Source organism: Mobula hypostoma, chromosome 24 (genome assembly GCF_963921235.1).
Source record: "Mobula hypostoma chromosome 24, sMobHyp1.1, whole genome shotgun sequence".
Lineage (NCBI taxonomy): Eukaryota > Metazoa > Chordata > Chondrichthyes > Myliobatiformes > Myliobatidae > Mobula > Mobula hypostoma.
In genome coordinates, this window is record NC_086120.1 from 45005065 (window position 1) to 45077153 (window position 72089).

The window sequence follows — 72089 nt, forward strand, 5'->3', positions numbered from 1 at the left end:
TCAGCTTCCTTCTCCTTCAGCCCTTTACCTTTTCCACCTATCACCTCCCAGCTTCTCACTTCATCTCCCCTCACCCACCCATCTACCCTCCTCTGCCCCTTCTTATACTGGCTTCTGTCCCATTCCATTCCAGTCCCGAGGAAGGTTTTTGGCCTGAAATATTGACAGTTTATTCCCCTCCAGAGCTGCTGCCTGACCAGCTGATTTCCTCCAGTACTTTCTGTGTATTACTCTGGAGTGAGGGATACGTAGCGAGGCTGGCTGGCAATTCCTATAGAGCACGTAGATGCCCTCTTTTCTTGAAGCCAAGGGACTAATTGAAGCTATATTAGCTCTGTTGGAGGCTGGCCTCTCTCATTGGTGCTGCCCTCGAGTGTTTGATCGAGGGAATGACAGGTTAGGTGGCAGTGACCACGCACTACCAGGAACAGTACCATCAATCTGTGGGACACGTTGCTCAGGGTCGTGAGCCGTATATGTGTTTTTTTACGTCACTATGTTAATTTTCTTGCTATTTTAAATATGGTCTGTTTACACTTTGGCCCCGGAGAGATGCTGTTTCATTCAGCTGTATTCATGTATGGTTGAATGATAATTAAACTTGAAATTGATTTGATTTGATTTGATTCTGGCCCCATATCCAAGTGGCACAAGCTCGAAACCAGCACAAAAAGGCACAGCAAGATTAAAGAAGCCACACTGGAATCATATGCACCACGTCAATCTGAGTTTGGCTAGTTAAAATCAACTCCAGAGACACTGGGAGCAGAAAGAGTACTTTTGGTCTGGCAATAGTTACACTCAAATGGAAAACTAAGTGATTTTGAAATATGACCATGAATAGTACTGAGTAAAGTATCCAAATTTAATGCAGTCTAAAAGCTTGAGGGAGAGCCAAACACATCATCAATACATGAATCTTGGAACTTCCACATCATTTTTGGCTTATTTCCATAAATATAGTTGCAGCAACAAATGTTTTCATGTTCTGAATTCACTTTTATTTGCCAATTTTTTTTTGACAAAGACCATAAGATAAAGGAGCAGAATTTGGCCATTTGGCCCATCGAGTCTGCCTCACCATTTCATCATGACTGATCCAATTTTCCTCTCAGCCCCAATCTCCTGCCTTCTCCCTGTATCCCCTCATGCCCTGACCAATCAAAAATCTATCAACCTTTGCCTTAAATATATAAACTTGGCCTCCACAGTTGCTCGTGGCAAAGAATTCCACAGATTTACCACTCACTGGCAAAAGAAATTCCTTCCCATCTCCATTCTAAAAAGATGCTACTTTATTCTGAGACTGTGTCCTCTGGTCTTAGACTCTCCCACCATCGTAAATATCCTCTCTCCATCCACTCTATCAAGGCCTTTCACCATTCCATAGGTTTCAATGAGGTCACCCCTCATTCTTCCGAATTCCAGTGAATACAGGCCCAGCCCATCAAACACTCTTCATATGACAAGCCATTCAATCCCAGAATCATTTTCGTGAACCTCCTTTGAAGCCTCTCCAGTGTCAGCCCAACCTTTCTAAGATAAGGGGCCCAAAATTGCTCACGGTACTCCAGGTGAGGCCTCACCAGTGCTTTATAAAGACTCAACATTACATCCTTGCTTTTATATTCTATTCCCCTTGAAATTAATGTTAACATCACATTTGCCTTTCTTACCACAGACTCAACCTGCAAATTAATCTTTAGGGAATCCTGCACAAGAATTCCTAAGTCCCTTTGCACCTCAGTTTTTTGTAGCCTCCAACCTGATGGTATGAACATTGTTTCCTTGAACTTCTGGTAATTCCCCCTCCCCCTTCTCTCTTCTTCTATTCCCCACTCCGGCCTCTTACCTCTTCTCCCTTGGTGCCCCTCTTCCTTCCCTTTCTCCCATGGTCCACTCTCCTCTCCTATCAGATTCCTTCTTCTTCAGCCCTTCATCCTTTTCTACCTATCACCTTCCAGCTTCTTACTTCATCTCCCCTCTACTGGCTGCACCTATCACCTTCTAGCTTGTCTTCCTTCTCCTTCCCTCACCTTCCTATTCTGGCATCTTCTTCCTTTCTTTCCAGTGCTGTTGAAAGGTCCTGTCCTGAAATGTTGACATTTCGATAGATGCTGAGTTCCTCCAGCTTTTGGTATGTGTTCCTCTTGACAAAGTATTTGCTTTAATGGCAATTTTTCTTCTTCTAATTACTTTGATGTGCTGCAAAACCAAAGTCATGCTATCCAATATTTTTAATGAGCTTTCACTGTTCATCACAAGCATGAGAAAATCTGTAGATGCTGATAGTCCTGATTAAAGGTCTTGACCCGAAATGTCAACTGTTTACTCTTTTCCATTGATGCTGCCTGGCCCGCTGAGTTCCTCCAGCATTTTGTGAGTGTTGCTATCACTGTTCATATTTGCCTTTCATGTTTCCTTTGCGTAAAATTAACCCAATGTTAACTGAATTTAAATACAGCACTTTTAATGTATTCAATATCAATTCTACAGTCAAAAGCCTCTGTGTTTTTATGCAGGACACCAGGTCACTCCATGCTTTAACAATGGTTGATAAAACATACATGGTTAATGTATTTGTCCACCGTGGTGTACATTTACGACACAAGGTGGTCAAAATAAGCTATGTTTTGTTTACCAAGAGCCCAACTGCCTCAAAGGCACTCCATATCAGCATGCACTATCACGACAGGCTGAATAAACTTGCTTGTTTTCTCAGGAGTGCTGGCGGCTGAGGGGTAATCTGATAGAGGTTTATAAGATTATGTGAGGCACAGACAGAGTGGTCAGAGATTATTTATTTATTAACATACAGTGTGGAGCAGGTCCTTCCGGCCCTTCGAGGCACAATGCCCAGTAACGCCCGACTTAACCCTGGCCTAATGACGGGACAATTTACAATGACCAACTAACCTACCAACCGGTACATCTTTGGACTGTGGGAGGAAACCAGAGAACCCGGAGAATCATGCAGGCAAGGGGAGAACGTACCATCTCCTGTCTAATATCAGAGGCATGCATTGAAGGTGAGAGGGGCTAAGTTGAAAGGGGATGTGAGGGGTAAGTTTTTTACTCGGAGAGTAGTGGATGCCTGGAATGCTTTTAAGAGATGTTTAGGTAGGAAGATGGATGTAAGGATGATGGACGGATATGGACATTATGTAGGTACAAGGGATTAGTTTTTGGGTGTTTTTAATTTGGTACAACATTGTGGGCTGAAGGGCCTGTTCCTATGCTATACTCTTCTATGTTTTATATACAAACGTACAATGCTGTAACCCTCCGAGCAGTTGGTCACATAACACAGTTCTTAGAGAAATGATGGTCTTAAAGAAACAATTATTGTTTACAACCAATATTACATATACTACAAAGAAGCAAGCTTTAATATAACATAAAATACATTATTTACAACTAAGTCTAGTTTGGTCAAAGTCAGTGGAATTCAGTCTGAACTGTTAATTAGGAGGTCATTACTGAGCCCTGTGTAAATCTTCTGCTGTACGATGCATTTATAGAGGGGTACAATGACGATATCGAAGGTCTGGACCGTAAACTTGAGTTGAACTTTCTCAAAACTGATCTTCGGAACAATATGTAAACCCAAGGATCGAGGATCTGGTTCCATGTGGCAATTCGGACGCAAGTGATGAGGGTTTTTTTCAGTTGTTCGTTATCTGGCAAATCCATCAGGGTCTTTTTGAAGATAAGCATCTGCGGGAATCAACAGACAGCAGGTATTATTTCAAACAGACACAGAATCGAGAATACAATTATCAATGAGAAGGAGGTCATTCAGCCCATCGTGTCTGGGCCAATGGAATAAAGAGGCTAGTAAGCATGGGAGTCAGGATTGCAATGAGCTCAGTCAGTGGGCTGAATTGAGCAGAGTTTGACTCATTCTGTTCACTTGGAAAGCTGGGAATCATTCCAGCATTGAATTGATGGGCTGAAGGGCCTCTTTCAGAGCTGTAGTATGTAAATCTAAAGACCTCATTTGCCACATGTACTGTGAATCAAAGCACAGAAACATTAGGTGAAATGCTTTGCTTTGCGCTAACAACCAACACAGTCAGAGATGTGGTGGTGGGGGCAGCCCACAAGTGTCACATGCTTCTGGCATCAACACAGCATGCCCATGACTTACTGACACTGACCTGTGTATCTTTGGAATGAGCAAGGAAACCAGGGTGCCCAGAGGAAACCCATATGGTTGCAGGGGAATGTACAAACTCCTGACAGACAAAAGAGGGAATCGAAGCCCGAACTTATAGCTGCCACTCTAAGATTAGATTAGGTTCAACTTTACTGTCATGGAGCCGAGTACAGATACAAAGCCAATGAAATACAGTTAGCATCTAACCAGAAATGCAAAGAATAGTGTCATTTACAAAATGACTGTGAATAAAAAGTGCTACAGCACACAAATATAAAAGTACTGAGACAGTACAATATGGGTGCAATACTGCTTAGCGCTGTGATGTGAGGTTCAGCAGGGTCACAGCCTCAGGAAAGAAACTCTTCCTGTGCCTGCTGGTGTGGGAGCGGAGGCTCCTGTAGCGCCTACCGGATGGGAGGAGAGTAAAAAGTCCATGGTTAGGGTGAGATGCATCCTTGATAATACTTTTCGCCCTGCCCAGGCAGCGTTTACAAGGCTAACCGCTACGCTACTGTGCAACCTTGCTCATGTGCGATAGATTTTCTAGCCTTTATTTTTACATGCAACATGGAACAGAACAGCACAGAAAGGGGTCTCTCAGTCCACTGTATCCGCCCAAAACATGGTGTTAAATTAAACTAAATCTCCGGTCTTCACTTGTTAGCCACCCCTCCATTCACATGCCCATCTGACAGTCATGTGACCATATCCATATTCATGAGTCCATCTAACAGTCATGTGACCATATTCATATTCATGGATCAGTCTAACAGTCTCCTAAGTGCCATTATCGTATTGGCTTCCACCATAACCCAAACGGCACCCACTACTGTCTGTGTAAAAATACTTGCCCACACATCGCCTTGACTAAGTCTAGGACCAGAGGGGGCAGTCTCAAAATAGAAGGACGTCACTTTAGAACAGAGAGGAGGAGGAATTTCTTTAGCCAGAGGGAGATGAATCTGAGGCATTCATCGCCAGAGATGGCTGTGGAGGCCAAGTCAATAGATATATTTAAAATGGAGGTTGATGGGTTTTTGGTTAGTCAGGGTGTCAAAGGTTATAGAGAGAAGGCAGGAGAATGGGGTTGAGAGGGATAATAAATCAGCTATGATGGAATAGCAGAACAGGCTTGATGGGCCAAATGGCCTACTTTAGCTCCTATATCTTATGGAAACATTTCCCCTTTCACTCCACAGTGCCTTGTAAATTCAGCTTCCAACCCTTTGTTCACATAAGTGAGTATTACAATGAGGAATTTTGATCAATTTAACTGAGAACTTTTATTTGTGAAACATATGCTCCTTTTGTTCCACACAGTAGACCCCAAAAAGCAAGGAAAATTGTCAAGAATGAAAAGCTAAAAATTCAAAACCTGAAAGATCAGCAGTACAGAAGTACTCATTCCCCTGTACTCAGTACTTTGATAAACCACCTTTTTCAGCTATTACAGCAGTGGTCTTTCTAGATATGTCTCTATTAGCTTTCCACAACATGATGGAGCAAGATTTGCCCATTCCTCCTTGCAGAATTGCTCAGGCTTTGCCAGTTTACCTTGGGCTGCAGCGGGGAGAGCAGATTAAAGTCTTGCCAGAAATGTCTGATCGGGTTAAGGTCAGGACTCTTGACTGGGCCACTTAAGGACATTAATTTTCTTCATTTGAAGCCACTTCATGGTTGCTCTGGCAATGTGCTTTGGGTTGTTCTCCTATTGAAAGATTAACTTTCTCCCCAGTTTAAGCTTTCTTACAGAGGCTAGCAGGTTTTTATCCAGGATCTCTCAGTATTTAGCAGCATTCATCCTCCCATTAATCTTGACCAGATTTCCAGTCCCTGCTGCTGAAAAGCATCCCCATAGCATGATGCTGCCCCCACCATACTTTAAAGTGGGGATGGTGTTGCCTGACTGTTGCATTGTATTAGATTTACACCACACGTACCCCTTAGTGTTGAGGCCAAAAAGTTCCACTTTAGTCTCAAATCCCCACAAGACCTTCTTCCACATCTTTATAGTATCTTCTAAGCTATGCTTTGCAAAGTCTTTATGGGCAAGGATATGCTGCTGTTTTTTTAGCCAGGGCTTCTTCCTTGTCACTTGTCTATAAATACCCTTTTTGTGAAAGGCCTTAGAAACTGTGGAGGCTTGAACTTCATCTACAGTTGCAGCTCACTCAGAGTGACTATTGGTGTCACAGTAGCCTCTCTTACAAGTGCCATTCTTCTCCGGTGACTAAGCTTAGAGGGGTGGCCTGTTTGCCTTTAGGCTTCTGAACTTCCTTCCTGATGGTAGCAATGAGAAAAAGGCATGACTTGGGTGATGAGGGTCCTTAGTAATGGATGTCACCTTTCTGAAGCATTGGTCCTTGAGGATGTCCTGGATACTACAGAGGCTAGTGCCCATGATGGAGATGACTAAGTTTATAACTCTCTGCAGCTTATTTCAATATTGTGTAGTAGCCTGCCCCTCCATAACAGGTGATTTAAGGGTATTAAATCATTCTTAATAAGATCAGATACACACTTGACCTCACAATCTACCTCGTTATGATCTTGCACATTATTGCTTACCTGCATTGTACTTTCTCTGTAGCTGTTACTTTATGCTGCATTGTTTTTTTTTACCTTGTTCTACCTCAATGCACCGTGTGGTGATCAGACCTTTCTGAATTCTATTGTCTTTTGCTTTAATGTTTGTGGAAAACAATATATCTATTATTTCATCAGATGAGGCTTCAGTTTAACATCTCATTGGCAATATCTCTTCCAAACAAATGAAAATAGTCTCACCAAAATAAACAGTGCAAGCATTTATAAAAAGCAATTTAGAAGTGATTACAGACAACATTAATGGTCCAGCTCAGTCAGAGCTTCTGGTCACAGTACTTCATTATCAGGGAAAATTATCAAGAGCTACCTGAACCTTCCAAGTACACAGCTGAATGAGCTGTGAATTGGTTTTGAAACCAATTCGCAGTTGTTTTGTTATTTAGCAGAGTTTCAGCGTCGGTTCTTTTTGCTCGAGGTCAACAACAACCAAAATTAGCAGAATTTTTGATGAAAATTAGAGATCGCCCAAGACTTCATCCATTGTCTTGAACAGTGTGCATGACAATATTTTCACTGTATCTCAGTACATTTGATAATATTTAACAAATTCCAGTCGTAGGTGAGCAACTCAACTGCTTCAGCTGGTTGGACTGTTTGGGTTGTTGGAAGGTGAGATAAAGCACAGCAGTGGGCCCCTCCCATCCAATGAGCCCAAGTAACCAATTAGCCTACCAACCTATACGTCTTTGGAGTTTGGGAGGAAACCACAGTGCCCAGAGGAAACCCACATGGTCACTGGGAGAACATACAAACTCCTTACAATAATCCCTCCTCTATTGCAGGTTCTCAACCTGAAACGTTGACTTTCCATCAGCCTGCACAGATGTGTCGAAACATCAAAACATACAGTGAAATGTGTTGTTTGTGTCAAATTAAATCAACGAGGATTGTGCTGGGCAACTTGCCAGAGTCGCCACACTTCTGGCATCAACAAAGCATCCCTATAACTTACTAACCCAAGCCATATGCCTTTGGTATGTATAATGGTGTGAATTTCTGGGCCACTTTTTTTTTACTGTTCAACCAAGCTGACAATATTATTGTGTGGCACTTCAATGGATGAAGTGGAAAAGGTGAACAATTACAAGTTTCTGGGTGTCAATATTTCTGCGGATTGAACCTGAGCCCAACATATTGATACAGCTACAAAGAAGGTAAGACAGCAACTATATTTCATTCGGAGTTTCAGGAGATTTGGTATGTCACCAAAGACACTCGCAAATTTCTACAGATTTACCGTGCAGAGCATTCTGACTGACTGCATCACTGGAGGGGTGGTTACTAATAGGATCAAAATAAGATGCAGAGAGTTGTAAACGTAGTCAGCTCCATCATGGGCACTAGCCTCTGTAGTATCCAGGACATCTTGAGGTATTGATTGCGTGGATAGTCAGAGGCTTTTTCCCAGGGCTGAAATGGCTACCACAAGAGGGCACAGTTTTAAGGTGCTTGGAAGTAGATACAGAGGAGATGTCAGGGGTCAGGGGTAGGTTTTTTTTTTACACGCAGAGAGTGGTGAGTGCGTGGAATGGGCTGCCAGCGACGGTGGTGGAGGCAGAAACAATAGGGTCTTTTAAGAGGCTCCTGGATAGGTACATGGAGCTTAGAAAAATAGAGAGCTATGGGTAAGCCTAGGTAATTTCTAAGGTAAGGACATGCTCAGCACAGTTTTGTGGGCCAAAGGGCCTGTATTGCGCTGTAGGTTTTCTATGTTTCTATCTTCAAGGAACAATGCCTCAAAAAGGCAGCATCCATCATTAAGGACCCCATTACCAAGGACATGCCCTCTTCTCATTGCTGCCATCAGGAAAAGAAGGAGGTACAGCAGCCTGAAGACATACACTCAACGATTCAGGAATGACTCTTCCCCTCTGCCATCAGATTCCTGAATGGACATTGAACCCATGAACACTACCTCACTGTAAGTTACAGTTCTTTTATTATGTATTGCATTGTACTGCTGCCGCAAAGACAACAGATTTCACGATACATGCCGGTGATATTAAACCTGATTCTGATTCTGACATAATATAGGAAAAATTAGTGGAAAGTTAGAGGATTGGGAAGCTTTTAAAATACAACAGAAGGCAACTAAAAAAAAAATTATTTGGAGGGAAGAGATGAATACAAAGTAAGCTAACCAATATCAGAATATACCACATTTTATCAGATATATAAAGAGTAAAACAGAAGCAAAAGAGAATATTAGATCACTGGAAAATGACACTGGAGAGGTAGTAATGGGGGACAAAGAAATGGCAGACAAACTTAAGGTTTTGCATCAGTCTGCGCTGAGGAAGATATGAGCAGTATGCCAGAAATTCAAGCGTGTCAAGGGGCCGCAGTCGCTACTACTAAAGAGAAGGTGCTTGGGAAGTTGCAAAGTCTGAAGGTAGATAAATCATCTGGACCAGATAGGTACACTGCAGGGTACTGAAAAAGGTGGCTGATGAGATTGTGGAGGCATTAAAATCATCTTTCAAGGATCAATTAATTCTGGCATGGTTCTGAAGGATGGAAAATTGCAATGTCACTCCACTCGTTAAAAAGGGAGGGAGGCAAAAGAAAGGAAATTATGGGCCAGTTAGCCTGACTTCAGTGGTTGGGAAGATGTTAAGAGTCCATTATCAAGGATGTAGTTGCAGGGTATTTGAGGAGCCTCATAAAGTAGGCCAAATTCAGCTCAGTTTCCTGAAGGGGAAAATTTTGCCTGACCAATCTGTTGGAATTCTTTGAGGCAGTACAGAGAAAGGAGAGTCAGCAGATGTTACTTACTTGGAATTTCAAAAGGCCTTTAACAAAGTGCTGCCCATGAGGCTGCTTCTCAAGGGCTCAGGGTATAAAAGGAAAAGTGCTAAAATGGATGGAAGATTGGCTAATGGGCAGGAGGCCAAGTCGGAATAAAAGGGGCCTATTCTGGTAGGCTGCCAGTGACTGATGGTGTTCCACAGGGGCCTGTGTTGGGACCACTTCTTTCCACGTTATATGTCAACGATTTGGAGAATGGAATTGATGGCATTTTGGCCAGATTTTCAGATGATACAAGGATAGATGGAGTGGCAGGTAGTGTCGAGAAAGCAGGGAACCTGCAGGAGGACTTGGACAGACTGGGAGAATGGGGAAAGAAGTGGCAGGTGGAATATAGTGTAGGGAAGTGTATGGTCAAGCACTTTGATAGAAGAAATAAAAGCATAGACTATTTCCTAAATGGGGAGAAACTTCAAAAATCAAAGTTGCAGACGGACTTTGGAATCCTCGTGCAGGATTCGCTAAAGGTTAACTTGCAAGTTTTGTCAGTGGCAAGGAAGGCAAATGCAATTTAGCATTCATTTCAAGAGGTCTATAACATAAGAATGGGATGTGATACTGAAGCTTTAAAAGGCATGTGTCAGTCCGCACGTGGAATGCTGTGCAGAGTTCTGGGCGCCTTATCTAAGAAAAGATGTGCTGGCATTGGAGAGGGTCCAGAGGAGGTTCATGAGAATGATTTTGGAATGAAGGGATTAATGTATGAGGAGCATTTGATGGCTTGGGGGCTGTACTTGCTGTAGTTTAGAAATATGAGGGGGGAATTCTCACTGAAGTCCATCAAATATTGAAAGGTCTTCACAGAGTGGATGTAGAGAGGATGTTTCCTATAGTGAGTGAGTTTAGAATCAGGGCCACAACCTCAGAATAGAGGGATGTCCATTTAGAACAGAGACGAGGAGGAATTTCTTCAGCCAGAGGGTGCGAATCTGTGGAATTCATTGCCATAGCTGGCTGCAGACACCAAGTCTATTTAAAGCAGAGGCTGATAGGTTCTTCATTAGACAGGGCATTAAAGGTTACGGGGAGAAGGCAGGAGAATAGGGTTAAAAATGATAATAACACAGCCATGATGGAATTGCAGAGCAGACTGTTTTGGCCAAATGGTCAGATACTGTTCCTATGTCTTATGGTGTTAAACTCCTGAAGGAGTAACTCTTATAGTGCAGGGGAAATTGAAGCTGGTTTATACGCACCAGGTTAGGATAATGGCCAATATTTTTTTTTCAAAGCCAGAGAGATAAAGAGATTAGCTTTGTCACATGTAATTCAAAACATGCAGTGACATGCGTTGTTTGTCTCAGATCAGATCAGTGAGGATTGTGCTGGTCACTGTGTTTCTAGCACCAAATTACAGGTCCACAATTCACTAACCCTAACTGCACATCTGTATGGATTGTGGGAGGAAATGGAAGCACTGAGAGGAAACCCACATGGTCAAGGGGAGACATACAAAGTCCTTACAGAGACAGGCGGGAATCGAACCTACAGCCCGTGCAGTAAAGTGTTGCGCTAACTGTGATGCTATCTTGCTGACAAGTATTCTCCCTTTAACGTTTGCAGCATTAAAGATTGCAAATTTAGGCAATCTGAAATAAAATAGAAAATATTGGAAGCACCCAATATGTCGGGCAGTATCTGTGAAGTACCTGATTTACATTTCAGGGAGAGACAGAAGTGATGAGTACTGAAGGATTCTATTCACTCAAACACTTCAGTAATTCTTACTTTGACATCTTTGTCCTGCACCCTATCATGCACCAACATCCCCCTTTCCACAGCCTTTTTGCTTCCAGTCTGCAAACACAGGGAGCGACACAGCAATGTAGCGATTAGTGTAACACTTTGGAGTGCCAGGTTCTCTGGAGTACCAGATTCTGCTGCTGTCTGTAACAGATCTGTACATTCTCCCTGTGACCCCCTGGGTTTCTCCCCAGATGCTCTGGTTTCCTCCCACAGTCCAAAGACATATGGGTCAGTGGGTAAATTGGCTGCACAGGTGTAACTAGGTGGCACAACCCCTTTGGGCCAGAACGGCCTGTTTCTGTGCTGTATCTCTAAATAAATCTCCAAGAATATTTGCTAATTGGAGTATTGTACTCAGTTGTGCTTGCCTCATTATAGGAAGGATGTGGAGGTTTTAGAGAGGGTGCAGAGGAGACTTACCAAACTGCTGCCTGGGTTAGAGAACATGTTTTATTAGGATAGGCAGAGTGAGCTAAGGCTTTTCTCTTTGGAGTGAAGGAGTATGAGAGGTGACTTGATAGAGGTGTATAACATGATAAGAGGCACAGATAGAGTGGACAGCCAGTACCTTCTCCCCCCAGAGTGGAAATGGCTAATCCTTTTAAGGAGTTTGGAAGAAAGTATATGGGGACGTCAGAGGTAATTTTGTTTGTATACAGAGAGTGGCGGGTGGTGGTAGAGGCAGCTACATTACAGACATTTAAGAGACTCATAGCCACATGGGTGAAAGAAAAATGGAGGGTTATGTGGGAGGGAAGAGTTAGGTTGATCTTCAACACAATATTGTAGGCTGAAAGGCCTGCACTGTGCTGTACTGTTCCATGTTTTATGTTCTAAGTTCAATGGAATCTGCACTGGAAAGGTCAATTAAGGCTTTACAGGGCATTGGTCAGACCGCAGTTAGAATATTGTGAGCACTTTTGGGCCCCTTGTCTAAGAAGGGATGTGCTGGCATTGGACAGGATCCAGAGGAGGTTCACAGGAGTGATTCCAGGAATGAAAGGGTTACATCTGCAGAGCATTGGATGGCTCTGGGCCTGTTTTTGCTGGAGTTCAGAAGAAGGACAGGGAATCTCATTGAAACCTATCGAATATTGAAAGGCCTAGATACTGTAGACATGGATGTTCCCTACAGTCGGGGAGTCTAGGACGAGAGGGCACAGCCTCAGACTGACAACCCTTTAGAACAAAGAGGAAGAGGAATTGTTAATGTGAAACGCTGCAAGCCCAATTCACTGATTTATTGGCGGGCGGCAAGGGAGGCCGCTGGGGGAGCTGCGTGGCCTCAGTTGTAGTGAGGACTGGGCCTCAAGCTGTGTTTACAGCTGCCCCGGAGAGAGGCACTGGAGTCGGTGCGCTCCACTGCAGTGCTGGGGGTGGTGCTGTGCAGCGTCCAAGCTGGAGTAAGTGCTGCCACGCACCCCCACCCCCACCCCCGTCTGTGTTCGCTCAGCCCAAGACAAGCTGCATTGTGTTCGACTGCAGATGTCTGCAATATTCATGGACTCAGGGTCTGGGACTATATTTTAGTGTGCGACTGCATTTTACTGATATCTTATATGCGCTTGCTATCTTGTACGTGTGTGCCTTGTGCTGTGAGTGACGATTGGCACTGAGTGCTCACCTTGGCCCCAGGGGAACACTCTTTTGTTTGGCTGAATTCATGGGTATTAAACTTGAACCTGAACAGATGATTGTAAAGGCCAAGTCACTGGCTATATTTAAAATGGAGGTTGATAGGTCCTTGATTGGTAAGGTTGTGAAAGGTTACAGGGAGAGGGCAGGAGAATGGGGTTGAGAGGGATAATAAATCGGCCATGATGGAATAGCAGAGCAGACTCGATAGGCCGAATGGCCTATTTCTGCTCCAATGTCTTACGGTCATAATGTATCCAGTAATTAACGGTTTTACAACAGAGACCTAATTAATTAATACGTACCAATAATGGAGCCCAGCACACTGTGGCAATTATCATTATACCCACGAGCTGGACCATCATTTCTACTTCGTGATCTCTCCTCCTTTCAACGCTCAGCCTCTTGAAGCAAACTTTTAAGAGTGTAACCACGCTGATTGTATTCAGGAAAACAGACAGTATGAGAGATAACAATCCCACGCTAGAGAACACCATTGAAAATGCAGCATCACTTGTGCTGTTTATCATGTTGAAGAAACACCAGGAATTGGGCCACTGACGCGTGTAATGTCCAAAGCCGCAGATAGGGAAGAGCCCGATGCTGGAGGCAAACAGCCAAATGAGGAAGACGGTGCACCAAGCACGACGTTTCGAGGCGTTGGTAGAGCGCAGGAACGGCTTGTTGATTCCTAGGAAACGCTCCACAGCCATGGTGGCTCCCAGCAGCAGAGGAGTGAGTCCAAAAAACACCATGGAAAATCCCAAAAATCTGCAGAGGTGGTTGTTGGGGTCAACTTTCTCCCAGCTGAATTTAGTGTGATGATAAGTCACGACGATCAACGCTGTTGTACCAAGGCCTAAGAAGTCTGTCAACACCAGGCCACAGAGGAAAATCAAGAAGGAGGAGCGAGACCTACTCCGAGCCTTCCTGTAAGCGCTGACTAGCACCGCCAATGCAATCAGGTTAGACAGGACCCCGGCAGCGGCAAATATAGTTGAAAACCAAGGGGAGGCGTGGGTACCGCAGCTGGAGCTGATGTTTCGGTCCTGCATGGTGGAGTTGCATGCGTGTGACTTCACTGAGGCCTCACTCATGTTTCCGAGTTGTCTTCAGTTCTTACCGTTTACGTTCAGTACTCCTGCAAGAGATCAGAGTAAATTTAGTGTGCATCAGTAATGATATTTGAACTGCAATAACAAAGAAAATAAGAATTAAAACCCAAAGACTGAAACACTAAGACTGAATGAGAAAAATCAATTACTTTTGTCCATTTGTGGGCTCTGCCACTATACGATGAGAAAGGGATGGGGATATTTGGCTGAAGCAGCAGATGGAATTTAATGCAGACAAGTGCTACGTTTTGCACTTTGGTAAGACCAGCTAGGGTAGGTTTACACAGTGAATGGTAGGAAACTGTGAAGTGCAATGGAACAAAGGGATCAGGAAATACAGGTTCATAATTCATTGAAAATGGTGACACAGGTAGAAAGGATCATAAAGAAAGCTTTTGGCACAATGGTCTTCATAAGTCAATGTACTGAGTACAGCAGATGGAATGTTATGTTGAAGTTGTATAAGACTTTGGTGAGGCCTAATTTGGAGTATTGTGTGCAGTTTTGGTCACCTGTCTACAGGAAAGATGATCAATAAGACTGAAAGTAGACAGAGAAAATTTACAAGGATGTTGCCGTGACTTGAGGACCTGAGTTATAGGGAAAGGTTGAATAGGTTAGGACTTTATTCCTTAGAATGTAGAAGATTGAGAGGGGATTTGATAGAGGCATACAGAATTATGAGGGGTACAGATAGGGTGAATGCAAGCAGGCTTTTTCTATTGAGGTTGAGTGAGACTAGAACTAGAGGTCATGTGTGAAGGGTGAAAGGTGAGAAGCTTAAGGAGAACATGAGGGGAAACTTCACTCAGAGGGTCGTGAGAGTGTGGAACGAGCTACCAGCGTAAGTAGTGCATGTGAGCTCGACTTCAAAATTTAAGAGAAGTTTGGATAGGTACAGTACACGGATGGTAGGGATATGGAGGGCTACGGTCCGGGTGTAGGTTGGTGGGACTAGGCAGTTTAAAATGATTCAGCATGGACTAGATGGGCCAAAGGGCCTGTTTCTGTGGAAGCTTTAAAAATGTATTTATTCAGATACGGCACGGAATAGGCCCTTCGAGCCGCACTATCCAGCAATCCCCGATTTAACCCTCGCCAAATCACAGAACAATTTCGAATGACCAATTAACCTAGCAACCAGTATGTCTCTTGAATGTGGGAGGAAACCCACACGGTCACAAAATCATACAGACAGCAGTGGGTTCAGAAACTCTGAAATGCAGTCCTTGCCTACCTGCTCTGTAACCTTTACACTATATTCTGCACTGCATTGTTATTGTTTTACCTTGTACGGCCTTTTTATTAAAAAGCAAAATTACAAGAGTTTATTCAGACAAACTTTACAACTTACAAAACTTTACAACTCCTCCCTTTGAGGGTCAGACACCCTGAGCCAATAGGCTGGTCCTGGACTTAGTTCCTGGCATAATTTACATATTACTATTTAATTATTTATGGTTTTATTACTATTTATTTATGGTGCAACTGTAACTAAAACCAATTTCCCTTGGGATCAATAAAGTATGACTAAATATACACAATGATCAGAGAATTAAAAAACTGTTAACAATGTCAAATTAAAATATGATTACTATTATCCACAAAACATTTAATTCCCTGGAGGGCTCCTTGTTCCACCTCAATGCTCTGTGTAATGATTTGATCTGTATGAATACAGTAGTATGCAATGGAGCAGCAAATCATAAACACAAAAGATTCTGCAGATGCTGAAAAACTTGACACACACACACACACACACACACACACACACACACAGGGGTAGAGTGCACAAAACGTTCCTGTTCACATGAAATGAGGTGAAGATTTTATTGAAGTAGTAAATAGGTAATACACACAAAATGCTGGAGGAACTCAGCAGGACAGGTCTTTCTAGTCCTAATGAAGTGTCCCGGCCTGAAACGTCAACTGCTTACTCTCTTCCATAGATGCTGCCTGACCTGCCGAGTTCCTCCACCATTTTGTGTGTGTTACTTTGATTTCTAGCATCTGCAGATTTTTCCTGTTTGTGAAATAACTAGGCAAATTGGTTTATTAGTGTCACAAGTACGGAGCTACAGTGAAGAGCTTGATTTTACACGTTACCCATATAGATCACATCATGATATTTGTGCATTGAGCTGGTAGAGAGGAAAGGCAATAACAGAATGCAGATTAAAGTGTCACAGTTACAGGGAAAGTGCAGTACAGGTAGACAATAAGGTACAAGGTTGTAACGAGGTAGATTCTGAGGTCAAAGTTCAAAGTATATTTATTATCAAAGGACAGATATGTCACCATATACCACTCAGAGATTCATTTTCTTCTGGGCATTCACAGTAGATGCAAATAAATACATTGGAATCAGTGAAAAACTGCACACAAAGGCAGACTAAAAAACAATGTGCAAAAGACAAAGTATGCAAATTCAAATAAAAAACATATAGAACATAGAACAGTACAGCACAGTACAGGCCCTTTGGCCCACAATGTTGTGCCGACCCTCAAACCCTGCCTCCCATATAAGCCCTCACCTTAAATTCTTCCATATACCTGTCTAGTAGTCTCTTAAACTTCACTAGTGTATCTGCCTCCACCACTGACTCAGGCAGTGCATTCCACGCACCAACCACTCTCTGAGTAAAAAACCTTCCTCTAATATCCCCCTTGAACTTCCCACCCCTTACCTTAAAGCCATGTCCTCTTGTATTGAGCAGTGGTGCCCTGGGGAAGAGGCGCTGGCTATCCACTCTATCTATTCCTCTTATTATCTTGTACACCTCTATCATGTCTCCTCTCATCCTCCTTCTCTCCAAAGAGTAAAGCCCCAGCTCCCTTAATCTCTGATCATAATCCATACTCTCTAAACCAGGCAGCATCCTGGTAATTCTCCTCTGTACCCTTTCCAATGCTTCCACATCCTTCCTATAGTGAGGTGACCAGAACTGGACACAGTACTCCAAGTGTGGCCTAACCAGAGTTTTATAGAGCTGCATCATTAGATCGCGACTCTTAAACTCTGTCCCTCGACTTATGAAAGCTAACACCCCATAAGCTTTCTTAACTACCCTATCCACCTGTGAGGCAACTTTCAGGGATCTGTGGACATGTACCCCCAGATCCCTCTGCTCCTCCACACTACCAAGTATCCTGCCATTTACTTTGTACTCTACCTTGGAGTTTGTCCTTCCAAAGTGTACCACCTCACACTTCTCCGGGTTGAACTCCATCTGCCACTTCTCAGCCCACTTCTACATCCTATCAATGTCTCTCTGCAATCTTTGACAATCCTCTACACTATCTACAACACCACCAACCTTTGTGTCATCTGCAAACTTGCCAACCCACCCTTCTACCCCCACATCCAGGTCGTTAATAAAAATCATGAAAAGTAGAGGTCCCAGAACAGATCCTTGTGGGACACCACAAGTCACAATCCTCCAATCTGAATGTACTCCCTCCACCACCACCCTCTGCCTTCTGCAGGCAAGCCAATTCTGAATCCACCTGGCGAAACTTCCCTGGATCCCATGCCTTCTAACTTTCTGAATAAGCCTACCGTGTGGAACCTTGTCAAATGCCTTACTAAAATCCATATAGATCACATCCACTGCACTACCCTCATCTATATGCCTCGTCACCTCCTCAAAGAACTCTATCAGGCTTGTTAGACACGATCTGCCCTTCACAAAGCCATGCTGACTGTCCCTGATCAGACCATGATTCTCTAAATGCCCTGAGATCCTATCTCTAAGAATCTTTTCCAACAGCTTTCCCACCACAGATGTAAGGCTCGCTGGTCTATAATTACCCGGACTATCCCTACTACCTTTTTTGAACAAGGGGACAACATTCACCTCCCTTCATTCCTCCAGTACCATTCCCGTGGACAACGAGGACATAAAGATCCTAGCTAGAGGCTCAGCAATCTCTTCTCTCGCCTCATGGAGCAGCCTGGGGAATATTCCGTCAGGCCCTGGGGACTTATCTGTCCTAATGTATTTTAACAACTCCAACACCTCCTCTCCCTTAATATCAACATGCTCTAGAACATCAACCTCACTCATATTGTCCTCACCGTCATCAAGTTCCCTCTCATTAGTGAATACCGAAGAGAAGTATTCATTGAGGACCTCGCTCACTTCCACAGCCTCCAGGCACATCTGCCCACCTTTATCTCTAATCGGTCCTACCTTCACTCCTGTCATCCTTTTTTTCTTCACATAATTGAAAAATACCTTGGGGTTTTCCTTTACCCTACTCGCCAAGGCCTTCTCATGCCCTCTTCTTGTTCTTCTCAGCCCCTTCTTAAACTCCTTTCTTGCTTCCCTATATTCCTCAATAGACCCATCTGATCCTTGCTTCCTAAACCTCATGTATGCTGCCTTCTTCCACCTGACTAGATCTTCCACCTCACTTGTCACCCATGGTTCCTTCACCCTACCATTCTTTATCTTCCTCACCGGGACAAATTTATCCCTAAGATCCTGCAAGAGATCTCTAAACATCGACCACATGTCCATAGTACATTTCCCTGCAAAAACATCATCCCAATTCACACCCGCAAGTTCTATAATAATGATAAATAAATAAATTATAAATAACATGGAGAACATGAGTTGTAGAGTCCCTGAGAGTGAGTTTAGTGGTCAGTTCAGTGATGGGGCAAGTGAAGTTATCCACACTGGTTCAAGAGCCTGGGGGTTGAGGGGTAATAACTGTTCCTGAACCTGGTGGGGTGGGACCTAAGGCTTCTGTCCCTCCTTCCTGATGGCAGCAGCAAGAAGACAGCCGGGCCTGCATGGTGGAGGCTCTTAATGATGGACGCTGCTTGCTTGTGGCAGCACTGCACCAGAGAGCCATTCAGTAGTCTTATACAGCTTTATAATCGGCTTTTAAATAGTGAAGGTGAACCTGAGAGCAGGTCGAAGCTCTCCAGTTTGGCACCTATGGGGCTCGATTAGTGCAGGACCATGAAGATGCCCCTTGATCACCTTCTTCTGAGCAGGAGAACTGCTGAAGTATTAACACTCCCTGGGTCATGTGAGGGTTCCAAAAACTGTACCCGAATACGAACTCTCCCTAAATTAGAAACAGGGTTGTCTGAGACTGCAGGAGTTGCCCTGGAAGTTTAATTAGCTAGAGAGTAGTGCAGAATTATTTATTTTACTTAGAGATACAGCACAGAACAGGCCCTCCTGGAACAACAAGCCGCGCTGCCCAGCAACCCACCCTATTTAACCCCAGCCTAATTACAGGACAATTTACAACATCCAATTAACCTACTAACTGGCACGCCTGTGGACTGTGGGAGGAAACCGGTGCCCCCGGAGGAAATCCACGCGGTTCTCAAGGAGAATGTACAAAATCCTTACGGGCGGCGCCGGAACTGAACTCCGGAACACCCTGCACTGTAATAGCGTCATGCTAACCACTACGCTATGCTACTGTGGCGCCCGGATCTTAGGGGATCGTTTATCTTGTTTTCAATTAGTTAATTGGTAAAGATCTGAACTAAAGATTCAAAACATGGGCATATACGTTCCTGGACTAGAGATCTCAACCTCTCCATCATATGTTATGACCATCAAAACATGGAGGCACCTTCACAAACTCTCACGGCCCCCGATGACCCTGTGATTTCAGTCTATGAGGCCGATACGAGAGCATCCTTCAGGAGGCTGAACCCAGGGGAAGCACCCAGCCTGGAGGGAGTAGCTGGACAAGTACTACAGACCCATACTGATCAACTAGCTGGAATGTTCATTGAGATCTTTAACCTCTCACTTCGGCAGTCTGAGGTACAGTACTCACTGGCTTCAAGCAGACTTCAATCATGCAGGTGTAGAAGATGGTGATCTGCCTCAATGTCTATTGTCCATTAGCACTTATGCCCACTGTGATGAAGTGCTTTGACAGGTTGGTGATGAAACAAATTAACTCCTGCCTGGATCCACTCCAATTTGCCTACAACACGTCAACAGCAGATGCTATTTCATTGTCAACCCTACAACATCTGGACAGTAAACATGCATACATCAGTATGTTCTTTATTGGCTACAGCTCATCATTAAATACCATCATTCCCTCAAAACTAATCAAGCTTCAGGACCATGGCCTCCTACACCTTATGCAACTGGATTCTCGATTTGCAAACCCCATTCAGTTCGGGCTGGCAACAACATCTCCTCGACAATCACCATTAACACAGGTGCACCACAAAGCTATGTGCTTAGCCCGCAGCTCAACTCTTTACACTTGTAACTGTGAGGCTAAGCACGGCTCCAGTGCCAGATTTAAGTTCACTAGCAACACTAAGGCCATTGGGTGTATCAAAGGTGGTGATGAATCAGCTTATAGGAGGGAGATTGAAAATCTGGCTGAGTGGTGTCACAACAACAACCTCTCACTCAATGTCAGCAAGACCGAGGAGCGGATTATTGACTTTATCAGGAGGAATCTGGATGTTCATGAACCAGTCCTTATCAGGGGATCAGAGGTGGAGAGGCCCAACAACTTTAAATTACTTTGTGTTATCATTTCAGAGGATCTGTCCTGGGCCCAGCATAAAGTGCCATTACAAAGAAAGCACGGCAGTACCTCTACTTCCTTAGAAGCTTGAAAATATTCAGCACATTATCTAAAACTTTGACAAACTTCTATAGATACGCGGTGGAGAGTATATTGACAGGTTGCATCATGGTGTTGTATGGAAACACCAATGCCCTTGAATGGAAAAGCCAGCAAAAAGTAGTGGATACGGCCCAGTTCACAACGGGTAAAACCCTCCACGCCGCTGAGCACATCTACATGGGGTGCTGTCACAGGAAGGCAGCATCCATCAGCAAGGATCCCAGCATCCCATGCTCTCTTCTTGCTGCTGCCATCAGGAAGAAGGTGTAAGAGCCTCAGGACCCACTCTATCAGGTTCAGGAAGTTATTACCCCTTAATCATCAGGCTCTTGAACTAGCGGGGATAACCTCACCTAACTTCACTCAACCCAACACAGAACTGTTCCCACAACCAATGGACTCACTTTCAAGGACTCTTCATATCATGCTCTCTATATTTATTGCTTATTTATTATTATTTTTATTTATTTAAAAGACCTAGTGCGTGATTACTGAGAAGACAAGTGGTCACCCAGTGGGACAGCTACAAGAACTGAGCCACTGATATACACAGTGGATGTTGGAGATCAGACGTGGAGACTTTATGTGGACCAGATACTGGATGCTCAATCGAAGAACACACCTGAATTGACTGCATCCAACGAGATGGACAGTCACTGGGCTTACCTCTCAGGGATGATACCACTGACAGCAATGTGACAGCAGAAATTGACAACATTGTCTTAGACAAGTCACCTGCCAAACCCAATGCCACTCCACAGTCCAGAGGCACTATCCTGAAAGAAACAGCGCCACCCAAAAGACTGAACTTTTACAACTGTAAAGTTAGTTATGGACTTAATTGTGAAAGCGTGCTTATTTGGAATGTGGGTTTATGAAAAGGAACATTTCACGTTGCATTAATCTAAAGGGGGAGATTAATGCTCTCTCCCTCCCTCCCTCTCTTTCCCATGCGTGCTTTTATTTAATTGATATGTACTTGTGCACAGACACAACAGTTCTCAACCTTTTTTTTATGCCATGGACCTTGCCCATTAACTGGGGTCTGCAAACCCCAGGTTGGGAAACCCTGATCTCAAACAAAATTAATTACAATTCCAAATATTTAATGCCTATCACAATTGTAATTCTCCACTACATTGTAAACTGGACCAGAGAGAAGGTCTGGTGCATGATTAACAAGTAATCCATTGATTCAGATGTATATTTGAGTACTTGGAGTACTGTGCTCAGTTCTGGTTGCCTCACTACAGGAAGGACGTGGAAACCATAGAAAGGGTGCAGAGGAGATTTACAAGGATGTTGCCTGGATTGGGGAGCATGCCTTATGAAAACAGGTTGAGTGAACTCGGCCTTTTCTCCTTGGAGTAACGGAGGACAAGAGGTGACCTGATAGAGGTGTACAAGATGATGAGAGGCATTGATCGTGTGGATAGTCAGAGGCTTCTTCCCAGGGCTGAAATGGTTGCCACAAGAGGACACAGGTTTAAGAAGAAGAAGAAGAAGAATATCTTTATTGTCATTGTTGTGGAGCAATGAAACACAGTTTAGCAGCTCAATGTTTTGCAGCATGACAAAGAATATATACATAAAATAAACTCTAAAACCTCAGGAGTACAATCCAAAATTAATAATATATGGATGGGGGGGTGGGTAGGACTATTGCACACCTGCCATTCCTGGAGGTGTGATGCATTTAGCTGCCGCCGTCTTAGGAGGGGGACAGGAGAAGGGAAGGGGGTGTTATACATTTCACTGCTTGTGGGTAGAAGCTGTTAAGGAGTCTCTTTGTTTTCGTCCTTAATGCTCTGTATCTCTTCCCAGAAGGTAGAGGGGAAAACAGGAGATGTCCAGGAGCAGTGGGATCCTTTAAGGTGCTGGGGAGTAGGTACAGAGGAGGTGTCAGGGGGTTAAGTTTTTTTTTAAACACAGAGAGTGGTGTTTGCGTGGAGTGGGCTGCTGGCAACGGTGGTGGAGGCGGATACGATAGGGTCTTTTAAAAGCCTTTTGGATAGGTACATGGAGCTTAGAAAAATAGAGGGCTATGGGTAAGCCTAGTAATTTCTAAGGTAGGGACATGTTCGGCACAACTCTGGGGGCCAAAGGGCCTGTATTGTGCTGTAGGTTTTCTGTGTTTCCGTGTTAACATAAAACTCAAGGCAGAACAGGACTTTGTTGCCTTGTCTATCATTCAGTAGTGTAGCGGTTAACATGATGCTATTACAGCTCTGGGCATCGCAGTTCAGAGTTTAATTTCAATATCATCTGTAAGGAGTCTGTACATCGTCCCTGTGGAATGTATGGGTTTTCTCTGGGTACTCCAGTTTCCTCCCACAGTCCAGAGACATACTGGTTAGTAGGTTAATTGGTAGGTTAGTTGGTAGGTTAATTGGTCATTGTAAATTGTCCCGTGATTAGGCTAGGGTTAAATTGGGGTTTGCTGGGCAGTGTTGCTCGAAAGGCCGGATGGGCCTATTCCACCCTATATCTCAAGAAATAAACATTGTAATAAATAAATGAACTAGCCTTTTCCCATAACCCTTGATCCCCATCAAGACCAAACATATGTTATTGCTAGCTGATATGTTTGGTGATTTATTGCAATCCACAGAACCACAGTTCCTTGAAAACAGAAATTCCTTGTTATCTCTGTCAAGATACTTGGACGGTAACTGAACAGTTCTGGAAATTGACATCTGTCCTGTTGTACAGAAGATAGTAACCCACACTCCTTACTCCGTGTCATGGAACTAGACAGAATGGAACCTGCTGGTGGAATAATTTAAACTATACGAGACATTATTCATTGACTTTGCAAGGAGGATAAAAAGAATGATGCTCAGAATGATCAAGCCAGCAAACCCACTTGGATAGTCTTTAACACTGTCACTTTTAAGAGCAATCTATAAACTTAAAAGGATTTCCACCCTCTGATAAATGCAGCTCCTGATATGTTGATGAGGGCTGAAAGCTCAATATCCTTGTCTAAATCAAAAGGCAGCTTTGTACCATGAGACTAACTTCATTTTAAACAAGATGCTTTTCCTAATTTGGACTTTCTAGACCTTGAACTTTTTACGGACTTTTCATTATTGTTTGGCACAGCTGACTGTTTTGATCATTTGAAGAGAGATAGAGACCATTTTCATTTGGTCTCAATAAATTGAAAATTATACAAATACACTGAAGTTCAAAGTAAATTTATTTTCAAAGTACATATATGTCATCATATATAAGCCTAAGATTCATTTTCTTGCAGGCATAGACAATAAAAACAAAAAAAGCACTATAGAATGAACAAAACACTACCCAACAAGGTGGACAAACACCAATGTGCAAAAGGTAACAAACTGTGTAATTACAAAAAAAGAGGAAATAATAATATTTCTGCAACAGAAAATCAGAAATATATCATGTTATATTGACCACCAAAAGGGATTTAATTCTGTCCCATATTCATGATTAGTAGAAGCTCTTAGTATATATAAACTATATCCAATACTGTGAAATTCTGATGAAGCATGGGCATACTATAATCACCCCTTCTATTAACAACTAAAAAAAGAACAGCCACCATTATCAAAATTAACTGGGGCATTTTCCAGTGGGACTCACTAAACCCATGACTATTCTGTCTAGCTTTAAACCCGCTCTCTACTGATTAGGAAGAAAATAGGGGGGTAGAAAATCAGAGATAACCAAACTAATTATACTTTGACACACCTAGAAATGGACTACTTGAAATTATATACTCCTTCATCAGTAAAGCAAAAGCAGTTAATTCAAATAATAGAACTATACAACCGATGAATAAGTCTGAAACTTGTATCTGGGATGTCAACAAGCAACAAAAATAGATCATAATGTGATAAAGATTAAACTTTCAACTGAATTTACTTCAAGATTTAAGAAAATCTACCAAACAGAGCTCAATAGTAAAAATATAACAAAGGCCATAAACACTTGCTATACTGACATTAACGTATTCATTCGGCATCTTATCTTGGTCCAAAACAGAGCTGGAAAATTCACAAAGAAAAATAAGAACGGATATGACAAATTTTAGAAAACACTATGTACACTCAAACGCTCTTAGATTAACACTACCAAGGACAGAAAGCAGAAAAGCAATAACAAACATAAATAGCAGTTAGATAAAATTTCTGACGATATATTTTCATCAATGAAAACAGGATTCAGCACTCCATGCGACCATACCAATTCTGATAAGCACAATCCAGAAAAATGAAGAAATTATCACTGCAGAAGGAAAAGTTAACCAATGGAGGAGCATGACCTTCGAACCCCTTGATCTGAGCAGACTAGGTCGACAAGGAAGCATCGAGTGTTTGGCTCAGAGTTAAAGACCTCTTCCCAGAAACAGAGCGGTCCCTTGTGGCAATACAGGAGCAAGTGGTAACACAAACATGTATCAAAAATACATAACAAAAGACCAATTAAGGTGATAAATGCGGATTCACCTGACAACTGGCTGAACTGTTTATTCTACACTTCCCTCCTTAAATCTGGCTTCAGGAGGTCTCTGCGAGATCTCAGATTCTTGCTCATGAACAGCATTGCAGGTGTTAGATTTGTCATCACATAAACAGAGTTCCAATACACAAAAAGGAAGTTGTTCACCTTGTGCTGTAGAGAAATGTCCCATAAACAGTCAGAATTCTTCTGATGTGTATTGTGGTCTGTTGTCACTCACAATTTGTTCTGGTAAGCTGCTTCTGGTGAAGGTAGTCTTCAGAGTGGAGACCATCTTTGCTGAGGTGGTTGGCTTCATTGGTATAACCTCCGGCCTCTTCAAATGAGCATCCACAGCAATTAGGAACATGGAGTCCATGAATGGCCCAGCAAAGTCAATATGTACTCTTTGCCATGGTGAAGATGGCCACTCCCATGGGTGTAACAGTGCCAGTGGGAGTGCATTTTGAACATTTTGGTATCCCAAACAGCTTTTGGCCAAGTCTTTGATCTGTTTATCTATTCCCTTCTCAAACACCTTCTCATCAGCATTAAGCAGCTGTGCCAGTCTCTGGTTAGCGTTACCATTTGGGCAGCCGTTGCCAGTTGATGTCACACTGAGAGCTTTGATTGAGTACCAGTCTAGTTGGATTTTTCACAATCATTCATGTCCGAAATGTGCTGACACTCCACCTTTCAATACATAAAACTAACTATTGCCTCCATACGTCACAGTTTTTTCATTTGCCTTTGGGAAATACCTCTTTGCCTGTGTAAGTCTGTAGTATCATTGAGGTCTTTTCTAATGGTGTCTTCGAAAACAGACTGTTGTGATCAGCCTCTGGAATTATGGACAAAGCTGACCCTGTGTCCAGTTCCATTTTCAGTTTTACACCAGCCACACCTATTGTGATCCAGATGATCTTGTGACCTGCTGCAGGAGTACTATGCAGTTCTAGACATGATAGTTCACCTTTGTCAGACTCTAATTTGTCTGATTCTATTTTACATTCGGTAACTTTATGTATTTGCTTAGTTTTGTGTTTGAGACTTTTCATTCAGTTGTGCTTTTTATCTGCCTTGCACACTCTCTCTATGTGACCCTGTCTGTGACACTTCCTGCAGACTTTTCTTTGAACCAACAGTCATTTGCACCATGGGAGGATTTGCCACATCGATAACATTTTTGGCTTTTTGCACCATTCAGGGACCCTTTGTGTATTTCACATTCTAACCTTGTTTTCTGTAGTTCTGCTGCAGTCTCTACCCATTTTGCAATGGTCAATTCTCGTTCTAAGGTTAGGTCTCTTTTGGCCAATAGCCTCATTTGAGTGCTTTGACTATGCATGCCACATACAAGCCTACCCCTTAATGCACCAGAAAGTCCATCTCTCTAGTTATTGTACTGGGAAAATGTGTTGCAGTTTGCAATGTTTTCAGAAAGGCTTTCATCTTTTGACTGGATCCTTTTGTAAAATCTAAGTCTCTCAGCTATTGCCAGCAGTTTAGGGCTCAAATGATTATGTAAAATTGTAGGAGTTTTGTTGAATGTCTTGCTTGCTGGCTTTGCAGGGTTTTACTAGGTTGCAAAAGAGACAGTACGTTGTTGCACCCGTTAAGCTAACAAGCACAGGGGCTTCCTTCTGCTCCTCTACATTATTCACATTACAATACAGTTCCACCCTCTCGATATATGACTCCCAGCCTTCATTAGCACTATCAAATTTGTCATCGTTCCTGACTGAAGCCATCGGCACATTATTTTCACTTTAAGTTCAGCGAGTCTTTCACCATTGCTCGCACGTTCGTTAGTGTCCATGACAGCCTTCTCTGTACTGTATAACTCTTGCTGTTTCATCCCGTAATTGTGCTGCAACTGTCGGTACAGTTCAAGGTATTTTCTGACATTCAGATTCATACTCATCGCCAATTTGTTGTGTATGTGCACAACTAGATGTCAATTTGAATAAAAGCTCACACGCGTGAGACGGCTTAAACTGGTGTATTGAGATTGCAGCAGAGAGAGAGGGAACAATGTGCATGCGTAGATAACAGACCATTACGTAATGCTAAGGGGGGGGGGTCGTCTTTACTCCAAAAGAAATAGTTCCGTAGGAAGAAGCCCTGTTTTAGATAAGCAAATGATCTAGAATTGGTGGAACGGACTCAGCACTTAAAAAGGGAGCTGGATAAATAGTGAGGAAGGAATGAGTTTAGGGCTGTACAGAAGGAACAGGACATTGTGATCACTGTGACTATTCTTTTCCAGAATCAGCACGGTCTTAATTCCAAAGGCTTCTGTCCAATACCACAACATTATGAAAGGCAGATGAAGAAGAGTTTATAAATCTTGAAAATTTAAAGATTAGTGATTAACCTGACTGTTCGTACAGATCAAATCATTACACATGGTGCGATGAGGTAGAACAAGGTAAAAACCATAACAATGCAGAATAAAGTGTAACAGCTGCGGAGAAAGTGCAGTGCAGATAAATGATAAAGTACAAGATGGCTTGTGAGGGCAAGAGTGTATCTTATCACATCAGGAACCATTTAATATTCTTACCACAGCCGGCCTTGAGCCAGGCCTTTGTGGTTCACTGCATTTAATGTCATCTACACTGCAAGATCATGAAGCAGTAGATTATGAGGACAAGAGTCCATCTTATCAGAGAAGAGGTCCATTCAACATGAGTGAGCGTGTGTACAAAACCCATAGCCAGCAACACAACACAAAATGCCGGAGGAGCTCAGCAGGTTAGGCAGCATGTATGGAAATGAATAAACAGTCAGCTTTTGAGGCTGAGACCCTTCTTCAGGACAGGAAAGGAAGGGGGAAGATGCCAGAATAAAAGGGTGGGGAGAGGGGAAGGAGGACAGCTGGGTGCTAGGCGGTTGGGAAAGGTAAAGGGCTGGAAAAGAAGGAATCTGACTGGAGAGGAGGGTGGACCATGGGAGAAAGAAAGGGAAGGAGGAGGGGTCCCAGGGGGAAGTGATAGGCAGGTGAGAAGAGGTAAAAGGCCAAGTGGGCAAATCAGAAGGAGAAATCGACATTTATGCCATCAGATTGGAGGCTACTCAGATGGAGGCTGGCCCCATCTTGGCATAACAGGAGGCCATGGACTGACAGGTCAGAATGGGAATGGGAATCAGAATTAAAATGTTTGGCCACCCGGAAGTTCTGCTTTTGGCAGATGGAGTGCCCCCTCCCCATGATCTGCACTGTTATGGTCATAGTTTGAACTTTGGATGAATTGGGCTGAAAGGCCTTTTTCCTACATGGGAACAGGCCCTTCAGCCCAACTCATCCATACTGACCGAGAGGCCAAACCTAAGGTAGCCACCTTTGCCTGCATTCGGCTCGTACTCCTTTAACGCTCTACCATACAAGAGGTAGAAACATTACTCCGCAGAAGCTTGTAATCTAATGGATAGAACATAGATCATTACAGCACAGGAACAGGCCCTTTGGTCCCCAACGTTGTGCTGAATCAACTAAATTAGTAATCAAATGGCTAACTAAATTAATCTCTTCTCTCTACACAATATCCTTCCATTTTCCTCACGTTCATCTGAGCGTCTCTTAGAAGTCTCTAATGTATCTGCCTCTACCACTACCCCAGGCATCACAATCCAGGCACCCACCTGGAATTCGTGTGACAACCTTGCCCCTCACATCTCCTTTGAAGTTACCCCCACTCGCTTTAAATACATGACCTCTGGTATTAGACATTTCAAATCTTGGAAAAAGATATTGTCTGTCTATGCCTCTCATAATTTCATAGACCTTTGTCAGATCTCCCCTCCACCGCCAGTACTCAGCAGAAAACAATCCAAGTTTGTCCACCCTCTCGCTGTAGCACAAGACCTCTGACCGAGGCAACATCCTGGTAGACTTCTTCTGTACCCTTTCTTTCTTTTCAACCTTTTTATTGATTTTTAAAAAAAAGTGTGTATACAAACAAGAGGAGAATATCTCTGGTATATATGTCAGTAGCAGTACATACAGAAGGTAAAATAAACAATATCAAAATCACAGAGTGTTGATCTACAAAGTATAAATTTGATATAGAATGTATAATACAGAAAAAAAGAATGTAGTTCATTCTTCTCTTGTCAATTTATGAAGAAAGGAAGGACTATTAGAAATTTTTATATAAAAGCACTATTCTAAACAGAAAAAAAGGACTGGGCAGTCCATCCTGAGAGAAAAACCAAGAGAAGAGAGACTCTGAGTACAAAAATTAGATCATACGAAAATATTGAATAAAATGTCGCCAGATCTCTTCAAATTTAAAGGATGTATCCAATGTCTGACTTCTTATTTTCTCTAGACTTAAACAGGACATGATAGAGGGAAGCCAATAAAAGGCAGTAGGAGGGTTAGGGTCCTTTCTAAAGTCTCGACATCTTTCCTATAATGTGGTGACCAGAACTGTGTGTGCAATACGCCATGTGTGGCCAACTAGAGTTTTATAAAGCTGATGGAGAATCTCCCTCATCTAGCTAAATTACCCAGTTTTCTCCATCTATTATACGGAAATCAACTTATTGTAGAAAATTTAGAAAATTTGGCACATAAATGCTATTTATTGATTGATTGAGATACAGCATGGAATAAGCCCTTCCGGCCCTTTAAGACACGTCGCCCAGCAATCCCCCGATTTAATGATAGCCTAATCATGGCACAATTTACAATGACCAATTACCCTACCAACCGGTACATCTTTGGACTGTGAGAGGAAACCAGAGCAACCGGAGGAAACCCACACAGCCACAAGGAGAACGTACAAACTCCTTACAGACAGTGGCGGGAATTGAACCCAGGTTGCAGATACGGTAAAGCCTTGTGCTAACCACTACATTATGTGCCTGCCGTCGGCTTATTTGGGAGCAACGTGTGCTGGATGGAATGTTTTGTCACCTGGATTATCTATGCCTGAAACAAAATAGAATATGTTGGAAACACTCAATAGGTCAGGCAGCAGGGAGGGAGAGCATACAAACTCCTGACAGACAGTGGCAGGAATGAGAAACAGAGTTATTGTTAAGGATCCCTCTTCACAACTGGGGAAAGAGAGAAAAAAATCTGCTTTAAACTACAGAGAAATTGGGATGGGGTGGCTAGGACAAAGTGTTTATCCTTGATAGGGTGAGACCGGGAATGCAAGAATTTGATGCCCCTTGCCATAAACTCACTGGAGTTTAGAAGAATGAGGAGTCCTCTCGCAGGGTGGTACAGAAGAGTAGAGGTTAGCCTATTGCTTCACGGTGCCAGTCGTACGATCGGGCGTGATTCCTGTCGCTGTCTGTAAGGAGTTAGCACGCTCTCTGCATGACCATGTGGGTTTGCTCTGGGAGCTCCAGATTCCTCCCACTTTCCAAGGATGTACGGGGGTTATGATCAGTAAGTTGTGAGCATGCTCTGTTGGCACTTAAGTGTGGTGCCACTAGCAGGCTGTCCAGCACAATCCTCATTAATTTGATTTAATGCAAATGATGTAGCTCACTGCATGTTTTGATGTACACATGACAAATAAAGCTAATCCTTTTTTACAAATCCTTTTTCATTGAAATTTACAGAAGGCCAGGAGAGAGTGGACGTGGAGAGGACATTTCCAATAGCTGGGGAGTCTAGGATCTGAGGGCACAGCCTCGGAAAAGAAGGAAGTCCATTTAGAACAGAGTTGAGGAAAATTTCTTTAGCCAGAGGGTGGTTAAACTGTGCAATTCATTACCATAGACAGTGATGGAGAACATGTCATTGGGTGTATTTAAATACAGGTTGATTGGCTCTTGATTAGTAAGGACATCATAGATTATGGGGAGGAGGCAGGAGAATAGTTTGAAAGGGAATAGCATTAGCGATGATGAAATGGTGGAACACACTCAATGGTCGTACATCTATTGGTCTTATGGAGTTGCCATGGAAACGAGTTGTTAGATTTGGTTGATGAGTTAATGGGTGTAGTTCCAGAAAGAAATAAAGGGAGCACTAATACCTTTCAAAACTTCAATAGTTCAATGGTTCCATTTAAAATCAGAGTATGTACACAGTATGAAGGTACATTCCCTCCACGCCTCTCTGACGTAGAGGGGAACTGCGTACGAGGCAAGCTACAGCAGTGGTTTTCCATTGCCTTCTGCCAGGTGAGTTTCCAAAGAGATCACCAGCTCATAACCCAGCACGGATGGAAAGTGTGCAGGGGAGCCGGCTGGATTCGAACTCGGGACCTTTTGTCCCAAAGTCCAACACTGATGCCACTACGCCACCAGCCGGGCCCACTGAAATTCTTACTCTTTACAGATGTTCACGAAACAGAAAAAAAACCCCAAAGAATGAATGAAAGAAAAATGTTAGGACCCCGAAGCCCCCCACCTTCCCCTCCTATGCACAAGCAGCAGCAAACCATCAACCCGCCCCCTCCCCTACTTATTCCAGCAGGAAGCATCAGCATTCCCCCTCTCCACCACCACCATCACCCACCAAGCAAAACACCCAGAGACCATGATCTAGGTCCATCAAAAATCTACGGTCCATAGCCCAACATGCCACAGTCACTCTCTCACACTCTCACTCAAGAGGGAAGAGAGAGGTGTCACCCCTTCCACATCAAGGGGAGGAACCAACTGCTTGCTGTTTTGATAACACAGTCTGCAGTGTCACTTTATTTCAAGTTATTCAAAGCGTTCTCCACATTTAGTGTACTGGTCAGCTTCCAATGCAAGGTTCGTATGCAGAGATTTATATGGAAAACCCTTATACTATGCATGCATGATCTTCCTCTCCTAGCTACTGCTATAAGACTCCCTTGTACTTATACATGCAACCTATGTTCCCTCTAAGCTGTGTACATGTGCTTGCGCACACATTTTTCAACCAGCGCTCAAAGGAAATTAATGTGCGCACAAAAGGTTAGTTATCTAAAATAATGTAGTAATTAATAATTATACTTATTGAAAATAATCTTTCAGCTAAATGTTTCTGTTAACTCGTTAGTCAGTTTTTCAAATACCACAATGCACGTCACTAATTTACGTCACCTCGCCATTCCTGTTCCGGTTTGTACAGCTGCATCACGGCGGCAGCCATGTTTGGCGGACAGTGTTCATATCGTAAAGTTAAAGTTTTGCTAAGCCAACAAAGTGAAGAAAACATCACAGTAGATACAAGTTCACTGTTGACTTTTATAAGTAGTCTTTGTGTGCATTTAGAAGAAAGGTTTCCTGAAGATGAGGTACATGAACGGTCAGCTTTTGATTTCTCCGCAATTGCAGATTGTGACTTCACATTTGGCGATGAACAAGTTACTGCCTTATGTCTAAAACATCATGATTTTCTAGCTGAAAATAACTGTAATAGTTAGACAGTGCAATGATTTCAAATTTTCCATGCAAGAAAAAAATAAATCTAAACTAATTTCAAACTTTGCTCAAATGGTGGCATTTGTACTTCAAAATGAACAGTTTTGCAACCTTGCACAGTTGATGGACATTGGGGGAACCTTTCCTGTGTCTAGTGCGGACTGTGAGTGAGGTTTTAGCCTAATGAATCAACTCAAAGACAAGCTGAGAAACCGTTTAGGTGAATGTCATTTGGATATGTTAATAAGAATCAAAAGCTATCAATTGGATGGAAGTTCTATTAGTCTAGATAGAGTTTACAAAGAATAGGTAAATGCCAAAGACAGGAGAGAGAAAAAGTAACTGAGTGACTTAAATAGGTATGTTATTTTGTTGTTATTCTGTGCAGTTTTATGTCAAATATTTTGTAAACCTATATAAACTGTGCCAGGTATGTATTCAGTGCGCACATACTTTGTTCACAGGAAAAATAAATTTGTACAACATAATATTTTTGCGCACACTGACTGCTAAAAATTAGAGGGAACGTTGCATGCAACCATTAATTAAGGATCAGCAACATCATTGGGTTCAGTGATGCCCTCTGTGAGAGAGGTCATCGACTGCCGGCGTTCTCACCAGCGACAGTGTTGATTTGATTCCTGGCAAGAAGAGCAGTACAAAATCATGAAGATTCACACGGATAATCAGAGAGGATTACATTAATGAGTAAAGTTCTTGAACTTCATGGCAGATTGCCAGCCCTGTTAGAGAGCCCAGCACAGAAACAGGCCCTTCAGCCAACCCAGCCAATGTCCAACTATTAGTCTGCCGAGACCAGGGTCGTCAACCTTTTTTCCTCTGGGGGCCGGATTGCGTATTAGTGAGCGGATGGTGGGCTAGATAAATGCCATAAAAAAAACTTGAAATATGGGAATTATCCGTTTAAATACATATAGTTATGTTTTGTTTCAAATTAACGAATAACGCATGCTAGAAAGTCATTTATGCTTAACCAAGGATGCCAATTAGTTATCAAAGAACTCAGTTTAGTTGGAATTTATTTCAATCAAGGCACCTTTTGAATCTATTAAAAGGACAAAGGATCTTTAAACATAAAACATATGAACATGATGCATTGAATGGTGGTAAACTAAGTATACTGTAATAAAAAAGAAAATTTTAATGCAACAGTCGATAAATCAATGTGAAACTTGATGCTGTTTGTTGCTTGAACGCTCTCAATATTGGGCGTCAGACTTGTTGATGCCAAGAGCAAGACATTATCCAGATGGGCGTCAGTCAATCTCGTTCTCAAATGGGTCTTGGTGTGCTTCATTTTTGAAAATAATCGCTCACACAGATAAGTGCTGCCAAACAATGATGCCATCTTTTTTGCATTGTCCACTAAGTTAGGATACTTCCCACTTGGATGAATATATTTTCTATAGAAGTCAAGCACTGACACATATTCAGAATGAAATTTCGATCTCAATATGTCGTCACACTGCATCTCAATCAATTCTATCTGAAAAATTTCTGATGCAGTGTCCACTTCCACATCAAATGGAGTAGCAAACAGCTTGAACTCATTTGCATACAAGCGAAAATCAGCAAAATGAGATGAAAACTCTTTCCTTAATTCTTGGACCATATTCACAAAAATTCCTGGATCTTGTGCTTTACCTTTTTGAAAAGTGGGAAAATGTGCACAATTTCCATTTTGAAGCTGGTGCTCCCACAATTGCAGCTTTCTTTCCACTATGGTGGGTCTCGTAATGTCACCTGATATTTGCCACCTTCTTCACAGCAACATTTTCTAGGCAAATGAGACAAACTGGCTTCCCATCTTGCTCGATGAAGAAGTAATCTAGTGTCCAAGTGTCCTGGAAATTTTGGCACTCAGTGTCTACCTTCCTGCGTTTTCCACTCATTGCCATTGGAATTTTTTTCTTTGATTTTATTTCAAAACGCGAGTTATTCAACAAGTATCGTAGCAAATGTAAATATCTGGATATTTAGCGTGGATTTCTTGTTAAAACACAGTGACGCTGTTTCTGTTTACAAATTTGAACAATCCCATCTGAAACCCTGTGCGTGCACGGAGAGTATCTATTACATATTAGTGTTGGGGCGTGGCCAAGTGGTTAAGGCGTTCGTCTAGTGATCTGAAGGTCGCTAGTTCGAGCCTTGGCTGAGGCAGCGTGTTGCGTCCTTGAGCAAGGCACTCAACCACACATTGCTCTGCAACGACACCGATGCCAAGCTGTATGGGTCCTAATGCCCTTCCCTTGGACAACATCGGTGGCGTGGAGAGGGGAGACTTGTAGCATGGGCAACTGCCGGTCTTCCATACAACCTTGCCCAGGCCTGCGCCCTGGAAACCTTCCAAGGCGCAAATCCATGGTCTCATGACACTAACAAATGCCTATAAAATACATATTAATAAGGTAAACACAAAATAATCTGCAGATGCTGGGGCCAAAGCGACACTCACAACAAGCTGGAGGAACTCAGCAGGTTGGGCAGCATCTGTGGAAAAGATCGGTCGACGTTTTGGGCCGGAACCAACGAAGGGTTCCGGCCTGAAACGTCAACCGATCTTTTCCACGGATGCTGTCCGACCTGCTGAGTATTAATAAGGTAGTCTGCCTTCCCGTCATTCGTATATGCCAGTGTTTGGTTTGGAACAAATGGAACCTGGGGCCAGTGTAACAAGACACTGTGCATGTCCATCAGAGTGGTCGCGTGCAACACTCAGAATAAGGAAAAATCGCTCGCGGCCCAGTCAAAATACCTTCACGGGCCGGATCTGGCCCGCGGGCCGTAGGTTGCCTACCCCTGGCCTAGACCCATCAACTTGCGCTTGGACCATAGCCCTCTACACCCCTCCTATCCCCTCATTCTCCTACACTCTGGGATTCAAGATTCAAAATTGTTTAATGTCACAGAACATAGAACATAAAACATAAACAGTACAGTACAGAACAGGCCATTCCACCCACAATGTTATGCTGAACCAGCTAAAAAGCAAATCAAAAAACACCTGAGAACTAATTCCTCCTACCTACACAATGTCCATATCCCTCCATCTTTCTCATATTAATGTGCCTATCTAATGTATTTGCCTCTACCACCATATCAGGCATCCATCACTCTGAGTGAAAAAGAAACTTACCCCTCACATCCTCTTTGAACACACCCCCCCTCACCTTCAATGCATGCCGTCTGGTATTAGACATTTCAACTCTGGGAAAAAGATACCCTCTGCCTACTTTAACTAGTCCTCCCATAATCTTATAAACCTCGATCAGATCTCCCCTCAGCCTCTGTCACTCCAGCAAAAGCAACCCCACCTTGTCCAGCCTCTCACGATAGCGGATGCCCTCTAAACTAGACAGAATCTTGGTAAACCTCTTCTGCACCCTCTCCAAAGCCTCAACATCCTTCTTATAGTGGGGCGATCAGAACTGTATACAATGCTCCAGAAGGGGCCTAACCAGAGTTCTATAAAGTTGCAACTTGACTTTTGAACTCAGTGCCTTGACTAACAAAAGCAAGTATTCCATAAGCCTTCTTAACCACCCTGTCATCCTGTGCAACCACTTTCAAGGAGCTATGAACTTGGACCAAGATCTCTCTGCTCAGCAACACTGTTAAGGGTCTTGCCCTTAACAGTGTACCGTCTCCTTGCATTAGTCCTACCAAGGTGCAACACCTCACATTTATCTGGGTTAAACTCCATCTGCCATTTCTCTGTCCATATCTGCAACTGATCTATATTGTGCTGTATTCTTTGCCAGTCTTCTACACTATCCACAACTTCACCAATTTCAGTATCATCCACAAACTTACTAACAAACCCATCTACATTTTCATCCATGTCATTTACATACACCACAAACAACAGAGGTCCCTGTGGAGAACCCTAATTATAGACCTCCAGCTTGAATAGTCCCTTCTATTTATCTTCTAAGCTCAAGCCAGATCTGAATCCAAACAGCAATTCTCCACAGACCCAATTCATCCTAATCTCCTACATCAGCCTCCCATGAGGGACTTCGTCAAACATCTTACTAAAATCCATGTAGACAACATCCACTGCTCCTTCTTCATTAATCTCTCCCATCACCTTGTCAAAAAAACTCAGTCAAGTTGGTAAGACACAACTTGCCCTGCACAAAGCCATGCTGGCTCTCCCTAATCAGGCCATGGCTTTCCAAGTGTCATTTCCAGTCCATAAGGGTAAAGGAGAACAAAATAATTGTTACTCTGGATCTGATGCAGCATAAAAAACACACAAAAAAATTTTAAAAATGCAATAATTATTTTAGAAAACAATAAATATAAATACGCAAGATAGCTTATATAGAGTACATAGATTATTTGTATGTGAAAGTAATGCTAGGCACGGGAGTGTCTGTGCACAAGATGGCTGACAGGAAATGCTAAAGTTTGTGCAGGTTGGGGGTATTGTGGGGAGAGCTAGTGAAGGCTTTCAATCTGATTAAGCTTTCTATCTGCTTTTATCACCTTCCTTCGACAAATTGTTCAGAATACATTTAAATTGTTTGCAACAATACCATGTGATTTCCCTCCTTGGACATTCCTACCGAGTTCCATGGTTTATCCATGGTTCACCAATACTTTTATTCGAAACCACCTCCCAGAGACATTATCTCAAAGCATGAAAATCCGCTTCTGCCTGTTTGCCAAGAGCACTCACTTTCGTTTCCCTCCACCTCCTTTAATTCCATAGCCAACTCTCTGACTTCCTCCAACAAATTAGGATGCTGAAGCTTTAGAGTGGGTGCAGGGGAAAGCATGTCTTATGAGGGCAGGTTGAGCAAGCTTGGAATTTTCTCTTCATTAGCTATGCTTTAATAGTGCTGCTGGGCAGCATCATTTGGAAAGTCCCAAACCTTCTGGTATTAGCTAAAGGAAATGAGATCAAATAAAGTTAATTATCATTCAAACATTTGTGGATACAGCCAAACAAAACGGCGTTCCTCTGGGGCCAAAGGGCAATATATATACAGCACATACAATATCGTGAGCAAAAAGCACAGTCACACTAAAAGATACATATATAGTCTAAAACCATGAGTGACATGTCCCACAAACTGATGGTGCAGCACCCAGCAATCTGGCCTGTCATTCCACTATCCAAACACTAGAGGGAGCACCAACAGAAGAGGCAAGCCCACAACCAAGCACAGACACCTGGACTGCAGCAGCAGGGAAGCCCACAGCTTGAGGCCGAGTCCTCACTACAACTGAGGCCACACAGCTCCCACGCTGCCTGTCTCGCCACCAAGCAAGGGAAAGAGGCCTGTGGCATCTTACATTATCAGTGTCCCACAGGGTCTTGCGATCGCATGAGAAACGTCCAAGACAATCACCCACGTCTCCTTCACGTACCAACTCTGATGCCTTCGAGTAGCAGGCAGCAACATGGTCTGCACCCAGGTTAGCACTTCCGAATGCAATCCGGCTCCCCTGACACCCCAGCCAGCTAAACTGATCAACGAGCAACTCCCTGATGCAGTAAACCTGCTGTTCACAAAGTTTTGGGGAGTCTAGCATAGTCTTGCAATCATAAAGAACACATTTAACAAAGAAAAAAAAACACCTTTGGTTGGCCTCTGAGAAGCCGCTGCATCTGAACGCACTATCATCTTTCCAGAAGATCTCAGAAATGAATTCAAAGTTGTGTATTTTTTTTTGGATAGACTCCAAATCTGATGGATTCAACAAACCCAATGATCTATTACACAGCAAGCAAAATGTTGGCTGGTCACGAGCTGATTGCATAATTGTTGTAATTCATCGCATACTGAATACCCTACACTTGTTTTCTATTAGACTGGAACCATGAATCATTTCAATGTCTTCATCATTCAAATGACTGCAATCCTGATGATTAACATAATTTTAAAGGGACCTAAGATACTTGGCAGCACTCTACCCCTTGCAAAATCTTCACCAGAGAGAAGAAAAAAAAGAGGTTAAAAAATCCCACTGCTGACTCTACACACCCTAAACAGTCAACTATTCCCCAAATTGCCATTGGGGAGATGCTACAAGTCTATCGTTACCACTTCTCCATGGATTGTCACCTTGTCGCGGTGGAGAAGCTTGTGTGGTCCTGAGATCCCGAGAGCGATGCCGTCTGGAGCTATGCTCCTGGGAGGGTCACCCATGGCGGTAAGGTCGAGGGTGAGGTCCCTGACAAAGAACAATCCGACCAAGACCTCAATGGTGGAACAGGTGGACGAAGTTACTTCGAACTCAACAGCTGTGAAGGCGGATGAAGGCTGCAACAAATCCGTCAGCTCCAATCGTCGTGGTTTCCATGCCATTGGAATCAGTTGGTTGATTTGTGAAGTATCGTGTGCTTCCTGGAGTGCAACATCAAGTACACGTTAAACAAATACACGCACAGGCGCCTTCGCTCTGTGGGACAATGGAATGAAGACCATCATCCTCGACCTTGAGAGACAGCCACCACGACGATCATTACCAGGACTACAAGTCATCTCAGGGCGTATGCCGATCAATTTTTACTCAGCCATCATTGAGAGTGTTGTGACCACCTCTATCAATGCAACACACAAAAAATGCTGGAGGAACTCAGCAGGCCAGGCAGCATCTATGGAAAACTAGTTCTCTGATTAAAGTCCTGGACTGAAACGTCAACTGTACTCTTTGTCATCAGGAGATGCTGCCAGGCCTGCTGAGTTCCTCCAGCATTTTGTGTGTGCTGCCTGGGTTTCCAGCATCTGCAGATTTTCTCTTGTTTGTGACCTCCATCACGGTTTGGTTTTCCACCTCCTCCTCCCTCTCCAAATCCAGGTTGCAGTGAGTGGTCCACTTAGCAGAGAAGATCATTGGTTGTCAGCTGCCAACATTCAAAGACCCGTTCATCACCACATTGAAGAGCAGAGCTGGAAAAATTGCTGCTAACTCCACCCACCCTAGCTGGCTGGTGGCGTAGTGCCATCCGCACCAGATCTCAAGGCGAGTGGCCCCGGACTTGAATCTGGCCGGCTCCTTGGGTTTGGGTATTTGATCCTCCACAATATTCCACGTGGGAATTTAAACTGGAGGTGGCAGTGTTTTTTTTTATGAGGTCAAGTTGCGAGCTCGACATCAACCTGGCACGGATGGAGAGCGCACTCGAGTGCGGTCTTGCACGCTTTCCATCCGTGCTGGGTTGAACATCCAGCTAAGCAATTTGGCCTCGTGAAAGATAGATTAATGCTGAAGAAAAGGCAAGTTTTCTGCCCGATGTGCCACAAGGTGTGGAGAGGAACTGAACCTCCACCCTCCCCAACAGTCCGCTATTCACCAATTTGCCATCGGGGAGATGCTGCTCTTGCACACTGCTCCCACCACATCGCAAATGATAATACAAACACCACATTTCACTGTCTGTTTTAACATTCTGATACACATGTGGACAAATAAAGATAATCTTTATCTCTTTAATCTTTAGCTTTAAACAAAACTCATTTCACACAGGACTAGTACAGCTACCATTCAACAAGCTCACACTTATCAGCAAGTTTAATCAAACACAAAAGCAAGGGGGAGAAATTCAGTATGCTAAAATAATCTATTAACACAGTTCTCTTCATGGGGATAGAAAGCACTGGGTCTAGAATGGAGTAGAAACAAGAGTTAATGGGACATATCCTGTCCCTTTGATTTACAACAGCCAGGGCTTGTATATGGAGGGTGTGGATATCGTGACAAGGGCTAAGATAATGTGCAGGCTTCAATAGTTTACATACAGAGTGCAGTCAACCCAGGCAAGAAAGGTCTTTGAAGAGTATAGCTTCCCTTTGCACAGTAGTGGAGCCATTTGGAATATGATGACAAGATGAGGATGCAAATAAACATACTTACTGAAGTGAACACGACCTATGGACTCACTTCCACGGACTCTACAACTCATGTTCTCAGTATTATTTATTTACTTACTTGTTGTTGTTGTTATTATTACTTGTATTATTATTGGATTTTTTTCTGTGTTTTTAGCTTGTCTGCTTTTGCACTTCGGTTGTCAGTCTTTGAGTGTGGAGTTTTTCATTGATTCTATTGTATTTCTTTATTTTACTCTGAATGCTTGCAAGAAAATGAATCTCAGGGTGGTATTTGGTGACATATGTACTTTGATAATAAATTGAATTTGAACATTTATTTATTGAGCTCTGCACTGTATTAGCAACCCCCAATTTAATCCTAGCTTAATCACGGGACAATTTACAATGACCAATTAACCTACCAGCTGGTACGTCTTTGGACTGTGGGAGGAAACCAGAGCACCCGGAGGAAACCCACACAGTCATGGGAGAAAGTACAAACAACAGGAACTGAACCCGGTCGCTGGTACTGTAAAGCATTGTGCTAACCACTACGTGCCGTCCTTTTGAGCTTTAAACTACTAGACAATTACTTTACTAACTCTAAAATGTCAAAGTAAGTAAAATTTATTATCAAAGTGTGTACTTGTTACCACACATCTTGAGATTCACCTTCTTGCAGGCAATTACAGGAAAATAAATACAATAGAATTTATGAAAAACTATACATAAACAAAGAACGGACAACTAATGTGCAAAAGACAAATCATGCAAATTAAAAAAAACTGACATGAGTTGTTAAGAGTCCTTGAAAGAGCTACTTAACACTCACACCAGGACCAGCAGACTCAAAAACAATAACTTCCCCCAAGCAGTAAGGCTGATCAACATTTCCACCCACTAACCCACTCGTCCATACCCCCAACCACCACTACTTATCATTTCCTGTCAGAGTCTCCTTATGCAGACACTCCTGTGCCAGCAGCACTTTATGGCATGATCACCTACGTCATATGTCACTGCACATAACAATGACGATGAATGATTATTTATTGAAATAAGGAGACCACAGCCATACACAATATCCTATGTAGAATCTTACAGAAACAGAAAGAAACCAATTGGTCCAATTCCAGCTTCTATCAGAACAACCCCACCTGCCTCATTCCCCTTTTCTTCCCTGTGTCCCTACAAATTCCTCACTCTCATGCAATTTCCATCACAGAGCACAGAACACTACAGCACAGGAACAGCCCTTCAGCCCAAAGTGTCTATGCCAAGCATGATGCCAAATTAAACCAACCCTATCTGCCTGCATGTGATCCATCTCTCTCCATTCCCCACATATGCATTTGCCCACACTGGGAGGGAGGTCCTAGCAGCTCATCCAGGAGATGTGGAAGGAAACTGGAACACCTAACAGAAATCTATGCAGACACTGGGAGACAAACTCAGCCAGCCCCATCATGGGCATGAGCCTCCCCAGCATCGAGAAGGTGATGCCTCAAAAAGGTAGTATCCATCATTAAGGACCCCCATCACCCACGACATGCTCTCTCCTCATTGCTACCATCAAGGAGGTGGTACAGGAGCCTGAAGATACACACTCAATGTTTCTGGAACAGCATCTTCCCCTCCACCATCAGATTTCTGAACAGACAATGAACCCATGAACACTACCTCACTATTTTTTCCCCTCTCTTTTTAAACTACTTATTTAATTTAACATCTTTATATACTTCTTATTGCAATTTATAGCTCTTTTTAGGTGGCGGGATGGAGATATGTCTCTACCAAAGGAGGTGTAAGGTGCTCCTTCCCTCCGCTAGCCTGCAGGTTACCATCGGCAAGCTGTAGCACCTGCTTAGCCCCCCGATCAGGGTCACATGAAGCCTTGGGAGCAGGTGGTGGATGTCGTATGAGCAGCTGATGAACATCACAAGCCCTGGTTCTGTGACCACTGATGATGGCTGGGGTCACCTGTCTTGTAAAGACACTGCCCAGAAGGCAGCGATGGCCAACCACATCTGTAGAACAATCATGGTCTTGGAAAGATCTGTACGGATGGCATTCAAGGCAAGGTAGTTCACTGTACCTCAGTACTTGTGACAATAAAAAATAATTTACCAATTTATAAAAATCATAAGACATAGAAGCAGAATTAGGCCATTCAGCCTATCAAGTCTGCTCCACAGGAAAGCAGTGGTAGAACATAGAACAATACAGGCCCTTTGGCCCACAATGTTGCGCCGACCTTTTAACCTACTCTGAGATCAATCTAACCTTTCATTTGCTGATCAGAAAATGGCACATGGATGTCATCCCAAATGTTTTGTTAGATGAAGTGTAGTTGACATTTGGAATGGACTAGATAGTCTCAGGAAGAGAACGTCACTGGAAAGAATGACACTTGTCAATTGTTTTTTGCCCACTGGAATCTGCATCAGTTGCACTGGTATGTCTGAAGTTACGTATAATCTAGACCAGATCATGGTGGGGATTATTACCAGATGGGTTTTTATGCCAGTCCTGTGCATACATCACTGACACTAACATTTCAGTCCGGTTTTATTTAACTGAATTTGATATTGGAGCTGGTTTATTATTATCACACAGAACGTAGAACACTACAGCACAGTACAGGTCCTTCAGCCATGATGCTGTGATGACATTTTAGCCTGCCCTCACATTAATCTAACCCTTCCTTCCTACATAGTCGTTGATTTTTCTATCATTCAGAAGTTTCTTAAATGTCCCTAATGTATCTGTCTCTACCACCACCCCAAGCAGGGAATTTCACAAACTCACCATTCCCAGTGTAAAAAAAAATCTTACCTCTACCACTGAGAGCATCTCCATCCGGAATGGGAGCTGCCGAGCATCAGACTGGAAGTCCCTGCGAAGGACCGTGAGAATGGCTGAGAGGATCATCGGGGTCTCCCTACCATCCATTGGGGACATTTATCAGGAACGCTGCATATGCAGGGCCCTTAGTGTTATCAAGGATCCCACCCATCCATCCAGCATCCTCTTTGACTTTCTACCATCAGACAGGAGACTCCGATGCATAAGGACAAGAACGGTCAGGATGGGAAACTGGAAACATTCGGCTTCTGAACTCTTGTGCTGCATTGCATTCGAAGTGTCACTAGTTAATCTGTTCTGTACCCTACGATATTTAATTTGTGCACTTTAGTTTGCTTATTTATGCATAATTCGCCTGTAGATTTTATCCTCACTTTCCTAAGTTATTGCATTATATCCATGTGTAACCCTCAGGTTTGGCCAGCGGCGTTAATCTAGGGAAGACCGTCTCTGGCCCCCGCCAAACGTGTGGAATCAGAGCTGCAAAACCTCTTGTTTGCGTGGTTGCTGTGTGATCCGTTCCCCCGTTACAAACCAGTACCACGAAATAACAGACAGCACACCATACGCAATTGAACGATTTAACTTTATAATTCTTAATTCGACTAAAGAGTTAGTAAAGAAAAACAAAAACAAAAAGGGCCCATTTTAATGAAACAATCTAATGTGCACAAGTTGGAGCTCACGGTTTCCCTTCCGTTGGTCCTCCATCGATTTCCCTGGGCTTTGTCGACTCCCGGCCCCACTCCAAGTCCACTCCATCCGGCTATCTACAACCTCCCTTTTCTCAAATCTTCTCTCTTCATCTCTCGCTGAACAAAAGACTCAGATCACCTCGCTCTCAGGCACACAAGAAGAATAAAAACACTGCCTTCATTGGATGGCACACTTTCCGAAGCCCCAGTTATCTCTCGTCATAACCCAAACATTAATGCTACAGAAAAACCATTACATTAGCAGGGAAACCTTTCCCAGGGCATTATACATGTTATGTGTACTACTCTGCTTTACACCCTGGCCCAGCAAAACATTGTCTAATTTGGTGGTATACATGTATATAGTTAAATGACAATAAACTTGAGTTAACTCGATAAAGTATGTACGTACAGATATATTTGGAATAGTAGTGATTTACCATCTGTAATTCAAAACAGCATGCTTTCTATCCTCATAATTCAGATTAGACTAACAGATTTCTTATCATAGTTAAATTACCAGGTAGAAAAGCTGCCAGATTTAATATTCTTGCCAACTGCACTACGCAGCAAGCCCAAGGCCAGATTCAGAGTTCCCACGGGTGCTGCAAGCCATTAAACAAGAACTTAAATAGTCAAGTCTGTAATTTGCATGGGATATTCGAAACATTTTTTTTCTGAATACAAACAGTCCTGGAATCTTTCATTTTCTTGGTTGGGAACGAACACTGTGACACCCAGGAAGAAGGAAGGTTAATAATTCCAACAATCAGAATCAGATTTATTATCATTGACTGAAGTGGTGGGAAATTTGTTGTCTTGCATCAACAGTACTGTGCAAAAGCATAAAATTACCATAAATAAATAGTGCCAAAAATAGGAACGATGAGGTAGCTTTCATGGACCATTTGGAAATCTGAGCAAGCCATGTTCTCTTCTTGCTGCTACCGTCAGGCAGGAGGTACAGGAGCCTCAGGTTCAGGAACAGTCATTACGCCTCAGCCTTCAGGCCCCTGAACCAGTGTGGATAACTTCACTCACCTCAACACTGAACTGATTCCACAACTTATGGACTCAGCTTCAATGACTCTACAACTCGTGATCTTTGTCGATTTCTCCTTTGGGTAAAAAAAAAATCCCTCCTTCTCCCCTCTTCTTCCATTCCCACCTCTGGCCTTTTACATTTTCTCACCTGCCTATTAGCCCTCCTCCTTCCCTTTCTCCTATAGTCCACTCTCCACTCTTAATCAGATTCGTTCCTCTCCAGCCCTTTACCTTTCCCTCCCTCGAGGCTTCACACCTATTACCTTCTAGTTATCCCTCTTCCCTTCCATCCACCTTCTTATTCTGGCATGTGACTCCCTTCCTTTTCAGTCCTGAAGAAGGATCTCAGCCCAAAACATCGATCGTTTATTCATGTCCATCGATGCTGCCTGACCTGCTGAGTTCCTTCAGCATTTTGTGTGTGTTATTTATCAATCAGGAAATAACTTGGAAAATGTGTAGATGGTTGGTCGATGGTTGGTGTAGGTTGGTCGACGGTTGGCTGGAGTTGTTCTCCGATCATGGCAATTCATTTGCAAACGTTTTGTCACCATACAAGGAGATGTCATCAGTGCACTGTTAATTGGCAGTATGTCCTCAGAATGCTTGGTCTTTATATACTTATCTTTCAGCTGATTGATTGTCATTATGGAAGCTCCATTGTGATGTGGAAAGGAAATCTCATCACAGATTGGTTGCATGGCAACTCTGTGCATTATGGTCTGGAATTTTCCCCACATTGGCTTATGAATAGGATCAAGGTCTATATATCTGCTTACGGAATTGTTTGCAGGAGCACAGGCTTCTAGAAATTCTCTTGCAAACTGTGTGATTACTTGCACCATGACTTTCACTGATGCCCAGCTGAATTTGTGCCTCTCTCGATCTTCGTGGATGGAGACCAGGGAGAGTTCGTCAGGCTGCTTCACAGCCAGTTGATGTTCGTGGATCCTTGTGGCTAGTTTTCTCCCAGTTTGGCCCACGTAATATTTCCTGCAGTCCCCGCATTGGGTTTTGTTATCCACACTGATCTCGTCTAATAGGTTGGTTTGTTCTTACTGGTCTCTTCTCGACGTTACTGTTGGCTTATACGCCACCAAAATTCTATGTTCCTGGAGTAGCTGGGCCGTCATTTCGAAGGTATTTTGAATGCATGGGAGGCTATTGGACAAGACAGTTCTTAAAACGTTGACTGTGCGTCTTCAGGCCCTCGTTGAGTAGAGCCGCTCTCGGGTTGGAGGAACAACACCTCATTTTCTGTTTGGGTAGCCTTCAACCTGATGGCATGAATACATCAAACCTCCTGTATTTTTCCTCCTGCTCTCTTCTTCCATTCTCCACTCTGGGTCTCCTTCTTTTCCCCTCAACTGTCCATCATCTCCTGTTGGGATTCCTCTTCCTTCCCTTTCTCCCATGGGGCACTTTCCTCTCCTACAAGATTCTTTACTCTTCAGCCCTTTACCTTTTCCAACTATCATCTCGCAGCTTCTCACCATCACCCCTCCCCTACCTACCTGGCTTCACCTATCACCTTCTACAGTGTCCTCCTTCCCCACCCCCTGCCTTCTTCCCACTTCCTTTCCAGCCTTGATGAAGGGACTCGGCCCGAAATGTCGACTGTTTATTCTTTTCCATAGATGCTGCCTGACCTGAGTTCCTCCAGCATTTTGTGTGTGTTGCTCCGGATTTCCAGCATCTACAGAATCCCTTGTGTTGGTACCTCCTCCCTGATGGTAGGAGTGACAAGAGTGCTCGTGTATAGAAACATAAGGAGACCAGACAGAAGCAGGGCTCTCCAGTTCTTTCCTCTCAAGGCAACTCTAAAGGGCTTGAAGTTTGACGTCAATTTAATAAATTCCATACCCATTTCTAGGGACTGCCTACATGATGACAGACTTCAAAGATAATTCAAGATCTGACTTCTGATCTTGCAATGGCTTGCTATACTTTTTTCTTTCTGAACTCTCTTCTTAGCTTTACTCAGTCACTGAACCAGGCCATTCAGCCCATTGTATCCTTGACAACCATTTGCACTCATTGGCCACTTTATTAGATACCTAATACGTGACTATTTAAGTTAAAATAACCGTGGAAGAAGTTTACCTTTGGGTGTCAACATCACAAAGGATCCCACCCACCCTGCTCCCAGACTCTCTGTCCCACTCCCATCAGGAAGGAGGCTATGTGGCATTCACACTAGGACCACCAGACTCAAAATCAGTTTCTTCCTCCAAGGTACAAGGCTGATCCACACCTGCACCCACTAAACCACCCCTCCACACCCCCAACCACCACTACTTTATCACTTCCTGTCAGAATCACCTTATGTAGACACTCCTGTGCTTAGAGTCACTTAATGGACATACAATCAGAGTGCATATATAAGATAATCTTAAGTACTTATAATTATTGTGTTGTTTATTGAGTTCTTTATGTTTTTTTATGCTGCATCAGATCCGAAGTAACAATCATTTCACTCTCCTTCACACTTGAGTACCAAAGAATAAAATCAAAAAATTTTGAATCTTGAATAGAGAATTCTAAAGATTTGCAACCCTAATTAACTCCATCTTAGATGTCAACCTCTCATTCTATGAAACTATACTCAGTGGCCACTTTATTACGTACAGGAGGTACCTAAAAGTGTTGCCACTAAGTAAATGTTCATGGTCTTCTGCTGCTGTAGCCCATCCACTTCAAAGTTCAAAGTGTTGTGCATTCAGAGATGCTCTTCTGCACACCACTGTTGTAATGAGTGGTAATTTGAGTTACTGTTGCCTTCCTGTCAACTTGAACCAGTCTGGCCATTCTCCTCTGACCTCTCTCAGTAACAAGAGGTTCTTGTCCACAGAACTGCCACTCACTGGATGTATTCTGTTTTTGCACCATTCTCTGTAAACACTAGAGAATGTTATTTGTGGAAGTCCCAGGAGATCAGCAGTTTTGGAGATTACTCAAACCACCCCATCTGGCACCAACAATCATTCCATGGTCAAAGTCACTTAGATCACATTTCTTCCCCTTGCTGATGTTTGGTCTGAACAACAACTGAACCTCTTGTCCATGTCTGCCTGCTTTTATGCATTGAGTTGCTGCCATGTGATTGGCTGATCAGATATTTGTATTAATGAGGTGTTAAAGTGTACACAATAAAGTGGTCTCTGAGTGTATATTAATTCCATACCCTTGGGGTTTCAAATACTTACACAGAAGCTTCGTAAGTTTCATGAGAGTTACTGTTTTCACCACGCCCTCAGGCAATGAGTTCCAGATTCCAAGCATATTCTAGATGAAAACAAATCTTTTTCACTTCTTGATGTTTCAGTAAAGCAGCAAAAAAAAATTAAGGTCACACCCATGCTGGACATTCTCTCTTCTCTCCCCTCTCCCTTTGGGCAGAAGATACAGAAGTCTGAAAGCATGTACCACCAGGTTCAAGGACAGCTTCTGGTGTAGGACATGTTCTACTGTTCCACGTTCTACTGTTAAGTGCTTTAATTAGCCGACAGTCCACCTCCCCACCACTGAGCAAATTTATATGAAGTGCTGCCACAAGAAAGCAGCGTCCATCGTTTAGAGATGCTGAGCAGAACAGGCACCTCCGACCCAACAAGCCACACCGTACAGCAACCCACCTATTTAACCCCAGTGCTGACCATTCGCAAACGGAACTCGATTAGGAAGTTCACTACGCAACTCGTAATTAATCGAAGCTCACACTTTATTGTCTCCGCACGAACAACCACATAACTATGTTGACCTTGGGCCAACAGCTCAGAGCATGAATTCTACAGTTCCCTCTGTACCAACACTCACTCAGATCACTTGTCCAATTCATAACACCGAAACAGGAGATCTCCATTGGTTAGATGGTCGATCCTTTCTTCATCCAGCCCCAGGCATGGGGTTCTTCCTTGTGATGGTGGTCTCTTGAGAGAGTTATCACTGCTAGCATGCTCGAAGTGTCCACTTTCACGCTTCTTCCTTACCAATTCAAATATTGCATTCCAATGTAGGTCGTCTGATTCACCTTTAACACCTTTTTTATTGGCTTTGCTCCAGGCCAGCATCTGTTGATTGCCCTCTTCCCAGCAAGTGACAGCCGGTAATTTATGGCTCTTTGTTTTCTTCAGTAACAGGCTGGAGTCACTCCAGGCAGGCACAGACCCCAACATTCACAAACCTGCATGTTGTATTATATTAAATAACACCTCACAAATAACTTCTTTGGAAATGATTTCTGGTTCAGCAGACTACCTGAAGCATCACTGTGTCCACTTTAAAACACAGAAAGCAAAGCAACTTCACGTCACAAAATGGAGGACATAAAACAGCTCCTCAAAATGGCAGCCTCCATCTCCAAGCAGGAACAAAGACAATTGATCTGTCTGCTTCCACTGTCCTTGACCCAGTCAAGTTCAACATTTTTCTCCATAATTTAAATCCACCATTGCCAACAACAGGAAATTTTACTATGACCGACTAATCTACTAACCAGTAAGTCTTTGGACTGTGGGAGAAAACCAAAGCACCCAGAGGAAACCCATGCTGTCAAGTGAAGGCAGACATCCCACCTCTCCCGGAAGTTTCGGGAGTCTCCTGCATATCGATTTCCCTGACACCCGAAAATTATATACAATATCACGGAAATCGATTTTTTTGAGGAAGAAAGGGAGAGGGAGAGCGAGCATCCTGATTGGTCTCTTTTCGTACTAAGAGTGGTCCCCAACCACCGGGCCGTGAGGAAACGATATGATTTGGCGATATGAAATGATATGAGTCAGCTGCACCTTTCCTCATTCCCTGTCACGCACTGTTGAACTTGAACGCACGCGAGGTCATTACCCACGCGTCATCCATGTCAGCGCAGGAAGATCAACTCCTCGAGCTTGCAAATGATGGCGGGCTGAAAAGTATGTTTGACATAACATTTCTGCCGACATTCTGGATCAAACTCAAGGCTGAATATCCTGAGGTAGCCACGGAAGCACTGAAAACATCGCTTCCATTTCCAACATCGTATCTCTGCGATGCGGAGTTTTCTGCAATGAAGGCAACAAAAACTAAATTGCGGAATAGACTGGACATAAGGAACCTCCTTCGAGCATCCCTGTCTCCCATCATTCCTCAATGGGACCGTCTTGTTGCAGGGAAACAAGCCCAGGCCTCCCACTGATTCAGTGATATTGGTGTGTTGCAATGATTTTATATGTTCATACAAGGAAAATATGCACTGTGTGTTTAATATCCAAACGTTACAAAATGTTATGATGCTATTGAGTTTTTGCAGGGTGGGATGTCTGAAGGGCGTACAAATTTCTTACAGAGGACGTCAGAATTGAACTCCAAACTCCAAAGCCCCAAGCTGTAATTGGATCTTGCTAACTGCTATGGTACCGGAGTGTCCAACAATCATTAAAGACCCCCACCATCCAGGCCATGCTCTTTTCTTGCTAATACCATTGGGTAGGAAGTACAGAAGCCTTAGGTCCAACACCACTAGTTTCAGGAACAGTTATTACCCTTAAACCATCACACACCTGAACCAGCATGGATAACTTCAGTCTCCAAATCTCCACTAATCTTAATCTGATTCTATGATTTACACACTTTATAACTCATGTTCTCAGTTTTTTAAAAAATTTGCACAATTTGCCTGTTTTTACACATTGGATATTTGTCAGGCTTTATCTGTTTATAAATAGTTTTATCAAGGCCTTTCAATATCTTGTAGGTTTCAATGAGATCCTCCTCATTCTTCTAAACTCCAGTGAGTACAGGCACAAAGCCAACAAATGCTCCTCATTCATTAACCCTTACATTATTAAGATTATTCTTATGAATGTCCTCTGGACTTTCTCCAATGCTAGCTCATTTTTTCTTTGATCACCATTATAATTATGTGCCGTGTCATATGATATAGGTGATTATGATCTTATGGCCATGATTGTTCCTGGCAAACTTTTCTACAGAAGTGGTTTGCCATTGCCTTCTTCTGGGCAGTGTCTTTACAAGATGGGTGACCCCAGCCATTATCAATGACCTTCAGAGATTATCTGTCTGGCATCAGTGGTCGCATAACCAAGATTTGTGACCATAACCAGCTGCTCATACGGCCACCCACCTGCTCCCCTGATCGGGGAGGGGAAGGCTAAACAGGTGCTACACCAAGTGTGACCTGCAGGCTAGCAGAGGGAAGGAGTGCCTTACTTCGCCATTGGTAGAGACACATCTCCACCCTGCTACCAAAAATACCACGTGCCTTCTTAACCACCCTGTGAACTTGTATGGCAATTTTGAAAGATCTACGGACTTGCACCCCAACATCCCTTGTTATTCCACATAGTAAGAATCCTGTCATTAACATTGTACTCTGCCTTCAAATATGATCTTCCAATGTGTATTACTTCACTCTTTCCCCAATTAAACTTCAACCGCCATGTCTCTGCCCAAATCTGCATCCTGTTTATAACCTGCTGGGAGATACCCTGCCCAGCTCTGCATCCCTCCTGCAGGCTGGCAGAGGGAAGGAGAGCCCTATACCCCCTTTGGTAGCGACATATCTCCACTCTACCACCCAAGGTAAGGGGCCCATATGTGATCTTTTATTGTTGCTATATCACACACAGTGCTGACTTGTAAAAGTGATTACTGAAACTCAAACCAGATGCACACCACTGGATCGACATGTGCCCCTCCCTGTACCACGGCCATTTAATGTAGGACATACAAATGGTAAAGAACAGGAACAGGCCCTTCAGCCCGAGACGTTGTACAAAACTAATTAAAGTAGTAATTGTGTAAAATGACTGTGGAACTTTGCAGATCAGGCAACAACCCTAGGTGTGTGTTGTTTCAGATTTGTGGCATCTGCAGCCAGTCTGTCTTTGGTTGAAACTTCCAATTACACAGGCAGCAGTAGGATTGGAAACTAGTCTTACACAGTCAGGAAAGCCTCTGCTTTCTGAGGAATCTGAAGAGAGCACATCCATACTCACATCATTCTACAGATGGGCAGTAGAGAGCATCGTAACAAGCTGCATCACTGCTCGGTACGGAAACTGCACTGTGGCAGACAGGAAGACTCTGCGACGGGTAGTCAAAACTGCCCAACCCATCACCAGCCTTCAAGGGCATACATACAGAAAGGTACCAGAAAAGGGCTAGTAACATCATGAAGGATCCCACACACCCAGCTCATGGACTGTTTGTCCCACTCCATTCAGGGAGGAAACTATAAGTAGCATGCACACTAGGACCACCAGCCTCAGAAACAGATACTTTCCCCGAGGAGTAAGGCTGATCAACACCTCCACCCAGTCCTCCACATCCCAACCACCACAACGTCATCATTTCCTGTCAGAGTCACCTTATGTACAGACATTCCCGTGACCAGGCTCACCTTATGGACACACAATCAATGTATACAAGCTATTTTATGTATTTATTATTATTATTTTTTCTTCATCTCCTTGTGTTTTTTTTGTGCTACATTGGATCTGGAGTGACAATTATTTCAATCTCCTTTACACCTGTCTACAGGAAATGACATTAAACATTCTTGAATCTTGCCATCGCCTAACTGAACTAATCCCTCCGCTTACACAACGTCCTCAACCCTCCATTTCTTGGCATTCATGTGCCTATCTAAGGGTCTCTTAAACGCTTCCGATGCATCTGCTCTCGTCGTCATCCCAGGCATTCCAAGCACCCAGCACCACCATAACAAATTAAATGATGGAATATCTGGACTAATCTTAACTTGCCGCAACCGCTGAACCGCGACACCCCGGCACCAGACAGCTTAGAAATAACGGAAACACGAAAGACTGCAGATCTTGGAATCTAAGGCAACGAACAAATTGTGTGTTCCTTCGGCACTTTGGCTGAACTTTAAGAAATAGCACCTTGCATCGTAACAGAAGCAGCCTTAAAACTCACGGCCACGCGCATATGTTACATAGCGTCAGCAGCGTCCAAAAAAACTTTTCATATCGATCTTTACATTGAACACTGGACATAGAACATAGACAGAACAGTACACCTTCGGCCCCGATGTTGTGCCGTCCTATAAAAACCGTCTCCACTATCAGTCCAACCCTCTCCTCCCATTATCTTTCATCTGCGCCTGCCGAAGAGTCTCTTAAAGTTGCTAATTTATCGATCTCTACCACCACCCTCGGCAATACATTCCAGTGACTTCCAACTCTGTTTAAAATAAAACACCCAAAACATCCCGACAGAGCTTCTTGCCCTGACTTCTCATCCCCCCACCCCCAAAGTCTCGGCCCGAAACGTCGACGGTTATACATTTCCATAGATGCTGCCTCACCTGCTGAGTTCCTCCAGCACCTTCTGTGTGTTACATCTCCACGAAACTTTCCTTCACTTGCTTTAAAAGGACGTCCCCCGGTGTCAGGCTTTGCCACCCTGGGGGAAAATGGCGCTGGCTGTCCACTCCTTATCTATGCCTCCTATCATCTGAAGCTCTTTCAGTTGCCTCTCACCCTCCTTCGCTCCAAAGCCCTTGCTCGCACCCTATCCTTGCGTATTAAGTGAATGGGCATTGGGTACAAGTAACGTATTTCTCACAAAAACTCACCGATTTTCCGGATATGGTACACAGAGCAGTGACGATGTCTGCAGGTTTTACCTCAGTGTTAGGATCTCTCCTCCGAATCGCGAACTCCTTGCCTTGTTGGGTGACGATCCACACCGTGCGTATCCGAGGAGGGAATGGGAGAGGGTTTGACTCCCAGCCCGTCGCCAGCCTCCTATAAGAGGTCGGTTCCCATCCCACGCCCGCCCCCCTTTTCTATGAAACACTTGTCCGCCCACCGCACGCCCCTTTCGAGTGGGTCGGCAAGTTAGGTACGCCCCTCGGCACCGTGAGAAGGAACCCGCGGGAAAACTCTTCACACCGATCACTCGGGAAAGAGAGGAGGGAGCCTCATCGGCAAATTGCAGCGCCAAGGAGAACTCGTCTAAATATGGGGACGGCTGGCCAGTATCCGCACGCGTGGGTTAAATTTTCAGCTACAGCCACTACCGCAGCGGACGTGATGCTATTGTTTCTTGGTAGAATTCGGAGAGCAGGGATAACACTGTAGTCAGAAAGTACAAAACCGCTCACAACCCTACCACGGAGAGTGGGTTTGACTAGCTAAAGTAAATTATTCATTCGAGCAACGGGACAATCTGGTCTAGGACCATAAAACCTCGGAGCAGAATTAGGACACTGGGCTCATCGAGTCTGCTCTGCCATTCGATCGTGGTTGATTTATTATTCCTCTCCAGCCTTCTCCCCGCAACCTTTGACAACCGGGGGCACAGTTTCAGAATGCAAAGCCGTTCCTTCAGAACCCAGATAAGGAGGAATGTCTTTAGCCAGGAGGTGGTGAATCCATGGAATTCATTGTCACATACGGCTGTGGAGGCCAAGTCATTGGGTATTTTTAAAGCAGAGGTTGATAGGTTCTTGATTAGTAAGGGTTTCAAAGGTTACGGGGAGAGGGTATGAAAATGGGGTTGAGAGGGTTAATAAATCAACCATGATAGAATGATGAAGCAGACTCGATGGGCCGAATGGCCTAATTCGGCACCGATACCTTATGTTCCTATGGTCCAAAACAAAAATTAAAATGGCCCCGTCCTCGTATTCAGACTTTGAATCAGAATCAAGTTTAATATTATTGGCATATGTCATAAACTCATTTCATTGCAATACATAATCATAAGAAAACTAAACTGCAATAAAAAAGACATACAAAAATTAAGTAAGTAGTGCAAAGAGAAAGCTGTGAGAGTCAGTAGGCTTATAGTAGACATCAGTAGATAAGCTGTCTCCAGAGGTAGAGACAGAAAGATCTAGAAAGGGGAGGGAGGTGTCAGAAATGGACCAGGTAAACTTGAGGGCAGGGTGAAAGTTGGAGGCAAAGTTAATGAAGTCAACGAGCTCAGCATTCGTGCAGGAAGCAGCGCCAATGCAGTCATCGATGTAGCAAAGGAAAAGTGGGGGACAGATACCAGAAAAGGTTTGGAACATAGATTGCCATCTGGACTATTCCTCTTCTCACCCTGTCTCTTGCAAAAATGCCACCCCCTTCTCGCAATTCCTCAGTCTCCGCCGCTTCTGCTCTCAGAATGAGGCTTTTCATTCCAGGACGAAGGAGATGTCTTCCTTTTTTAAAGAAAGGGGTTTCCTTTCCTCCACCATCAACTCTGCTCTCAAACGCATCTCCCCCATTTCACACACATCTGCTCTCACTCCATCCTCCCGCCACCCCACTAGGAATAGGGTTCCCTTTGTCCTCACCTACCACCCCACCAGCCTCTCGGTCCAATATACAATTCTCTGTAACTTCCGCCACCTCCAATGGGATCCCACCACTAAGCACATCTTTCCCTCCCCCCCACCCCGCTTTCTGCAGGGATCGCTCCCTACGCAACTCCCTTGTCCATTCGTTCCCCCCATCCCTCCCCACCAATCTCCCTCCTGGCACTTATCCTTGTAAGCAGAACAAGTGCTACATATGCCCTTACACTTCCTCCCTCACTACCATTCAGGGCCCCAGACAGTCCTCCCAGGTAAGGCAACACTTCACCTGTGAGTCGGCTGGGGTGATATACTGCATCCGGTGCTCCCGATGTGGCCTTCTATATATTAGCGAGACCCGACGCAGACTGGGAGATCGTTTTGCTGAACACCTATGCTCTGTCCACCAGAGAAAGCAGGATCTCCCAGTGGCCACACATTTTAATTTCATGTCCCATTCCAATTCTGATATGTCTATCCATGGCCTCCTCTACTGTAAAGATGAAGCCACACTCTGGTTGGAGGAACAACACCTTATATTCCGTCTGGGTAGCCTCCAACCTGATGGCATGAACATTGACTTCTCAAACTTCCGCTAATGCCCCACCTCCCCCTCGTACCCCATCCGTTATTTATTTATTTATATACACACATTCTTTTTCTCTCTCTCCTTTTTCTCCCTCTGTCCTTCTCACTATACCCCTTGCCCATCCTCTGGGCTTCCCCCCTCCCCCTTTTCCTTCTCCCTGGGCCTCCTGTCCCATGATCCTCTCATATCCCTTTTGCCAATCACCTGTCCGGCTCTTGGCTCCATCCCTCCCCCTCCTGTCTTCTCCTTATTATTTTAGATCTCCCCCTCCCCCTCCCACTTTCAAATCTCTTACCAGCTCTTCTTTCAGTTAGTCCTGACGAAGGGTCTCGGCCCGAAACTTCGACTGTACCTCTTCCTAGAGATGCTGCCTGGCCTGCTGTGTTCACCAGCAACTTTTATGTGTGTTGCTTGAAATTCCAGCATCTGCAGATTTCCTCGTGTTTGCATTTTTAAAAAGACACTACCTCATTACTTTTTTCCTCTTTTTGCACTGCTTATTTTATTTAACTTTATATACAATGCTTATAAAAAGTATTCACCCCCTTGGAAGATTTCATGTTTATTGTTTTACAATATTGAATCGCAGTGGATTTGATTTGGCTTTTTTTTTGACACTGGTCAACAGAAAAAAGTCCCTTTTGTGTCAAAGTGAAAACAGATCTCTACAAAGTGATCTAAGTGAATTACAAATAATAAAACACAAAATAATTGATTGCATAAGTATTCATACCCCCTTAATATGACACACCAAATCATCACTTGCAGCCAGTTGGTTTTAGAAATCACATAATTAGTTAAATGGAGATCACCTGTGTGCAGTCAAGGTGTTTCAATTGATTGTAGTAAAAAATACACTTATATCTGAATGGTGGAACCGCTGGTGAGTCAGTATCCTGGCAAAAATTACACAATGAAGACAAAGAGCCCTCCAAACAGCTCTGCTAAAAGGTTATTGAAAAGCACATGTCAGGAGATGGATACAAGAACACTTCCAAGTCACTGAATATCCCCTGGAGTACAGTTAAGTCAATCATCAAGAAATGGAAACAATATGGCACAGCTGTAAATCTGCCAAGAGCAGGCCGGCCTCAAACACTGCGTGGCCGTGCAAGAAGGGGATTAGTGAGGGAGGCCACCAAGAGACCTATGACAACTCTGGAAGAGTTACAAGCTTCAGTGCCTGAGATGGGAGAGACTGAGCTTACAACACCTGTTGCTCAGGTGCTTCACTGGTCACAGCTTTATGGGAGAGTGGCAAAGAGAAAGCCACTGTTGAAAAAAACTCACATGAAATCTTGGCTAGAGTTTGCCAGACGGCACGTGGGAGACTCTGAAGTCAGCTGGAAGAATGTTTTATGATCTGATGAAACCAAAATTGAGCTTTTTAGCCATCAGACTGAATGCTATGTTTGACGTAAGCAAAACACTACTCATCATCAAAAACACACCATCCCTACCATGAAGCATGGTGATGGCTGCACTATTCTGTGGGGATGCTTCACTGCAGCAGGAAGGCTTGTGAAGGTAGAGGGTAAAATGAATGCAGCAAAATACAGGGAAATCCTGGAGGAAAACCTGATGCAGTCTGCAAGAGAATTGTGACTTGGGAGAAGATTTGTTTTCCAGCAAGACAATGACCCCAAGCATAAAGCCAAAGCTGCACAGGAATGGCTTAAAAGCAACAAAGCTAATGTCCTGGAGTGGCCAAGTCAGAGCGTAGACCTCAATCCAATTGAGAATTTGAGGCTGGACTTGACTAGGGTTATTTACGCATGATCCCCATGCAGTCTGACAGAGCTTGAGCAGTTTTGTAAGGAAGAATGGGGAAAAATTGCAGTGGCCAGATGTACAAAGCTGATAGAGACCTATCCACACAGACTCTAGGCTGTAATTGCTGCCAAAGGTGCATCTACTAATTACTGACTTGAAGAGGGTGAGTAGTTATGCATTCAATTATTTTATAATTAATTTTTCTAAGATATTTAGACCAATTTGTAGAAATTTGTGTTCACTTTGACACAACAGTCTTTTCTGTTGATCAGTGTCATAAAAGCCAAATTAAGCCCACTGTGATTCAATGCTGTAAAACAATAAAACTTGAAAACTTTCAAGGGAGTGAGTCCATAGGTTATGGGAACAGTTCAGTGATGGAGTGAGTGAAGTTATCCTCTCTGATTCAAGAACCTGATGATTGAGGGATAATAACTGTTCCTGAACCTGGTGGTGAGAGTCCTGAAGCTCCTATACCTTCCTGATGGCAGCAGCGAGAAGAGAGCATGGTTTGGATGGTGCAGGATCCTAACGATGGATGTTGCTTTCCTGTGACAACGTTCCATGTAGATGTGCTCAATGATGGGGAGTGTTTTGCCCTAATGGACTGGGCCGTATGCATTACCTTTTATAGGCTTTTCTGTACAAGGGTATTGGTGTTTCCCTACCGGGCTGTAATGCTGCTAGTCAATATACACTCCACCACAAATCTATAGAAGTTTGTCAAAGTTTTAGATGACATGCTGAATCTTCACAAAAACTTCCAAGAAAGTAGAAGCATTGCCACACTTTCTTCACATTGGCACATACAAGCTGGACCCGGGACAGATCTTCTGAAATGATAACACTAATTTAAAGTTGTTGAACTTCTTCACTTCTGATCCCCCAATGAGGACAGACTCATGGACCTCAGTTTCCTCCTCATGATCAATAATCATCTCCTTAGTCTTGCTGACATTGAGAGAAGAGTTGGTGCTGTGGCACCACTCCGCTGGATTTTCAAGCTCCCCCCTTACATAAATACTAAAGATGCCAGAAGAGGGCCAGTAACAGCATGAAGGATTCCATGCTCCCTGCTCATGGACTGTTTGTCTCATTCCCATCAGGTAAGAGGCTATGTAACAACCATACCAGGACCACCAGACTAAAAATAAAATAGTTACTGTCCCCAAACCTTCATGTTATTCAACACCTCCACCCACTGACCCACCCTTCTACACTCGAAACCACCACCAATTTATCATTTCCTGTCAGTCACTTTATGTACAGATACTCCTGTGGCTAGTGTCACTTCATCGACGTACAATCATTCTATTTATATAAGCTAGTCCTATGCTTGTTTGTTAAGTGCCATGTTGTATGACATAGGCGATCATGGGCTTTCTACGACCCTGATTGTTCTTGGCAAATTTTTCTGCAAAAATGGTTTGCCATGACTGCTTTCTGGACAGTGTCTTTACAAGACGGGTGACCCCAGCCATTATCAATACTCTTCAGAGATTGTCTGCCCGGCGTCAGTGGTCGCATAACCGGGACTTGTGATGTGCACCAGCTGCTCATACGACCATCCACCACCTGCTCCCATGGTCACTTGACCCTGACTGGGGGGCTAAGCAGGTGCTACACCTTGCCCAAAAGTGACCTGCTGGCTAGCGGAGAGAAGGAGCATCTCACACCTCCTTTGGTAGAGATATATCTCCAACTTGCCACACAAGAACTTGTGTATTTATATCTATTGTGTATTTTATTGTACCTTTTATGTTTATTGTGTTTTTTAAGCTGCATCAGATCTGGAGCAACAAACAATTTGTTCTCCTTTGCACTTGTGTCTGAAGAATGACAATAAACAATTTTGAATCTCGAATGTACTTAAATAACCAGTTAAATTCTAGTTTATTTTTCTTTCTACCAGATGACGCCTGGATCTGGGGGGGGGGGGGGGCGGGGTTTGTGTTACTAGAAGAGGTTGCATAGATGATGACTATGTTTCATGGAAAGTAAAAGGTTGATGGGTGACCTGATAGAGGAATACACTCAGTGGTCACTTTATTAGGTACACCTGAACACCTGGTCATTAATGCAACTATCTAAATAGCCAATCGGGTGGCAGTAATTCAATGCATAAAGCATGCAGACATAGTCAATAGGTTCAGTTGTTTGGCAAGGGTTCCCCTCCCCCCACTGATGGTCCCTTCTCCCGTCTCCAACCCTCCTCCTCCTCCTCCTCCTGGACACCCCACCCGGGCCTTCTACCTGCCCTCGATCTTTTCATCTCCAACTGTCGCCGAGACATCAACTGTCTCAACTTCACCACTCCTCTCTCCTGTTTCAACCTCACTCCCTCTGAATGCACTGCCCTCCACTCTCTCCGCACTAATCCCAACCTCACCATCAAACCCGCAGACAAAGGTGGTGCCGTAGTAGTCTGGCGGACGACCTCTACCTCACTGAGGCCAAATGGCAGCTCTCTGACACCACCTCTTACTTACCCCTGGAACAGGACCCCACCAAAAAACAACAAACCATTGTCTCCCGTACCTTATCATTGCCGCCCTTATCAGCTCCGGAGACCTTCCATCCTCAGCCACAAAACTCATAATTCCCACACCCCGCACTGCTCGGTTTTACCTCCTCCCCAAGATCCACAAGCCTGACTGTCCCGGTAGACCCATAGTTTCTGCCTGCTCCTGCCTCACCAAACTTGTTTCTGCCTTCCTGGACTCCATTTTGTCACCCATAGTTCAGTCCCTCCCCACTTACATTCGGGATACATCCCATACCCTCCACCTCTTTAATAACTTCCAGTTACCCGGTCCCGTCTGCTTCATTTTCACTATGGATGTCCAATCTTTATACACTTTCATTCCCCATCAAGACGGCCTCAAAGCCCTCCACTACTTTCTGGACAATAGACTTTACCAGTTCCCCACTACCGCTACCCTCCTCCGGTTGGTGGAACTGGTAGTCACACTTAATAACTTCTCTTTTGGCTCTTCCCACTTTTTTCAGACCAAGGGTGTAGCTATGGGCACTCGCTTGGGCCCCAGCTATGCCTGCCTCTTCGTTGGTTATGTGGAACAGTCTATGCTCCAAACCTATTCTGGTACTGCTCCCCAAATTTTCCTTCGCTACATCGACAACTACATTGGTGCTGCTTCCTGCACCCATGCTGAGCTCGTCAATTTCATCGACTTTGTTTCTAACTTCCACCCAGCCCTCAAATTCACTTGGTCCATCTCGGACACTTCTCTCCCCTTTCTCGATCTCTCGGACTCCATCTCTGGAGACAGACTGTCCACTGACATTTTCTATAAGTCCACTGACTCTCATAAGTACCTCGACTATACCTCTTCCCACCCCGCCACATGAAAAAATGCCATTCCCTGTTCCCAGTTACTTCGTCTCCACAGCATCTGCTCCCAGGATGAGGCTTTCTGTTCCAGGATATCTCAAATGTCCTTTTTCTTTAAGGATCATGGTTTCCCTTCTGCCATCATCAACGATGCTCTCACCCGCATCTCCTCCATTTCCCACAATTCAACCCTCATCCCATCCTCCTGCCACCACAACAGGGACAGAGTTCTCCTTGTCCTCACCTACCATCCCACCAGCCTCCGGATCCAGCACATTATCCTCCGCAACTTCCGCCACTTTCAACAGGGCCCCACCACTAAGCACATCTTTCCCTCTCCATTCCTCTCCGCTTTCCGCAAGGATCAGTCCCTCCACGACTCCCTGGTCCACACGTCCATCCCCACGGATCTCCCACCTGGCACTTATCCCTGTAAGCGTAAGTGCTACACCTGTCCCTACACCTCCTCTCTGGCCACCATTCAGGGCCCCAAATAGTCCTTCCAGGTGAGGCAACACTTCACCTGTTAGTCTGTTGGGGTCATCTATTGCATCCGGTGCTCCCGGTGTGGCCTCCTCTACATCGGTGAAACCCGACGCAGATTGGGGGACTGTTTCGTTGAGCATCTCCGCTCTGTCCGCCACAACAGACAAGATCTCCCAGTTGCCATCCACTTCAACTCTGCTTCACATTCCCATTTGGATATGTCCAGACATGGCCTCCTCTACTGCCATGATGAGGCCAAACTCAGGTTGGAGGAGCAACACCTCATATACCGTCTGGGTAGTCTCCAGCCCCTTGGCATGAAGATTGAATTCTCCAACTTCCAGTAATTCCCTCCCCCTCTCTTCCCCCATCCCAGTTTTACTCTGCCCCCTCCTCCAGCTGCCTACCACCTCCCTCATGGTTCTGCCTCTTTCTACTACCCATTGTGTTTTCCCCTATTCCTTCTTCACCTTTCCTGCCTATCCCCTCCCTGCTTCCCCTCCCCCACCCCTTTATCTTTCCCCTACTGGTTTTTCACCTGGAACCTACCAGCCTTCTCCTTCCCACCCTCCTCCCAACCTTTTTTATGGGGCCTCTGCCCCTTCCCTCTTCAGTCCCGACGAAGGGTCTTGGGCCAAAACGTCGACTGTTCGTTTCCACGGATGCTGCCCGACCTGCTGAGTTCCTCCAGCGTGTTGTGAGTGTTGCTTTGACCCCAGCATCGGCAGAGTATTTTGTGTTTAAGGTTCAGATCAAACATCAGAATGGGGAACAGATGTGATCTAAGTGTGGAATGATTATTGATGCCAGACGGGATGTATCCGGTCAAGTTGGTATCTGCATACAACACTCCGATTAATGCAATGAGGGAGATCGGAACATGGAAGTGAATGTGGAAGGTGAGCACTGGCTACCAGCCCTTTGGTCACTGGAGGGATCATTCTGTTACAGAGAGAGGAGAGTGCCCTTTGGTCACTGGAGGGATCATTCTGTTACAGAGAGAGGAGAGTGCCCTTTGGTCACTGGAGGGATCGTTCAGCTACAGAGAGAGGAGATTGCCCTTTCATCGCTGGAGAGATTGTTCTGCTACAGAGAGAGGAGATTACCCTTTGGTCACTGGAGGGATCGTTCAGCTACAGAGAGAGGAGATTGCCCTTTCATCGCTGGAGAGATTGTTCTGCTACAGAGAGAGGAGATTACCCTTTGATCGCTGGAGGGATCATCCTGTTACAGAGAGAGGAGATTGCCCTTTGGTCACTGGAGGGATCGTTCAGCTACAGAGAGAGGAGATTGCGCTTTGAATGTTGGAGGGATTGTACTGTTACAGAGAGAGGAGATTGCCCTTTGGTCACTGGAGGGATTGTACTGTTACAGAGAGAGGAGATTGCCCTTTGGTCACTGGAGGGATCATTCTGTTACAGAGAGAGGAGATTACCCTTTGGTCACTGGAGGGATCATTCTGTTACAGAGAGAGGAGATTGCCCTTCCATCGCTGGGGGGATTGTTCAGCTACAAAGAGAGGAGATTGCCCTTTGAATGTTGGAGGGATTGTTCAGCTACAGAGAGAGGAGATTGCCCTTTGGTCATTGGAGGGATCACCCTGCTGCTGCCGAGGGGAGAGCCTGCCGCTGTGCCCGGAGAATGTTACCCAGGTTTTTTTGCATTTCAGATATGGACTTGGACTACAAAGTTTTTTTTCAATCTTATAGCTTTCTATATTCTGTGTTTTTACACTCAATCTTTTTTGTTTTTTGTGTTCAGGGGAGTGGGATTTGGGGGTTGATGTGTCTGTTCCATTTCTTTTCTTTTTTTTTTGTGCGGATAGGAGGAATTTAGGGACTGATAATTGTGCTGCCATTCTTTTCTTTCTTGGTTTCGTGGCTATCTGGAGAAGGAGAATTTCAGAGTTGTAACATTGATAATAAATTGACCTTTGAAATACAGATCAGAGTGCTCTTTTGGAGAGCACTTCTGTCTGCAAGAGTCTAGTTGCCTAACGGTTTCACTCTTGAAGGTTAACTTTGTTTGTCACACTTATATCAAAACATGCCATGAAATGTATTGATGACATCAATGACCTATGCCACCAGTAGATGTGCCAACAAAGCATGCAGACAGTCCGTGGAACGTGGGAGGAAATGGAGTGACAGAGGAAACTCGCCCAGTCATGGGGAGACTCCCTGAGGAAGCCCTCAACTTTGGAATTGGTTTAATTTGAGATACAGTGAAAAGCCTGACCTGCATACTGTTCATACAGATCAAATCATTGCACCATGCCTTGAGGTAGGACAAACAATAACAGAAGTCTAACAGCTATAGAGAAAGTGTAGTGCGGGCAGACAGTAAGGTGCAGGATTGTGAGGTCAAGAGTCCATCTTATCAAAAAGTCATAAGATATAAGAGCAGAATTAGGCCGTTGGTATATCAAGCCTATGCAACCTACTTCCTCTCTCTACCAGTCTCCTATCTTCTCCCTGTAACTCTTTATGCCCTGACTAATCAAGAATCTATCAATCTCTGCCTTAAATATACCCAACGACTTGATCTCCACAGACACCTGTGGCAATGAATTCCTCAGATTCACCATTCTTTAGCTAAAGAAATTGCTCCTCATCTCCTTTCTAGATGGATGTCCCTCTATTCTGAGGCTGCGTCCTCTGGTCTAAGACTCTTCCACCATAGAAAACATCCTCTCCACATCTACTCTATCGAGGCCTTTCAATATTCAACAGGTTTCAGTGAGACACCCCCTCATTCTGCTGAATTCCCGTGAGTGTAGGCCCGGAGCCATCAAACACTTCTCATATGAGATCCCTCTGATTCTCCACACTAGCAAGAATCTTACCATTAATACTATATTCTCTCATCATATTTGACCTACCAAAATGAACCACCTCACACTTACCCTGGGTTGAACTTCATCTGCCACTTCTCAGCCAGTTTTGCATCCTATCAATGTTCTGCTGTAACCTCTGACAGCCCTCCATACTATCCACAACACCTCTAACCTTAGTGTCATCAGCAAATCTACTAACCCATCCCTCCGCTTCTTCATCCAGGTCGTTTATAAAAATCATGAAGAGTAGGGGTCCCAGAACAGAACCCTGAGGCACACCACGGGTCACCGGCCTTCATGCAGAATATGACCTGTCTACAACCACTCTTTGCCTTCTGTGGGCAAGCCAGTTCCGGATCTACAAAGTAAGGTCCCCTTGGATCCCATGCCTCCTTACTTTCTCAATAAACCTTCTATGGGGTACTCTTGTCAAATGCTTTACTGAAATCCATATACACTACACCTACTACTCTACCTTCAACAATGTGTTTAGTCACATCCTCAAAAAATTCAATCAGGCTCATAAGGCATGACCTGCCTTTGACAAAGCCATGTTGACTATGCTTAATCATATTATGCCTCTCCAAATGTTCATAAATCCTGTCTCTCAGGATCTTCTCCATCAACTTACCAACCACTGAAGTAAGACCCACTGGTCTATAATTTCCTGGGCTATCTCTACTCCCTTTCTCGAATAAGGGAACAACATCCGCAACCTGCCAATCCTCCGGAACCTCTCCCGTCCCCATTGATGATGCAAAGATCATCGCCAGAGGCTCAGCAATTTCCTCCCTCACCTCCCACGGTAGCCTGGGGTACATCTCGTCCGGTCCTGGTGACTGATCCAACATGATGCTTTCCAAAAGCTCCAGCACATCCTCTTTCTTAATATCAATATGCTCAAGCTTTTCAATCCACTGTTATTCATCCCTACAATCGCCAAGATCATTTTACGTAGTGAATACTGAAGCAAAGTATTCATTAAGTACCTCCACTATCTCCTCCCGTTCCATACACACTTTTCCACTGTCACACTTGATTGGTCCTATTCTCTCACGTCTTATCCTCTTGCTCTTCACATACTTGTAGAATGCCTTGGGGTTTTCCTTAATCCTGCTCGTCAAGGCCTTCTCATGGCCCCTTCTGGCTCTCCTAATTTCTTTCTTAAGCTCCTTCCTGTTAGCCTTATAATCTTCTAGGTCTCTATCATTACCTAGTTTTTTGAACATTTGTAAGCTTTTCTTCTTGACTAGATTTACAACCGCCTTTGTACACACGGTTCCTGTATTCTACCATCCTTTCCCTGTCTCACTGGAATGTACCTATGCAGAACTCCACGCAAGTATCTCCTGAACATTTGCCACATTTCTTCCATACATTTCCCTGAGAACATCTGTTCCCAGTTTATGCTTGCAAGTTATTGCCTGATAGCCTCACATTTCCCCTTACTCCAATTAAATGCTTTTCTAACTTGCCTGTTCCTATCCCTCTCCAATGCTATGGTAAAGGAGATAGAATTATGATCACTATCTCTAAAATGCTCTCCCACTGAGAGATCTGACACCTGACGAGGTTCATTTCCCAATACCAGATCAAGTACAGCCTCTCCTCTTGTAGGCTTATCTACATATTGTGTCAAGAAACCTTCCTGAACACACCTAACAAACTCCACCCCATCAAAACCCCTTGCTCTAAGGACATTCCAACTGATACTTGGGAAATTGAGATCTCCCACCATGACAACCCTGTTATTATTACACCTTCCCAGAATCTGTCTCCCTATCTGCTCCTCGATGTCTTTGTTACTATTGGGTGGTCTATAAAAAAAAAACCCAGTAGAGTTATTAACCCCTTCCTGTTCCTAACTTCCATCCACTGAGACTCCGTAGACAATCCCTTCATGACTTCCTCCTTTTCTGTAGCCATGACACCATCTCTTATCAACAATGCCACACCACCACCTCTTTTGCCTCCCTCCCTATCCTTTATGAAACATCTAAAGCCTGGCATTCGAAGTAACCATTCCTGCCCCTGAGCCATCTAAGTCTCTGTAATGGCCACAACATCATAGCTCCAAGTATTGATCTATGCTCTAAGTTTATCTGCTTTGTTCATAATACTCCTTGCATTAAAATAGACACATCTCAAACCATCAGTCTGAATGCGTCCCTTCTCTTCACCTGCCTATCCTCCCTCTCGCATTGTCTCCAAGCTTTCTCTATTTGTGAACCAACAGCCTCTTCTTCCGTCTCATCAGATTGGTTCCCACCCCCCAACAATTCTAGTTTAAACTCTCCCCAGTAGCCTTAGCAAACCTCCCTGCCAGGATATTGGTCCCATGTGGCCAAGTGGTTAAGTCATTCGTCTAGTAATCTGAAGATCACTAGTTCGAGCCTCAGCTGTGGCAGTGTGTTTGTGCCCTTGAGCAAGGCACTTAACCACACATCGCTCTAGTGTCTGTGCAAGGAGTGGCGCCCCACACAGACTTCCAATCTGCGCCTTGTAAGGCATGAAAATGCCCGACTCAGGCCTCTCATGGTCTGAGTCGATGCTCCTCTGGGATTCAAGTGCAACTCGTCAATTGGATGCCTAATTCACATCTCCCCAAACAAATCCTTTAATCCCAGTTGAAGGAAAGGTCAGCATTTCAAAGAAACCATTTCAAACATAAACACGAGGAAATCTGCAGATGCTGGAATTTCAAGCAACACACATAATAGTTGCTGGTGAATGCAGCAGGCCAGGCAGCATCTCTAGGAAGAGGTACAGTCGACACTTCGGGCCGAGACCCTTCGTCAGGACTAACTGAAAGAAGAGTTAGTAAGAGATTTGAAAGTGGGAGGGGGAGGGGGAGATCAAAAATGATAGGAGAAGACAGGAGGAGGAGGGATGGAGCCAAGAGCTGGACAGGTGATTGACAAAAGGGATATGAGAGGATCATGGGACAGGAGGCACAGGGAGAAAGAAAGGGGGAGGGGGAAGCCCAGAGGGTGGGCAAGGGGTATAGTGAGAGGGACAGAGGGAGAAAAAGGAGAGAGAGAAAAAGAATGTGTGTATATAAATAAATAAATAAATAAATAACGGTTGGGGTACAAGGGGGAGGTGGGGCATTAGCGGAAGTTCGAGAAGTCCATGTTCATGCCATCAGGTTGGAGGCTACCCAGATGGAATATAAGGTGTTGTTCCTCCAACCTGAGTGTGGCTTCATCTTTACAGTAGAGGATGCCGTGGATAGACATATCAGAATGGGAATGGGACGTGGAATTAAAATGTGTGGCCACTGGGAGATCCTGCTTACTCTGGTGGACAGAGCGTAGATGTTCAGTGAAACGATCTCCCAGTCTGCGTCGGGTCTCACCAATATAAAGAAGGCCGCATCGTGAGCACCTGGCACAGTATATCACCCCAGGTGACTCACAGGTGAAGTGTTGCCTCACCTGGGAGGACTGTCTGGGGCCCTGAATGGTGGTGAGGGAGGAAGTGTAAGGGCATGTGTAGCACTTGTTCCATTTACAAGGGTAAGTGCCAGGAGGGAGATTGGTGGGGAGGGATGGGGGGTACGAATGGACAAGGGAGTCGCCTAGGGAGTGATCCCTACGGAAAGCAGAGAGAGGTGGGGAGGGAAAGATGTGCTTAGTGGTGGGATCCTGTTGGAGGTGGCGGAAGTTACGGAGAATTACATGTTGGACCCAAAGGCTGGTGGGGTGGTAAGTGAGGACAAGGGGAACCCTATTCCTATCAAATCAGCCTGTAGAAATTTAACACTACTTCTGAAAACAGGGAAGACATTGCACTCAATAAATACGCCTGGAGGAAATCTATTCAAGAAGGAGCTGTGTTCCTTGAGAACGACCTCTGCTGTACTGCAGAAAACAAGAAGCAAGAAGAAAAGGAGAGAATGAGCAACCAAAGGATGCTCATTAACCAAAGCCACCACCTACCAGTGCCCACACTGCAGCAGAATATGTGGATCCTGGGTTGGCCTCTATAGCCACCAATAGACAACCCCTTAGGAGAACATCATGCTCAACGGGTGATCACAGTAGTAGTAATCCACGTCTTTGGGATGTGGGAGGAAACCGAGGTACCTGGGGAAAGCACATGTAGTCAAGAGGAGAATGCACAAACTGTGTGTAGTATAGAGAGCAGAGATGTGGTGCCCGTTAAAACAGTATTCAATACCATGCACAGGAAAACCACTGACCACTCAAAAAGTGCTAAAAAAAATGTAACATGACTCTCGTGCAACAGACTGAATATGTAGTTTTGTTAAATGATTGTATTGTGATACAAGATTAGATTAGGTTCAACTTTATTGTCATTGTGCTGAGTACAGATGCGAAGCCAATGAAATGCATTTAACATCTGACCAGAAATGCAAAGAATAGTTATTCACAAAATAACTGCGAATTAAAAAAAAGTGCTACATCACACAGATATAAAAGTACTGAGACAGTACAATATGGGTGCAATACTGCTTAGCGCTGTGATGTGAGGTTCAGCAGTATCACAGCCTCAGGGAAGAAGCTCTTCTTGTGCCTGCTGGTGCGGGAGTGGAGGCTCCTGTAGCGCCTACTGGATGGGAGGAGAGTAAAAAGTCCATTGTTAGGGTGAGATGCACCCTTGATAATGCTTTTTGCCCTGCCCAGGCAGCGTTTATGGTAGATGTTCTCAATGGTGGGCAATTGGGCGCCGATAATCAGCTGGGCAGTTTTCACCACACGCTGGAGTGTTTTGCGGTCCAATACCAGACAATTGCCATACCACACTGAGATGCAGTTGGTGAGTATGCTCTCAATGGTACACTGGTAAAAGTCCGTAAAAGTCCACAAGTACACAATAATTAGTGTTGCTTTAATTCCAAGTAGACTAAAAGGATAATCACAAGTTTAGAGACACTAGCTAAACACTCAGTGGCCACTTTATTAGGTACCTCCTGAACCTAATGAAGTGGCCACTGAGTGTATGTTTGTGGTCTTCTGATGTAGCCCATCCACTTCAAGGTTCGATGTGTTGTGCTTTCGGAGATGCTCTTCTGCACACTGCTATTGTTATGTGTGGTTATTTGAGTTACTGTCACCTTCCTGTCAGCTTGAACCAGTCTGGTCATTCTCCTCTGACCTCTCTCATTAACAAGGTGTTTTGTCCACCGCTGCTCACTGGATGTTCTCTGGATCTCACACCATCTTCTGTAAATTTTAGACCATGTGTTCCCAACCTGGGGTCCACAGACCCCGTGTTAGTGGTATTGGACAATAACATAAAAAAGGTTGGCAACCCTCTGTCTGGACACTGTTGGGTGTGAAAGCTCTGGGAGATCATCAGTTTCTGAGAAGCACAAACCATCCCGTCTGGCACCAACAATCATTCTACAGCCAAAGTCACTTAGATCCCATTTCTGCCCCATTCTGATGTTTGGTCTGAACAACAACTGAACCTCTTGACCATGCCTGCGTGCTTTTATGCATTGAGTTGTTCAAAGTTCAAAGTGAATTTATTATCAGCCAACATCTATGTCACCATATACAACCCTGAGATTCATTTTCTTGCGGGCATACTCAGTAAATCCAAGAGACGTAATAGAATAAATGAAAGGCCACAGCCAACAGGGCAGACTAGCAATCAGTGTGCAAAAGACAACAAACTGTGCAAATACAAAAATAAAGAAATAATAACAATAAATAAGCAATAAATATTGAGAACATGAGATGAAGAGTCCTTGAAAGTGAGTCCATAGACTGTGGGAACAGTTCAGTGGTGGGGTGAGTGAAGTTATTCCCTCTGGTTCAGGAGCCTGATGATTGAGGTGTAATAACTGTTCCTGAAGCTGGTGGTGTGGGACCTGAGGCTCCTGTACCTCTTTCCTGAGGCAGCAGCAAGAAAAGAGCATGGCCTGAGTGGTGGGGGTCCTTGATGATGGGTGCGGCTTTCCTACAATAGCATTTCGTCATGAGATTGGCTGTTTAGATATCTGCATGAAGGAGCAGGTGTACCTGATAAATTGGCAGTTGTGAGCAGAGCTTTGTTATTACATCTTCTAATGTTTTGCATGAGACGACCTTCTTGGTCTATCAAAATCTAAAAGGAAGCTTAGCTAATTGTTTAATTTGCCATTACTTTGATTGTAATGGTTAGCTTCATACAATGGGAATGTGCATTAAAAATCTGGGTCAGTCACAAATTCAATTAAAATATGGGTTATGACCAGATGAAATAATAGCAAAATATAATTAGTCCATATTGTTTTGATTTAAATTTCTCTAATAGCTATTGCGGTCTGAACCATGTTGCATCACCTAGAGACAAAAGCTAACTCAGTGTCAACATCTTAAAATGAATCCTCGTGTGAGTCAGAACTGGATTAACTGCTGACCCTGAGGAACCAATGGAGAAATAGCCCCCATTCTCAAGGATTATCTGAGATCAATTCATTTCTCTCCGTTTGGTTTAAACATCACACAGGAATGTAAGTATCCTGCACTCTGTTGCAATAGGGATAAACTGTAGCGATTCAGGCAAAGAGTTCTGTCAGGCCTGCTGAGGTGGCAATCTATTAGTGTCTTACCATTTATCTTATATTATGGGTTCCTTAGGATTATCTTAAACCAGAGACAGAATCTACAAGCATTTGGATAGACAGGGACTTATTAGGGAGAGTCAGCATGGCTTTGTGCGTGGTAGGTCATGTTTGACCAATCTATTGGAGTTTTTCGAGGAGGTTACCAGGAAAGTGGATGAAGGGAAGGCAGTGGATATTGTCTACATGGACTTCAGTAAGGCCTTTGACAAGGTCCCGCATGGGAGGTTAGTTAGGAAAATTCAGTCGCTAGGTATACATGGAGAGGTGGTAAATTGGATTAGACATCGGCTCAATGGAAGAAGCCAAAGAGTGGTAGTAGAGAATTGCTTCTCCGAGTGGAGGCCTGTGACTAGTGGTGTGCCACAGGGATCAGTGCTGGGTCCATTGTTATTTGTCATCTATATCAATGATCTGGATGATAATATGGTAAATTGGATCAGCAAATTTGCTGATGATACAAAGATTGGAGGTGTAGTAGACAGTGAGGAAGGTTTTCAGAGCCTGCAGAGGGACTTGGACCAGCTGGAAAAATGGGCTGAAAAATGGCAGATGGAATTTAATACAGACAAGTGTGAGGTATTGCACGTTGGAAGGACAAACCAAGGTAGAACATACAGGGTTAATGGTAAGGCACTGAGGAGTGCAGTGGAACAGAGGGATCTGGGAATACATATACAAAATTCCCTAAAAGTGTCGTCACAGGTAGATAGGGTCGTAAAGAGAGCTTTTGGTACATTGGCCTTTATTAATTGAAGTACTGAGTATAAGAGCTGGAATGTTATGATGAGGTTGTGTAAGGCATTGATGAGGCCGAATCTGGAGTATTGTGTTCAGTTTTGGTCACCAAATTACAGGAAGGATATAAATACGGTTGAAAGAGTGCAGAGAAGGTTTACAAGGATGTTGCCGGGACTTGAGAAACTGAGTTACAGAGAAAGGTTGAATAGGTTAAGACTTTATTCCCTGGAGCGTAGAAGAATGAGGGGAGATTTGATCGAGGTATATAAAATTATGATGGGTATAGGTAGAGTGAATGCAAGCAGGCTTTTTCCACTGAAGCAAGGGGAGAAAAAAGCCAGAGGACATGGGTTAGGGGTGAGGGGGGGAAAGTTGAAAGGGAACATTAGGGGGGGCTTCTTCACACAGAGTGGTGGGAGTATGGA

At 44.0% G+C, this 72089-nt stretch overlaps 1 protein-coding gene across 5 annotated transcripts; it reads right to left on the reverse strand.

Annotated features, from left to right (window-relative positions):
- Positions 1-882: 882 nt before the first annotated feature.
- Positions 883-53748, reverse strand: tbxa2r (thromboxane A2 receptor). Of its 5 annotated transcripts, none has more exons than XM_063032698.1 (4): positions 53598-53748; positions 48202-48280; positions 13264-14099; positions 883-3717 (listed from the first exon to the last, which is right to left on the reverse strand). In XM_063032698.1, the coding sequence occupies exons 3-4, from the start codon at positions 14053-14055 to the stop codon at positions 3466-3468; spliced, it is 1044 nt and encodes a 347-aa protein (XP_062888768.1). In that variant the 5' UTR covers positions 14056-14099; positions 48202-48280; positions 53598-53748; the 3' UTR covers positions 883-3465. The 5 variants fall into 5 exon arrangements, with proteins under 5 accessions (XP_062888768.1, XP_062888769.1, XP_062888771.1 ...); XM_063032699.1 differs by lacking the exon at positions 53598-53748 and adding an exon at positions 53328-53408; XM_063032701.1 differs by lacking the exon at positions 48202-48280 and having other exon boundaries at positions 53649-53728.
- Between the last annotated feature and the right edge of the window lie 18341 nt (positions 53749-72089).

Coding starts and splice junctions, on each gene's coding strand:
- tbxa2r (XM_063032698.1), bottom strand. CDS start 14,055: ATGAGTGAGGCCTCAGTGAAGTCACACGCATGCAACTCCACCATGCAG. Junction 3,718..13,263: donor TGTGCTGGGCTCCATTATTG/GTACGTATTAAT, acceptor TGATTCCCGCAG/ATGCTTATCTTCAAAAAGAC.